This window comes from Tenrec ecaudatus, unplaced genomic scaffold, assembly GCF_050624435.1.
Source record: "Tenrec ecaudatus isolate mTenEca1 unplaced genomic scaffold, mTenEca1.hap1 Scaffold_67, whole genome shotgun sequence".
NCBI lineage: Eukaryota > Metazoa > Chordata > Mammalia > Afrosoricida > Tenrecidae > Tenrec > Tenrec ecaudatus.
Window position 1 is genome coordinate 577,926 of NW_027459559.1, and position 71,712 is coordinate 649,637.

The 71,712-nt window shown below is 41.5% G+C and overlaps 13 non-coding genes across 13 annotated transcripts; all 13 read right to left on the reverse strand.

Moving 5' to 3' along the window:
* Window positions 1-12,481: 12,481 nt before the first annotated feature.
* On the reverse strand, window positions 12,482-12,644 carry LOC142436805 (U1 spliceosomal RNA). Its single transcript, XR_012782121.1, has one exon. It is a non-coding gene; the product is annotated as a U1 spliceosomal RNA (small nuclear RNA).
* A 4,111-nt stretch (window positions 12,645-16,755) lies between these two features.
* LOC142436796 (U1 spliceosomal RNA) lies at window positions 16,756-16,918 on the reverse strand. Its single transcript, XR_012782113.1, has one exon. It is a non-coding gene; the product is annotated as a U1 spliceosomal RNA (small nuclear RNA).
* A 4,112-nt stretch (window positions 16,919-21,030) lies between these two features.
* Window positions 21,031-21,193, reverse strand: LOC142436808 (U1 spliceosomal RNA). Its single transcript, XR_012782124.1, has one exon. It is a non-coding gene; the product is annotated as a U1 spliceosomal RNA (small nuclear RNA).
* Window positions 21,194-25,310: 4,117 nt separating this feature from the next.
* Window positions 25,311-25,473, reverse strand: LOC142436809 (U1 spliceosomal RNA). Its single transcript, XR_012782126.1, has one exon. It is a non-coding gene; the product is annotated as a U1 spliceosomal RNA (small nuclear RNA).
* A 4,115-nt stretch (window positions 25,474-29,588) lies between these two features.
* LOC142436810 (U1 spliceosomal RNA) lies at window positions 29,589-29,751 on the reverse strand. The gene has a single exon (XR_012782127.1). It is a non-coding gene; the product is annotated as a U1 spliceosomal RNA (small nuclear RNA).
* Window positions 29,752-33,867: 4,116 nt separating this feature from the next.
* On the reverse strand, window positions 33,868-34,030 carry LOC142436811 (U1 spliceosomal RNA). The gene has a single exon (XR_012782128.1). It is a non-coding gene; the product is annotated as a U1 spliceosomal RNA (small nuclear RNA).
* A 4,120-nt stretch (window positions 34,031-38,150) lies between these two features.
* Window positions 38,151-38,313, reverse strand: LOC142436798 (U1 spliceosomal RNA). The gene has a single exon (XR_012782115.1). It is a non-coding gene; the product is annotated as a U1 spliceosomal RNA (small nuclear RNA).
* A 4,118-nt stretch (window positions 38,314-42,431) lies between these two features.
* Window positions 42,432-42,594, reverse strand: LOC142436806 (U1 spliceosomal RNA). The gene has a single exon (XR_012782122.1). It is a non-coding gene; the product is annotated as a U1 spliceosomal RNA (small nuclear RNA).
* Window positions 42,595-46,709: 4,115 nt separating this feature from the next.
* LOC142436799 (U1 spliceosomal RNA) lies at window positions 46,710-46,872 on the reverse strand. Its single transcript, XR_012782116.1, has one exon. It is a non-coding gene; the product is annotated as a U1 spliceosomal RNA (small nuclear RNA).
* An 8,214-nt stretch (window positions 46,873-55,086) lies between these two features.
* LOC142436800 (U1 spliceosomal RNA) lies at window positions 55,087-55,249 on the reverse strand. The gene has a single exon (XR_012782117.1). It is a non-coding gene; the product is annotated as a U1 spliceosomal RNA (small nuclear RNA).
* Window positions 55,250-59,366: 4,117 nt separating this feature from the next.
* On the reverse strand, window positions 59,367-59,529 carry LOC142436801 (U1 spliceosomal RNA). The gene has a single exon (XR_012782118.1). It is a non-coding gene; the product is annotated as a U1 spliceosomal RNA (small nuclear RNA).
* A 4,120-nt stretch (window positions 59,530-63,649) lies between these two features.
* LOC142436802 (U1 spliceosomal RNA) lies at window positions 63,650-63,812 on the reverse strand. The gene has a single exon (XR_012782119.1). It is a non-coding gene; the product is annotated as a U1 spliceosomal RNA (small nuclear RNA).
* Window positions 63,813-67,930: 4,118 nt separating this feature from the next.
* Window positions 67,931-68,093, reverse strand: LOC142436807 (U1 spliceosomal RNA). Its single transcript, XR_012782123.1, has one exon. It is a non-coding gene; the product is annotated as a U1 spliceosomal RNA (small nuclear RNA).
* Window positions 68,094-71,712: the final 3,619 nt, after the last annotated feature.

Genomic DNA, 71,712 nt, shown 5'->3' on the forward strand with positions numbered 1-71,712 from the left:
TATACCACACACAACTAATGCCATTGTAGCTGTAAGTTTATATCCAAAGTATTCAAGGCCCACAGACTGATGACGGTGAGATATGTAAAGCTAGGGGGTGGGAGTCCCCCATCCAGAGATTTTTCACTTTTATTAATATTAACAAACACACACATTAGTTTCTCTTGTTAGTTTTTTACAATTTTTAAAAAGATGTTCAGTTACTGTTTTGTTGGGGATTTTATATTTTGTGTTTATTTTTTACCTCTTTTGTATAAGTAGGGAATTTATAGGGAAATATGTACTTTATGGAATAAAATTTAAGAACTAAAACATATTTTATCTTAAATAAATTAACGTATCTTTGATCTTACAGCTAAATCACTGATTATATATTTGCAGAGCCGACTTAAAGGATGAAAGAAAATTCTATCAAGAGTGTTACTTTTGACTTCAAAGCCTTCCGAATAAAGTCTTTTAACTACTTGTGGAAAAAAATTGGAAAAGGTAAGCTAGTATCATGAGGTATTTGACATCGGTCAGAACTGCCTCATGACAGAATCGTCAGGATGGGGCCGGTAATAACTCAGGAGTGAATATACTTGCATCCAAACAGTTACTGTGGGGTAGATTCCAAGTCATTGAAACCTGGTGTGCAGAGCCAAACTGAACCTTGTTAGATAGGGGCTGCAAGGCTCTGTGAGGGTTCAAAAGCAAACCACCAGGTCTGCCTTTTGAGGTACCACGATATGGGTTCAGATGATCGTTTAAGTTATGAATTGAGCACTTAACTGTTTGTGCCACCCAGAGATGGCTTGTTGGAAAATAGCTTTTCACTGTTTAGTGTCTTTCCCAAAAGGAAACGGGTGCTTACTTGTGTCCTGCCTCTTCTTATATTACTTGTGTTAGTATGAGTACATTAGAGAAATAAATCCACAGAAACTGAAATGTATAAAAGAGAGCTTTAGATAAAGGGTAAATGCACATGGAGAAAAAATCCCAAACCAGTGCAGCCCAAGTGTACAAGTCCAACATTAGCCCATATGTCCCACACCAATCCACAATGTCCTCCTCCATCTCAACAAAGACATGCAGTGTGGGTGGCTGCAGGTGGAAAGAACTGCCCATCTGGGTTTCTGAGGTTGTTAACTCTTTACTGGAATTGAAAGCGCCTTTTGTACGCCTGGAGCGGCTGGTGTTTGTAAACACTCAGACATGAGGGCTCCATGTCCTTGTGCAGGACTACTTGTGATTTATTATCTACCCCAATGCTGCTTCAAGGGTGGTACATGAGTCGGTGATAAACTGTGACCTGTTTAAAATCTGTCCTTTTGTAGCTAGGTCCAGAAAGGAAAGTCAGAGTGCATGTCACTGCTATTTCCAATGCCAGCAATGTCATGTAAAGGGCAAAGCGTGCAGCAGGGTGTCTAGATGAAGGACACACTGAGGATGACAAAATACACCACTGAAAACCTTAGGTTAATCATGGAAACACTGTCAGGTAGTGAAGGACTAGTAAACCAAGGCAGAACCTTGCCAGAGAGAGGGCCAGATGACGAAAACTTCTGGTCAGTTTAAAGGGGAGGGCCAGTGACAAAGAGCCAGGTCTTTTGCACGATGCATGGCAACGGGGGCTTCAGAGATGGGTTCAAACATCAAAAAGATATGAGGGTGGCCCAGGATTGGCAAGCCTTTCCTTGCCCTGTACATTGCGGTTGCTTTGAAGCAGACCAACTGGATAGTACCTACCAACAAGACCAACGAAGGAAGAGGAAGCCTCTATGATCCCAGAAACAGACATCACGAGGACGTGTCAGGAGACTATTATAAAGGTAACCAATGTCCTGGTCCCTCATCACAGAAAGCTGGGGAAACACCATTGTCCTGGTTTACCAGGTGTTTCCCAGATGAATTACTGTCCAGCTGCCCATAGGAAGGAGAAATACCTATAGACATGACGGAAGGGAGGTTCACTCTGCTATGGGAATGTGTTAATCTGTGCACTTTAGATGTGGAAATCCACAGACACACGTGTATAAAAGAGAGTTGTAATTAAATATTAAATGCACATCAAGAAACTTCCCTAAAAGTTCTTTTTAATCTCATAAGCCATCCATTATGCCATAGGCCCCCCAGAATCCACAACCATCTACAAAAGAGATGGAAAGAGGCTGATTGCTAGTAAGAGCCAAGTCAGAGAAAGCAAAATAATCTCATATTTGGTAGGCATCTGCATATAGCTGGGGAGCACCCAAAGCTGTTTCACGTAGATAATGTGGCTTCTGCTCAGATATGTCTGAGTGTACGTGAGGTTTGGAAGGAGTAGCATTTAACTGGCTAAGGCATCATCTCACTTTACTGAATTTTAAAATCAAGTTGCTCAAGAACTTGCAATGCTAAAGTGACCAATGCATGAATCATTCCGCCCTTCAATTAACACCACCTGTGCCTCTTGGACATTTGGCGTGATAAGCTAACAATATGAGTGAGCATAACCTGATGTGAAAAACAGGAAGATACAGAAAACTCCATTGTTTAATGTAATTATTATATACGGGAACCTGCAGGATGTAAAATTTCCCATCAACAACTGATGATGGAAAATGATAATGCTCCTTACCCCTCCCCCCCCCCAAAAAAAAACCACTCATGTTGAGGCACTCTAGAAATGAAAAACGTAAATCTGGGTGAGGCAACACTGAAGTCAGCCTTTGAAACGCGGCATGTTAAGATTTCCTTCACATTCAAATAGTTGAAAATCTAAGGCATGACCTGAGAATAGTAAAACTGTTTGAGGCTCCATAATCGGTGCAGGGGAAACACCAGAATAATTGCCTCTTCCTTAATAAACTTGAATCTGCTGGAGTTATATTTGGAGGTGAGATATGGGAAACTGTTTGAGTTACAATAGTATGGAAGTAAAACAATTTTCACTGTGAGTAGCTCAAGTGTTTTCACTGGAATCGGTTGTCTGAATGACACCCACCTGGAGCTTTTTTTTTTTTTTTTTTTCAGTTGTAGCTTTTGATTCTGTGTCTTCTCTTCTGCAGGCTAGGTTTTCAGGGTATTGACTGCTCTTTCTAGACTTTTGACAAACCTTTAGTCTGCAGGTTTAAGGTCTGGTGCTGGCTGCAGTTTTGTCTATGGGAAGGAGAGGGACACAGAATCAAAGGGTTTATTCAGATGGTCTATGTGTCCTAACGTAGAAGTCAGACAGAACAGTCTGGTTACTGTAGTTGCCATCCCCCTGGGACTGAGTTTTGGCTGCAGGAGAAGAATGATAGGGATAAAAGTGATGCAAACAGAAGCAAGTATCTTTAATATATTGATGCGTTCAGACTCCAGCCTAGACACCGATCCTTTCTGGGGACTTTATATGCAGTCTCCCCTGACTCCAAAACAGTTCTGAGGAGTAGGAGATTGTGACTGAGTAGGAGGGCTCACTGCCTAGATATCACACGTCGTAGGACCCCATGAGGGCTATTCCATGTCAAGCGGTGTCTTAGTGTGCCTCAATCAGTGTTTCCGCCCAAATCCCTAGGTTTCTGAAGTTCCTAGTACCTTGTGTCCTGCAGTCCCTTTTACCCAATAACCTTGGTGATTATACTTTAGAACCACATTTTCATTTGTGGAGATTAAAAAAGTGTTATTAAATAATGTGTTTTATGGAAACTGAATAAATTAGCCATTAGAAACTTATTTGGCTAAAAAAATATAATGCCAGTTTACAAGGAAATGTCTGGATAGGCTGAGTAGGCAGTCATAGAGCCGGCTCAAAGTTGGCAGTCAAGCACTTGCTTCATTGAATGTGTGTCACTATCCACAGTGTTGGAAGTAAATTGGCGTCATGAAACAGGTTCCTGAAAGGTCCCCAAATCAGTATTCCATGATTGAAACCATACTTTTTCCCATTCCATTTAGCCTTCCAGATCATTCAAGCTTTTAAAAAACAGGTCAATTTCACATTCAGTTCATCATCCCACATCTCAATTGGCTCATATCAGTTCAAAGACCCAGTAAACACAATCTCTGAGTTGTGCTGTATTATACTTATGGTGAGCTGCATTATGACCATCTGCTTCACTTTCTGTTTTTAGAAAGTTTATCATAAGTAGCATGCACCCATGCTATACCACACACATCTAATGCCATTGTAGCTGTAAGTTTATATCCAAAGTATTCAAGGCCCACAGACTGATGACGGTGAGATATGTAAAGCTAGGGGGTGGGAGTCCCCCATCCAGAGATTTTTCACTTATTTTAATATTAACAAACACACACATTAGTTTCTCTTGTTAGTTTTTTACAATTTTTAAAAAGATGTTCAGTTACTGTTTTGTTGGGGATTTTATATTTTGTGTTTATTTTTTACCTCTTTTGTATAAGTAGGGAATTTATAGGGAAATATGTACTTTATGGAATAAATTTTAAGAACTAAAATATATTTTATCTTAAATAAATTAACGTATTTTTAATCTTACAGCTAAATCACTGATTATATATGTGCAGAGCCGACTTAAAGGATGAAAGAAAATTCTATCAAGAGTGTTACTTTTGACTTCAAAGCCTTCCGAATAAAGTCTTTTAACTACCTGTGGAAAAAAATAAGAAAAGAAAAGCTAGTATCATGAGGTATTTGACTTCGGTCAGAACTGCCTCATGACAGAATCGTCAGGATGGGGCCGGTCATAACTCAGGAGTGAGTATACTTGCATCCAAACAGTTACTGTGGGGTAGATTCCAAGTCATTGAAACCTGGTGTGCAGAGCCAAACTGAACCTTGTTAGATAGGGGCTGCAAGGCTCTGTGAGGGTTCAAAAGCAAACCACCAGGTCTGCCTTCTGAGGTACCACGATATGGGTTCAGATGATCGTTTAAGTTATGAATTGAGCACTTAACTGTTTGTGCCACCCAGAGATGGCTTGTTGGAAAATAGCTTTTCACTGTTTAGTGTCTTTCCCAAAAGGAAACGGGTGCTTTCTTGTGTCCTGCCTCTTCTTATATTACTTGTGTTAGTCTGAGTACATTAGAGAAATAAATCCACAGAAACTGAAATGTATAAAAGAGAGCTTTAGATAAAGGGTAAATGCACATGGAGAAAAAATCCCAAACCAGTGCAGCCCAAGTGTACAAGTCCAACATTAGCCCATATGTCCCACACCAACCCACAATGTCCTCCTCCATCTCAACAAAGACATGCAGTGTGGGTGGCTGCAGGTGGAAAGAACTGCCCATCTGGGTTTCTGAGGTTGTTAACTCTTTACTGGAATTGAAAGCGCCTTTTGTGCGCCTGGAGTGGCTGGTGTTTGTAACCACTCAGGCATGAGGGCTCCATCTCCTTGTGCAGGACTACTTGTGATTTATTATCTACCCCAATGCTGCTTCAAGGGTGGTACATGGGTCAGTGATAAACTGTGACCTGTTTAAAATCTGTCCTTTTGTAGCTAGGTCCAGAAAGGAAAGTCAGAGTGCATGTCACTGCTATTTCCAATGCCAGCAATGTCATGTAAAGGGCAAAGCGTGCAGCAGGGTGTCTAGACGAAGGACACACTGAGGATGACAAAATACACCACTGAAAACCTTAGGTTAATCATGGAAACACTGTCAGGTAGTGAAGGACTAGTAAACCAAGGCAGAACCTTGCCAGAGAGAGGGCCAGATGACGAAAACTTCTGGTCAGTTTAAAGGGGAAGGCCAGTGACAAAGAGCCAGGTCTTTTGCACGATGCATGGCAACGGGGGCTTCAGAGATGGGTTCAAACATCAAAAAGATATGAGGGTGGCCCAGGATTGGCAAGCCTTTCCTTGCCCTGTACATTGCGGTTGCTTTGAAGCAGACCAACTGGATAGTACCTACCAACAAGACCAACGAAGGAAGAGGAAGCCTCTATGATCCCAGAAACAGACATCACGAGGACGTGTCAGGAGACTATTATAAAGGTAACCAATGTCCTGGTCCCTCATCACAGAAAGCTGGGGAAGCACCATTGTCCTGGTTTACCAGGTGTTTCCCAGATGAATTACTGTCCAGCTGCCCATAGGAAGGAGAAATACCTATAGACATGACGGAAGGGAGGTTCACTCTGCTATGGGAATGTGTTAATCTGTGCACTTTAGATGTGGAAATCCACAGACACACGTGTATAAAAGAGAGTTGTAATTAAATATTAAATGCACATCAAGAAACTTCCCTAAAAGATCTTTTTAATCTCATAAGCCAACCATTATGCCATAGGCCCCCCAGAATCCACAACCATCTACAAAAGAGATGGAATGAGGCTGATTGCTAGTATGAGCCAAGTCAGAGAAAGCAAAATAATCTCATATTTGGTAGGCATCTGCATATAGCTGGGGAGCACCCAAAGCTGTTTCACATAGATAATGTGGCTTCTGCTCAGATATGTCTGAGTGTACGTGAGGTTTGGAAGGAGTAGCATTTAACTGGCTAAGGCATCATCTCACTTTACTGAATTTCAAAATCAAGAAGCTCAAGAACTTGCAATGCTAAAGTGACCAATGCATGAATCATTCCGCCCTTCAATTAACACCACCTGTGCCTCTTGGACATTTGGCGTGATAAGCTAACAATATGAGTGAGCATAACCTGTTGTGAAAAACAGGAAGATACAGAAAGCTCCATTGTTTAATGTAATTATTGTATACGGGAACCTGCAGGATGTAAAATTTCCCATCAACAACTGATGATGGAAAATGATAATGCTCCTTCACCGCCCCCCCAAAAAAAAAACAAAACTCATGTTGAGGCACTCTAGAAATGAAAAACCTAAATCTGGGTGAGGCAACACTGAAGTCAGCCTATGAAACGCGGCATGTTAAGATTTCCTTCACATTCAAATAGTTGAAAATCTAAGGCATGAGCTGAGAATAGTAAAACTGTTTGAGGCTCCATAATCGGTGAGGGGAAACACCAGAATAATTGCCTCTTCCTTAATAAACTTGAATCTGCTGGAGTTATATTTGGAGGTGAGAAATGGGAAACTGTTTGAGTTACAATAGTATGGAAGTAAAACAATTTTCACTGTGAGTAGCTCAAGTGTTTTCACTGGAATCGGTTGTCTGAATGACACCCACCTGGAGCTTTTTTTTTTTTTTTCAGTTGTAGCTTTTGATTCTGTGTCTTCTCTTCTGCAGGCTAGGTTTTCAGGGTATTGACTGCTCTTTCTAGACTTTTGACAAACCTTTAGTCTGCAGGTTTAAGGTCTGGTGCTGGCTGCAGTTTTGTCTATGGGAAGGAGAGGGACACAGAATCAAAGGGTTTATTCAGATGGTCAATGTGTCCTAACGTAGAAGTCAGACAGAACAGTCTGGTTACTGTATTTGCCCTCCCCCTGGGACTGAGTTTTGGCTGCAGGAGAAGAATGATAGGGATAAAAGTGATGCAAACCGAAGCAAGTATCTTTAATATATTCATGCGTTCAGACTCCAGCTAGACACTGATCCTTTCTGGGGACTTTATATGCAGTCTCCCCTGACTCCAAAACAGTTCTGAGGAGTAGGAGATTGTGACTGAGTAGGAGGTCTCACTGCCTAGATATCACATGTCGTAGGACCACATGAGGGCTATTCCATGTCAAGCGGTGTCTTAGTGTGCCTCAATCAGTGTTTCCGCCCAAATCCCTAGGTTTCTGAAGTTCCTAGTACCTTGTGTCCTGCAGTCCCTTTTACCCAATAACCTTGGTGATTATACTTTAGAACCACATTTTCATTTGTGGAGATTAAAAAAGTGTTATTAAATAATGTGTTTTATGGAAACTGAATAAATTAGCCATTAGAAACTTATTTGGCTAAAAAAATATAATGCCAGTTTACAAGGAAATGTCTGGATAGGCTGAGTAGGCAGTCATAGAGCCGGCTCAAAGTTGGCAGTCAAGCACTTGCTTCATTGAATGTGTGTCACTATCCACAGTGTTGGAAGTAAATTGGCGTCATGAAACAGGTTCCTGAAAGGTCCCCAAATCACTATTCCAAGGATTGAAACCATACTTTTTCCCATTCCATTTAGCCTTCCAGATCATTCAAGCTTTTAAAAAACAGGTCAATTTCACATTCAGTTCATCATCCCACATCTCAATTGGCTCATATCAGTTCAAAGACCCAGTAAACACAATCTCTGAGTTGTGCTGTATTATACTTATGATGAGCTGCATTATGACCATCTGCTTCACTTTCTGTTTTTAGAAAGTTTATCATAAGTAGCATGCACCCATGCTATACCACACACATCTAATGCCATTGTAGCTGTAAGTTTATATCCAAAGTATTCAAGGCCCACAGACTGATGACGGTGAGATATGTAAAGCTAGGGGGTGGGAGTCCCCCATCCAGAGATTTTTCACTTATTTTAATATTAACAAACACACACATTAGTTTCTCTTGTTAGTTTTTTACAATTTTTAAAAAGATGTTCAGTTACTGTTTTGTTGGGGATTTTATATTTTGTGTTTATTTTTTACCTCTTTTGTATAAGTAGGGAATTTATAGGGAAATATGTACTTTATGGAATAAATTTTAAGAACTAAAATATATTTTATCTTAAATAAATTAACGTATCTTTGATCTTACAGCTAAATCACTGATTATATATGTGCAGAGCCGACTTAAAGGATGAAAGAAAATTCTATCAAGAGTGTTACTTTTGACTTCAAAGCCTTCCGAATAAAGTCTTTTAACTACCTGTGGAAAAAAATAAGAAAAGAAAAGCTAGTATCATGAGGTATTTGACTTCGGTCAGAACTGCCTCATGACAGAATTGTCAGGATGGGGCCGGTCATAACTCAGGAGTGAGTATACTTGCATCCAAACAGTTACTGTGGGGTAGATTCCAAGTCATTGAAACCTGGTGTGCAGAGCCAAACTGAACCTTGTTAGATAGGGGCTGCAAGGCTCTGTGAGGGTTCAAAAGCAAACCACCAGGTCTGCCTTCTGAGGTACCACGATATGGGTTCAGATGATCGTTTAAGTTAAGAATTGAGCACTTAACTGTTTGTGCCACCCAGAGATGGCTTGTTGGAAAATAGCTTTTCACTGTTTAGTGTCTTTCCCAAAAGGAAACGGGTGCTTACTTGTGTCCTGCCTCTTCTTATATTACTTGTGTTAGTCTGAGTACATTAGAGAAATAAATCCACAGAAACTGAAATGTATAAAAGAGAGCTTTAGATAAAGGGTAAATGCACATGGAGAAAAAATCCCAAACCAGTGCAGCCCAAGTGTACAAGTCCAACATTAGCCCATATGTCCCACACCAATCCACAATGTCCTCCTCCATCTCAACAAAGACATGCAGTGTGGGTGGCTGCAGGTGGAAAGAACTGCCCATCTGGGTTTCTGAGGTTGTTAACTCTTTACTGGAATTGAAAGCGCCTTTTGTGCGCCTGGAGTGGCCGGTGTTTGTAACCACTCAGACATGAGGGCTCCATCTCCTTGTGCAGGACTACTTGTGATTTATTATCTACCCCAATGCTGCTTCAAGGGTGGTACATGGGTCGGTGGTAAACTGTGACCTGTTTAAAATCTGTCCATTTGTAGCTAGGTCCAGAAAGGAAAGTCAGAGTGCATGTCACTGCTATTTCCAATGCCAGCCATGTCATGTAAAGGGCAAAGCGTGCAGCAGGGTGTCTAGACGAAGGACACACTGAGGATGACAAAATACACCACTGAAAACCTTATGCTAATCATGGAAACACTGTCAGGTAGTGAAGGAATAGTAAACCAAGGCAGAACCTTGCCAGAGAGAGGGCCAGATGACGAAAACTTCTGGTCAGTTTAAAGGGGAGGGCCAGTGACAAAGAGCCAGGTCTTTTGCACGATGCATGGCAACGGGGGCTTCAGAGATGGGTTCAAACATCAAAAAGATATGAGGGTGGCCCAGGATTGGCAAGCCTTTCCTTGTCCTGTACATTGCGGTTGCTTTGAAGCAGACCAACTGGATAGTACCTACCAACAAGACCAACCAAGGAAGAGGAAGCCTCTATGATCCCAGAAACAGACATCACGAGGACGTGTCAGGAGACTTTTATAAAGGTAACCAATGTCCTGGTCCCTCATCACAGAAAGCTGGGGAAGCACCATTGTCCTGGTTTACCAGGTGTTTCCCAGATAAATTACTGTCCAACTGCCCATAGGAAGGAGAAATACCTATAGACATGACGGAAGGGAGGTTCACTCTGCTATGGGAATGTGTTAATCTGTGCACTTTAGATGTGGAAATCCACAGACACACGTGTATAAAAGAGAGTTGTAATTAAATATTAAATGCACATCAAGAAACTTCCCTAAAACATGTTTTTAATCTCATAAGCCCACCATTATGCCATAGGCCCCCCAGAATCCACAACCATCTACAAAAGAGATGGAAAGAGGCTGATTGCTAGTATGAGCCAAGTCAGAGAACGCAAAATAATCTCATATTTGGTAGGCATCTGCATATAGCTGGGGAGCACCCAAAGTTGTTTCATGTAGATAATGTGGCTTCTGCTCAGATATGTCTGAGTGTACGTGAGGTTTGGAAGGAGTAGCATTTAACTGGCTAAGGCATCATCTCACTTCACTGAATTTCAAAATCAAGATGCTCAAGAACTTGCAATGCTAAAGTGACCAATGCATGAATCATTCCGCCCTTCAATTTACACCACCTGTGCCTCTGGGAAATTTGGCGTGATAAGCTAACAATATGAGTGACCATAACCTGATGTGAAAAACAGGAAGATACAGAAAACTCCATTGTTTAATGTAATTATTGTATACGGGAACCAACAACTGATGATGGAAAATGATAATGCTCCTTACCCCTCCCCCCCAAAAATAAAAAACAACTCATGTTGAGGCACTCTAGAAATGAAAAACTTAAATCTGTTTGAGGCAACACTGAAGTCACCCTTTGAAACGCGGCATGTTAAGATTTCCTTCACATTCAAATAGTTGAAAATCTAAGGCATGACCTGAGAATAGTAAAACTGTTTGAGGCGCCATAATCGGTGCAGGGGAAACACCAGAATAATTGCCTCTTCCTTAATAAACTTGAATCTGCTGGAGTTATATTTGGAGGTGAGATATGGGAAACTGTTTGAGTTACAACAGTATGGAAGTAAAACAATTTTCACTGTGAGTAGCTCAAGTGTTTTCATTGGAATCGGTTGTCTGAATGACACCCACCTGGAGCTTTTTTTTTTTTTTCAGTTGTAGCTTTTGATTCTGTGTCTTCTCTTCTGCAGGCTAGGTTTTCAGGGTATTGACTGCTCTTTCTAGACTTTTGACAAACCTTTAGTCTGCAGGTTTAAGGTCTGGTGCTGGCTGCAGTTTTGTCTATGGAAAGGGGAGGGACACAGAATCAAAGGGTTTATTCAGATGGTCTATGTGTCCTAACGTAGAAGTCAGACAGAACAGTCTGGTTACTGTAGTTGCCATCCCCCTGGGACTGAGTTTTGGCTGCAGGAGAAGAATGATAGGGATAAAAGTGATGCAAACAGAAGCAAGTATCTTTAATATATTGATGCGTTCAGAAACCAGCCTAGACACTGATCCTTTCTGGGGACTTTATATGCAGTCTCCCCTGACCCCAAAACAGTTCTGAGGAGTCGGAGATTGTGACTGAGTAGGAGGGCTCACTGCCTAGATATCACACGTCGTAGGACCCCATGAGGGCTATTCCACGTCAAGCGGTGTCTTAGTGTGCCTCAATCAGTGTTTCCGCCCAAATCCCTAGGTTTCTGAAGTTCCTAGTACCTTGTGTCCTGCAGTCCCTTTTACCCAATAACCTTGGTGTTTATACTTTAGAACCACATTTTCATTTGTGGAGATTAAAATAGTGTTATTAAATAATGTGTTTTATGGAAACTGAATAAATTAGCCATTAGAAACTTATTTGGCTAAAAAAATATAATGCCAGTTTACAAGGAAATGTCTGGATACGCTGAGTAGGCAGTCATAGAGCTGGCTCTCAGTTGGCAGTCAAGCACTTGCTTCATTGAATGTGTGTCACTATCCACAGTGTTCGAAGTAAATTGGCATCATGAAACAGGTTCCTGAAAGGTCCCCAAATTACTATTCCAAGGATTGAAACCATACTTTTTCCCATTCCATTTAGCCTTCCAGATCATTTAAGCTTTTAAAAAACAGGTCAATTTCACATTCAGTTCATCATCCCACATCTCAATTGGCTCATATCAGTTCAAAGACCCAGTAAACACAATCTCTGAGTTGTGCTGTATTATACTTATGATGAGCTGCATTATGACCATCTACTTCACTTTCTGTTTTTAGAAAGTTTATCATAAATAGCATGCACCCATGCTATACCACACACATAAAATGCCATTGTAGCTGTAAGTATATATCCAAATATTCAAGCCCCACAGACTGATGAAGGTGAGATATGTAAAGCTAGGGGGTGGGATTCCCCCATCCAAAGATTTTTCACTTTTTTAAATATTAACAAACGAACACATTAGTTTCTCTTGTTAGTTTTTTACAATTTTTTTTTAAATCAGGGGAGAACGCGAACGCAGTCCCCCTCTACCACAAATATGCAGTCGTGTTTCCCACATTTGGGGAAATCGCAGGGTCCAGCACATCCGGAGTGCAATGGATAAGCCTCGCCCTGGGAAAACCACCTTCTTGATCATGGTGTCTCCCCTGCCAAGTTTTTACAATTTTTAAAAAGATGTTCAGTTACTGTTTTGTTGGGGATTTTATATTTTGTGTTTATTTTTTACCTCTTTTGTATAAGTAGAGAATTTATAGGGAAATATGTACTTTATGGAATAAATTTTAAGAACTAAAATATATTTTATCTTAAATAAATTAACGTATCTTTGATCTTACAGCTAAATCACTGATTATATATTTGCAGAGCCGACTTAAAGGATGAAAGAAAATTCTATCAAGAGTGTTACTTTTGACTTCAAAGCCTTCCGAATAAAGTCTTTTAACTACCTGTGGAAAAAAATAAGTAAAGAAAAGCTAGTACCATGAGGTATTTGACTTCGGTCAGAACTGCCTCATGACAGAATCATCAGGATGGGGCCGGTCATAACTCAGGACTGAGTATACTTGCATCCAAACAGTTACTGTGGGGTAGATTCCAAGTCATTGAAACCTGGTGTGCAGAGCCAAACTTAACCTTGTTAGATAGGGGCTGCAAGGCTCTGTGAGGGTTCAAAAGCAAACCACCAGGTCTGCCTTCTGAGGTACCACGATATGGGTTCAGATGATCGTTTAAGTTATGAATTGAGCACTTAACTGTTTGTGCCACCCAGAGATGGCTTGTTGGAAAATAGCTTTTCACTGTTTAGTGTCTTTCCCAAAAGGAAACGGGTGCTTACTTGTGTCCTGCCTCTTCTTATATTACTTGTGTTAGTCTGAGTACATTAGAGAAATAAATCCACAGAAACTGAAATGTATAAAAGAGAGCTTTAGATAAAGGGTAAATGCACATGGAGAAAAAATCCCAAACCAGTGCAGCCCAAGTGTACAAGTCCAACATTAGCCCATATGTCCCACACCAATCCACAATGTCCTCCTCCATCTCAACAAAGACATGCAGTGTGGGTGGCTGCAGGTGGAAAGAACTGCCCATCTGGGTTTCTGAGGTTGTTAACTCTTTACTGGAATTGAAAGCGCCTTTTGTGCGCCTGGGGCGGCTGGTGTTTGTAACCACTCAGACATGAGGGCTCCATCTCCTTGTGCAGGACTACTTGTGATTTATTATCTACCCCAATGCTGCTTCAAGGGTGGTACATGGGTCGGTGATAAACTGTGACCTGTTTAAAATCTGTCCATTTGTAGCTAGGTCCAGAAAGGAAAGTCAGAGTGCATGTCACTGCTATTTCCAATGCCAGCCATGTCATGTAAAGGGCAAAGCGTGCAGCAGGGTGTCTAGACGAAGGACACACTGAGGATGACAAAATACACCACTGAAAACCTTATGCTAATCATGGAAACACTGTCAGGTAGTCAAGGACTAGTAAACCAAGGCAGAACCTTGCCAGAGAGAGGGCCAGATGACGAAAACTTCTGGTCAGTTTAAAGGGGAAGGCCAGTGACAAAGAGCCAGGTCTTTTGCACGATGCATGGCAACGGGGGCTTCAGAGATGGGTTCAAACATCAAAAAGATATGAGGGTGGCCCAGGATTGGCAAGCCTTTCCTTGTCCTGTACATTGCGGTTGCTTTGAAGCAGACCAACTGGATAGTACCTACCAACAAGACCAACCAAGGAAGAGGAAGCCTCTATGATCCCAGAAACAGACATCACGAGGACGTGTCAGGAGACTTTTATAAAGGTAACCAATGTCCTGGTCCCTCATCACAGAAAGCTGGGGAAGCACCATTGTCCTGGTTTACCAGGTGTTTCCCAGATGAATTACTGTCCAGCTGCGCATAGGAAGGAGAAATACCTATAGACATGACGGAAGGGAGGTTCACTCTGCTATGGGAATGTGTTAATCTGTGCACTTTAGATGTGGAAATCCACAGACACACGTGTATAAAGAGAGTTGTAATTAAATATTAAATGCACATCAAGAAACTTCCCTAAAAGATCTTTTTAATCTCATAAGCCAACCATTATGCCATAGGCCCCCCAGAATCCACAACCATCTACAAAAGAGATGGAATGAGGCTGACTGCTAGTAAGAGCCAAGTCAGAGAAAGCAAAATAATCTCATATTTGGTGGGCATCTGCATATAGTTTGGGAGCACCCAAAGCTGTTTCACGTAGATAATGTGGCTTCTGCTCAGATATGTCTGAGTGTACGTGAGGTTTGGAAGGAGTAGCATTTAACTGGCTAAGGCATCATCTCACTTTACTGAATTTCAAAATCAAGATGCTCAAGAACTTGCAATGCTAAAGTTACCAATGCATGAATCATTCCGCCGTTCAATTAACACCACCTGTGCATCTTGGACATTTGGCGTGATAAGCTAACAATATGAGTGAGCATAACCTGTTGTGAAAAACAGGAAGATACAGAAAACTCCATTGTTTAATGTAATTATTGTATACGGGAACCTGCAGGATGTAAAATTTCCCATCAACAACTGATGATGGAAAATGATAATGCTCCTTACCCCTCCCCCCCCCAAAAAAAAACTCATGTTGAGGCACTCTAGAAATGAAAAACGTAAATCTGGGTGAGGCAACACTGAAGTCACCCTTTGAAACGCGGCATGTTAAGATTTCCTTCACATTCAAATAGTTGAAAATCTAAGGCAGGACCTGAGAATAGTAAAACTGTTTGAGGCTCAATAATCAGTGCAGGGGAAACACCAGAATAATTGCCTCTTTCTTAATAAACTTGAATTTGCTGGAGATATATTTGGAGGTGAGATATGGGAAACTGTATGAGTTACAACAGTATGGAAGTAAAACAATTTTCACTGTGAGTAGCTCAAGTGTTTTCATTGGAATCGGTTGTCTGAATGACACCCACCTGGAGCTTTTTTTTTTTTTCAGTTGTAGCTTTTGATTCTGTGTCTTCTCTTCTGCAGGCTAGGTTTTCAGGGTATTGACTGCTCTTTCTAGACTTTTGACAAACCTTTAGTCTGCAGGTTTAAGGTCTGGTGCTGGCTGCAGTTTTGTCTATGGGAAGGGGAGGGACACAGAATCAAAGGGTTTATTCAGATGGTCTATGTGTCCTAACGTAGAAGTCAGACAGAACAGTCTGGTTACTGTAGTTGCCATCCCCCTGGGACTGAGTTTTGGCTGCAGGAGAAGAATGATAGGGATAAAAGTGATGCAAACAGAAGCAAGTATCTTTAATATATTGATGCATTCAGACTCCAGCCTAGACACTGATCCTTTCTGGGGACTTTATATGCAGTCTCCCCTGACCCCAAAACAGTTCTGAGGAGTCGGAGATTGTGACTGAGTAGGAGGGCTCATTGCCTAGATATCACACGTCGTAGGACCCCATGAGGGCTATTCCACGTCAAGCGGTGTCTTAGTGTGCCTCAATCAGTGTTTCCGACCAAATCCCTAGGTTTCTGAAGTTCCTAATACCCTGTGTCCTGCAGTCCCTTTTACCCAATAACCTTGGTGTTTATACTTTAGAACCACATTTTCATTTGTGGAGATTAAAAAAGTGTTATTAAATAATGTGTTTTATGGAAACTGAATAAATTAGCCATTAGAAACTTATTTGGCTAAAAAAAATATAATGCCAGTTTGCAAGGAAATGTCTGGATACGCTGAGTAGGCAGTCATAGAGCCGGCTCTCAGTTGGCAGTCAAGCACTTGCTTCATTGAATGTGTGTCACTATCCACAGTGTTGGAAGTAAATTGGCATCATGAATCAGGTTCCTGAAAGGTCCCCAAATCACTATTCCAAGGATTGAAACCATACTTTTTCCCATTCCATTTAGCCTTCCAGATCATTCAAGCTTTTAAAAAACAGGTCAATTTCACATTCAGTTCATCATCCCACATCTCAATTGGCTCATATCAGTTCAAAGACCCAGTAAACACAATCTCTGAGTTGTGCTGTATTATACTTATGATGAGCTGCATTATGACCATCTGCTTCACTTTCTGTTTTTAGAAAGTTTATCATAAGTAGCATGCACCCATGCTATACCACACACATCTAATGCCATTGTAGCTGTAAGTTTATATCCAAAGTATTCAAGCCCCACAGTCTGATGAAGGTGAGATATGTAAAGCTAGGGGGTGGGAGTCCCCCATCCAGAGATTTTTCACTTTTATAAATATTAACAAACACACACATTAGTTTCTCTTGTTAGTTTTTTACAATTTTTTTTAATCAGGGGAGAGCTCGAACGTAGTCCCCCACTACCACAAATATGCAGTCGAGTTTCCCACATTTGGGGAAATCGCAGGGTTCAGCACATCCGGAGTGCAATGGATAAGCCTCGCCCTGGGAAAACCACCTTCTTGATCATGGTGTCTCCCCTGCCAGGTTTTTACAATTTTTAAAAAGATGTTCAGTTACTGTTTTGTTGGGGATTTTATATTTTGAATTTATTTTTTACCTCTTTTGTATAAGTAGGGAATTTATAGGGAAATATGTACTTTATAGAATAAATTTTAAGAACTAAAATATATTTTATCTTAAATAAATTAACGTATCTTTGATCTTACAGCTAATTCACTGATTATATATTTGCAGAGCCGACTTAAAGGATGAAAGAAAATTCTATCAAGAGTGTTACTTTTGACTTCAAAGCCTTCCGAATAAAGTCTTTTAACTACCTGTGGAAAAAAATAAGAATAGAAAAGCTAGTATCATGAGGTATTTGACTTCGGTCAGAACTGCCTCATGACAGAATCGTCAGGATGGGGCCGGTCATAACTCAGGACTGAGTATACTTGCATCCAAACAGTTACTGTGGGGTAGATTCCAAGTCATTGAAACCTGGTGTGCAGAGTCAAACTGAAACTTGTTAGATAGGGGCTGCAAGGCTCTGTGAGGGTTCAAAAGCAAACCACCAGGTCTGCCTTCTGAGGTACCACGATATGGGTTCAGATGATCGTTTAAGTTATGAATTGAGCACTTAACTGTTTGTGCCACCCAGAGATGGCTTGTTGGAAAATAGCTTTTCACTGTTTAGTGTCTTTCCCAAAAGGAAACGGGTGCTTACTTGTGTCCTGCCTCTTCTTATATTACTTGTGTTAGTCTGAGTACATTAGAGAAATAAATCCACAGAAACTGGAATGTATAAAAGGGAGCTTTAGATAAAGGGTAAATGCACATGGAGAAAAAATCCCAAACCAGTGCAGCCCAAGTGTACAAGTCCAACATTAGCCCATATGTCCCACACCAATCCACAATGTCCTCCTCCATCTCAACAAAGACATGCAGTGTGGGTGGCTGCAGGTGGAAAGAACTGCCCATCTGGGTTTCTGAGGTTGTTAACTCTTTACTGGAATTGAAAGCGCCTTTTGTGCGCCTGGGGCGGCTGGTGTTTGTAACCACTCAGACATGAGGGCTCCATCTCCTTGTGCAGGACTACTCGTGATTTATTATCTACCCCAATGCTGCTTCAAGGGTGGTACATGGGTCGGTGATAAACTGTGACCTGTTAAAAATCTGTCCATTTGTAGCTAGGTACAGAAGGGAAAGTCAGAGTGCAGGTCACTGCTATTTCCAATGCCAGCAATGTCATGAAAAGGGCAAAGCGCGCAGCAGGGTGTCTAGACGAAGGACACACTGAGGATGACGAAATACACCACTGAAAACCTTATGCTAATCATGGAAACACTGTCAGGTAGTGAAGGAATAGTAAACCAAGGCAGAACCTTGCCAGAGAGAGGGCCAGATGACGAACACTTCTGGTCAGACTAAAGGGGAGGGCCAGTGACAAAGAGCCAGGTCTTTTGCACGATGCATGGCCACGGGGGCTTCAGAGATGGGTTCAAACATCAAAAAGATATGAGGGTGGCCCAGGATTGGCAAGCCTTTCCTTGTCCTGTACATTGCGGTTGCTTTGAAGCAGACCAACTGGATAGTACCTACCAACAAGACCAACCAAGGAAGAGGAAGCCTCTATGATCCCAGAAACAGACATCACGAGGACGTGTCAGGAGACTTTTACAAAGGTAAACAATGTCCTGGTCCCTCATCACAGAAAGCTGGGGAAACACCATTGTCCTGGTTTACCAGATGTTTCCCAGTTGAATTACTGTCCAGCTGCCCATAGGAAGGAGAAATACCTATAGACATGACGGAAGGGAGGTTCACTCTGCTATGGGAATGTGTTAATCTGTGCACTTTAGATGTGGAAATCCACAGACACACGTGTATAAAAGAGAGTTGTAATTAAATATTAAATGCACATAAGAAACTTCCCTCAAAGATATTTTTAATCTCATAAGCCCACCATTATGCCATAGGCCCCCCAGAATCCACAACCATCTACAAAAGAGATGGAATGAGGCTGACTGCTAGTAAGAGCCAAGTCAGAGAAAGCAAAATAATCTCATATTTGGTGGGCATCTGCATATAGCTGGGGAACACCCAAAGCTGTTTCACGTAGATAATGTGGCTTCTGCTCAGATATGTCTGAGTGTACGTGAGGTTTGGAAGGAGTAGCATTTAACTGGCTAAGGCATCATCTCACTTTACTGAATTTCAAAATCAAGATGCTCAAGAACTTGCAATGCTAAAGTGACCAATGAATGAATCATTCCGCCCTTCAATTAACAACACCTGTGCATCTTGGACATTTGGCGTGATAAGCTAACAATATGAGTGAGCATAACATGTTGTGAAAAACAGGAAGATACAGCAAGCTCCATTGTTTAATGTAATTATTGTATATGGGAACCTGCAGGATGTAAAATTTCCCATCAACAACTGATGATGGAAAATGATAATGCTCCTTAACCCCCCCCCACAAAAAAAAAAACTCACGTTGAGGCACTCTAGAAATGAAAAACGTAAATCTGGGTGAGGCAACACTGAAGTCACCCTTTGAAACGCGGCATGTTAAGATTTCCTTCGCATTCAAATAGTTGAAAATCTAAGGCATGACCTGAGAATAGTAAAACTGTTTGAGGCTCCATAATCGGTGCAGGGGAAACACCAGAATAATTGCCTCTTCCTTAATAAACTTGAATCTGCTGGAGTTATATTTGGAGGTGAGATATGGGAAACTGTTTGAGTTACAATAGTATGGAAGTAAAACAATTTTCACTGTGAGTAGCTCAAGTGTTTTCATTGGAATCGGTTGTCTGAATGACACCCACCTGGAGCTTTTTTTTTTTTTTTCAGTTGTAGCTTTTGATTCTGTGTCTTCTCTTCTGCAGGCTAGGTTTTCAGGGTATTGACTGCTCTTTGTAGACTTTTGACAAACCTTTAGTCTGCAGGTTTAAGGTCTGGTGCTGGCTGCAGTTTTGTCTATGGGAAGGAGAGGGACACAGAATCAAAGGGTTTATTCAGATGGTCTATGTGTCCTAACGTAGAAGTCAGACAGAACAGTCTGGTTACTGTAGTTGCCATCCCCCTGGGACTGAGTTTTGGCTGCAGGAGAAGAATGATAGGGATAAAAGTGATGCAAACAGAAGCAAGTATCTTTAATATATTGATGCGTTCAGACTCCAGCCTAGACACTGATCCTTTCTGGGGACTTTATATGCAGTCTCCCCTGACTCCAAAACAGTTCTGAGGAGTAGGAGATTGTGACTGAGTAGGAGGGCTCACTGCCTAGATATCACACGTCGTAGGACCACATGAGGGCTATTCCATGTCAAGCGGTGTCTTAGTGTGCCTCAATCAGTGTTTCCGCCCAAATCCCTAGGTTTCTGAAGTTCCTAGTACCTTGTGTCCTGAAGTCCCTTTTACCCAATAACCTTGGTGATTATACTTTAGAACCACATTTTCATTTGTGGAGATTAAAAAAGTGTTATTAAATAATGTGTTTTATGGAAACTGAATAAATTAGCCATTAGAAACTTATTTGGCTAAAAAAATATAATGCCAGTTTACAAGGAAATGTCTGGATAGGCTGAGTAGGCAGTCATAGAGCCGGCTCAAAGTTGGCAGTCAAGCACTTGCTTCATTGAATGTGTGTCACTATCCACAGTGTTGGAAGTAAATTGGCATCATGAATCAGGTTCCTGAAAGGTCCCCAAATCACTATTCCAAGGATTGAAACCATACTTTTTCCCATTCCATTTAGCCTTCCAGATCATTCAAGCTTTTAAAAAACAGGTCAATTTCACATTCAGTTCATCATCCCACATCTCAATTGGCTCATATCAGTTCAAAGACCCAGTAAACACAATCTCTGAGTTGTGCTGTATTATACTTATGATGAGCTGCATTATGACCATCTGCTTCACTTTCTGTTTTTAGAAAGTTTATCATAAGTAGCATGCACCCATGCTATACCACACACATCTAATGCCATTGTAGCTGTAAGTTTATATCCAAAGTATTCAAGCCCCACAGTCTGATGAAGGTGAGATATGTAAAGCTAGGGGGTGGGATTCCCCCATGCAGAGATTTTTCACTTTTATAAATATTAACAAACACACACATTAGTTTCTCTTGTTAGTTTTTTACAATTTTTTTTAATCAGGGGAGAGCTCGAACGTAGTCCCCCACTACCACAAATATGCAGTCGAGTTTCCCACATTTGGGGAAATCGCAGGGTTCAGCACATCCGGAGTGCAATGGATAAGCCTCGCCCTGGGAAAACCACCTTCTTGATCATGGTGTCTCCCCTGCCAGGTTTTTACAATTTTTAAAAAGATGTTCAGTTACTGTTTTGTTGGGGATTTTATATTTTGAATTTATTTTTTACCTCTTTTGTATAAGTAGGGAATTTATAGGGAAATATGTACTTTATAGAATAAATTTTAAGAACTAAAATATATTTTATCTTAAATAAATTAACGTATCTTTGATCTTACAGCTAATTCACTGATTATATATTTGCAGAGCCGACTTAAAGGATGAAAGAAAATTCTATCAAGAGTGTTACTTTTGACTTCAAAGCCTTCCGAATAAAGTCTTTTAACTACCTGTGGAAAAAAATAAGAATAGAAAAGCTAGTATCATGAGGTATTTGACTTCGGTCAGAACTGCCTCATGATAGAATCGTCAGAATGGGGCCGGTCATAACTCAGGACTGAGTATACTTGCATCCAAACAGTTACTGTGGGGTAGATTCGAAGTCATTGAAACCTGGTGTGCAGAGCCAAACTGAACCTTGTTAGATAGGGGCTGCAAGGCTCTGTGAGGGTTCAAAAGCAAACCACCAGGTCTGCCTTCTGAGGTACCACGATATGGGTTCAGATGATCGTTTAAGTTATGAATTGAGCACTTAACTGTTTGTGCCACCCAGAGATGGCTTGTTGGAAAATAGCTTTTCACTGTTTAGTGTCTTTCCCAAAAGGAAACGGGTGCTTACTTGTGTCCTGCCTCTTCTTATATTACTTGTGTTAGTCTGAGTACATTAGAGAAATAAATCCACAGAAACTGAAATGTATAAAAGGGAGCTTTAGATAAAGGGTAAATGCACATGGAGAAAAAATCCCAAACCAGTGCAGCCCAAGTGTACAAGTCCAACATTAGCCCATATGTCCCACACCAATCCACAATGTCCTCCTCCATCTCAACAAAGACATGCAGTGTGGGTGGCTGCAGGTGGAAAGAACTGCCCATCTGGGTTTCTGAGGTTGTTAACTCTTTACTGGAATTGAAAGCGCCTTTTGTGCGCCTGGGGCGGCTGGTGTTTGTAACCACTCAGACATGAGGGCTCCATCTCCTTGTGCAGGACTACTCGTGATTTATTATCTACCCCAATGCTGCTTCAAGGGTGGTACATGGGTCGGTGATAAACTGTGACCTGTTAAAAATCTGTCCATTTGTAGCTAGGTACAGAAGGGAAAGTCAGAGTGCAGGTCACTGCTATTTCCAATGCCAGCAATGTCATGTAAAGGGCAAAGCGCGCAGCAGGGTGTCTAGACGAAGGACACACTGAGGATGACGAAATACACCACTGAAAACCTTATGCTAATCATGGAAACACTGTCAGGTAGTGAAGGACTAGTAAACCAAGGCAGAACCTTGCCAGAGAGAGGGCCAGATGACGAACACTTCTGGTCAGACTAAAGGGGAGGGCCAGTGACAAAGAGCCAGGTCTTTTGCACGATGCATGGCCACGGGGGCTTCAAAGATGGGTTCAAACATCAAAAAGATATGAGGGTGGCCCAGGATTGGCAAGCCTTTCCTTGTCCTGTACATTGCGGTTGCTTTGAAGCAGACCAACTGGATAGTACCTACCAACAAGACCAACCAAGGAAGAGGAAGCCTCTATGATCCCAGAAACAGACATCACGAGGACGTGTCAGGAGACTTTTACAAAGGTAACCAATGTCCTGGTCCCTCATCACAGAAAGCTGGGGAAACACCATTGTCCTGGTTTACCAGATGTTTCCCAGTTGAATTACTGTCCAGCTGCCCATAGGAAGGAGAAATACCTATAGACATGACGGAAGGGAGGTTCACTCTGCTATGGGAATGTGTTAATCTGTGCACTTTAGATGTGGAAATCCACAGACACACGTGTATAAAAGAGAGTTGTAATTAAATATTAAATGCACATAAGAAACTTCCCTCAAAGATATTTTTAATCTCATAAGCCCACCATTATGCCATAGGCCCCCCAGAATCCACAACCATCTACAAAAGAGATGGAATGAGGCTGACTGCTAGTAAGAGCCAAGTCAGAGAAAGCAAAATAATCTCATATTTGGTGGGCATCTGCATATAGCTGGGGAGCACCCAAAGCTGTTTCACGTAGATAATGTGGCTTCTGCTCAGATATGTCTGAGTGTACGTGAGGTTTGGAAGGAGTAGCATTTAACTGGCTAAGGCATCATCTCACTTTACTGAATTTCAAAATCAAGATGCTCAAGAACTTGCAATGCTAAAGTGACCAATGAATGAATCATTCCGCCCTTCAATTAACAACACCTGTGCCTCTTGGAAATTTGGCGTGATAAGCTAACAATATGAGTGAGCATAACCTGATGTGAAAAACAGGAAGATACAGAAAACTCCATTGTTTAATGTAATTATTGTATACGGGAACCTGCAGGATGTAAAATTTCCCATCAACAACTGATGTTGGAAAATGATAATGCTCCTTAACCCTCCCCCACACCCCCAAAAAAAAACTCATGTTGAGGCACTCTAGAAATGAAAAACGTAAATCTGGGTGAGGCAACACTGAAGTCACCCTTTGAAACGCGGCATGTTAAGATTTCCTTCGCATTCAAATAGTTGAAAATCTAAGGCATGACCTGAGAATAGTAAAACAGTTTGAGGCTCCATAATCGGTGCAGGGGAAACACCAGAATAATTGCCTCTTCCTTAATAAACTTGAATCTGCTGGAGTTATATTTGGAGGTGAGATATGGGAAACTGTTTGAGTTACAATAGTATGGAAGTAAAACAATTTTCACTGTGAGTAGCTCAAGTGTTTTCATTGGAATCGGTTGTCTGAATGACACCCACCTGGAGCTTTTTTTTTTTTTTTTCAGTTGTAGCTTTTGATTCTGTGTCTTCTCTTCTGCAGGCTAGGTTTTCAGGGTATTGACTGCTCTTTCTAGACTTTTGACAAACCTTTAGTCTGCAGGTTTAAGGTCTGGTGCTGGCTGCAGTTTTGTCTATGGGAAGGAGAGGGACACAGAATCAAAGGGTTTATTCAGATGGTCTATGTGTCCTAACGTAGAAGTCAGACAGAACAGTCTGGTTACTGTAGTTGCCATCCCCCTGGGACTGAGTTTTGGCTGCAGGAGAAGAATGATAGGGATAAAAGTGATGCAAACAGAAGCAAGTATCTTTAATATATTGATGCGTTCAGACTCCAGCCTAGACACTGATCCTTTCTGGGGACTTTATATGCAGTCTCCCCTGACTCCAAAACAGTTCTGAGGAGTAGGAGATTGTGACTGAGTAGGAGGGCTCACTGCCTAGATATCACACGTCGTAGGACCACATGAGGGCTATTCCATGTCAAGCGGTGTCTTAGTGTGCCTCAATCAGTGTTTCCGCCCAAATCCCTAGGTTTCTGAAGTTCCTAGTACCTTGTGTCCTGCAGTCCCTTTTACCCAATAACCTTGGTGATTATACTTTAGAACCACATTTTCATTTGTGGAGATTAAAAAAGTGTTATTAAATAATGTGTTTTATGGAAACTGAATAAATTAGCCATTAGAAACTTATTTGGCTAAAAAAATATAATGCCAGTTTACAAGGAAATGTCTGGATAGGCTGAGTAGGCAGTCATAGAGCCGGCTCAAAGTTGGCAGTCAAGCACTTGCTTCATTGAATGTGTGTCACTATCCACAGTGTTGGAAGTAAATTGGCATCATGAATCAGGTTCCTGAAAGGTCCCCAAATCACTATTCCAAGGATTGAAACCATACTTTTTCCCATTCCATTTAGCCTTCCAGATCATTCAAGCTTTTAAAAAACAGGTCAATTTCACATTCAGTTCATCATCCCACATCTCAATTGGCTCATATCAGTTCAAAGACCCAGTAAACACAATCTCTGAGTTGTGCTGTATTATACTTATGATGAGCTGCATTATGACCATCTGCTTCACTTTCTGTTTTTAGAAAGTTTATCATAAGTAGCATGCACCCATGCTATACCACACACATCTAATGCCATTGTAGCTGTAAGTTTATATCCAAAGTATTCAAGCCCCACAGTCTGATGAAGGTGAGATATGTAAAGCTAGGGGGTGGGATTCCCCCATCCAGAGATTTTTCACTTTTATAAATATTAACAAACACACACATTAGTTTCTCTTGTTAGTTTTTTACAATTTTTTTTAATCAGGGGAGAGCTCGAACGTAGTCCCCCACTACCACAAATATGCAGTCGAGTTTCCCACATTTGGGGAAATCGCAGGGTTCAGCACATCCGGAGTGCAATGGATAAGCCTCGCCCTGGGAAAACCACCTTCTTGATCATGGTGTCTCCCCTGCCAGGTTTTTACAATTTTTAAAAAGATGTTCAGTTACTGTTTTGTTGGGGATTTTATATTTTGAATTTATTTTTTACCTCTTTTGTATAAGTAGGGAATTTATAGGGAAATATGTACTTTATAGAATAAATTTTAAGAACTAAAATATATTTTATCTTAAATAAATTAACGTATCTTTGATCTTACAGCTAATTCACTGATTATATATTTGCAGAGCCGACTTAAAGGATGAAAGAAAATTCTATCAAGAGTGTTACTTTTGACTTCAAAGCCTTCCGAATAAAGTCTTTTAACTACCTGTGGAAAAAAATAAGAATAGAAAAGCTAGTATCATGAGGTATTTGACTTCGGTCAGAACTGCCTCATGACAGAATCGTCAGGATGGGGCCGGTCATAACTCAGGACTGAGTATACTTGCATCCAAACAGTTACTGTGGGGTAGATTCGAAGTCATTGAAACCTGGTGTGCAGAGCCAAACTGAACCTTGTTAGATAGGGGCTGCAAGGCTCTGTGAGGGTTCAAAAGCAAACCACCAGGTCTGCCTTCTGAGGTACCACGATATGGGTTCAGATGATCGTTTAAGTTATGAATTGAGCACTTAACTGTTTGTGCCACCCAGAGATGGCTTGTTGGAAAATAGCTTTTCACTGTTTAGTGTCTTTCCCAAAAGGAAACGGGTGCTTACTTGTGTCCTGCCTCTTCTTATATTACTTGTGTTAGTCTGAGTACATTAGAGAAATAAATCCACAGAAACTGAAATGTATAAAAGGGAGCTTTAGATAAAGGGTAAATGCACATGGAGAAAAAATCCCAAACCAGTGCAGCCCAAGTGTACAAGTCCAACATTAGCCCATATGTCCCACACCAATCCACAATGTCCTCCTCCATCTCAACAAAGACATGCAGTGTGGGTGGCTGCAGGTGGAAAGAACTGCCCATCTGGGTTTCTGAGGTTGTTAACTCTTTACTGGAATTGAAAGCGCCTTTTGTGCGCCTGGGGCGGCTGGTGTTTGTAACCACTCAGACATGAGGGCTCCATCTCCTTGTGCAGGACTACTCGTGATTTATTATCTACCCCAATGCTGCTTCAAGGGTGGTACATGGGTCGGTGATAAACTGTGACCTGTTAAAAATCTGTCCATTTGTAGCTAGGTACAGAAGGGAAAGTCAGAGTGCAGGTCACTGCTATTTCCAATGCCAGCAATGTCATGTAAAGGGCAAAGCGTGCAGCAGGGTGTCTAGACGAAGGACACACTGAGGATGACGAAATACACCACTGAAAACCTTATGCTAATCATGGAAACACTGTCAGGTAGTGAATGACTAGTAAACCAAGGCAGAACCTTGCCAGAGAGAGGGCCAGATGACGAACACTTCTGGTCAGACTAAAGGGGAGGGCCAGTGACAAAGAGCCAGGTCTTTTGCACGATGCATGGCCACGGGGGCTTCAAAGATGGGTTCAAACATCAAAAAGATATGAGGGTGGCCCAGGATTGGCAAGCCTTTCCTTGTCCTGTACATTGCGGTTGCTTTGAAGCAGACCAACTGGATAGTACCTACCAACAAGACCAACCAAGGAAGAGGAAGCCTCTATGATCCCAGAAACAGACATCACGAGGACGTGTCAGGAGACTTTTACAAAGGTAACCAATGTCCTGGTCCCTCATCACAGAAAGCTGGGGAAACACCATTGTCCTGGTTTACCAGATGTTTCCCAGTTGAATTACTGTCCAGCTGCCCATAGGAAGGAGAAATACCTATAGACATGACGGAAGGGAGGTTCACTCTGCTATGGGAATGTGTTAATCTGTGCACTTTAGATGTGGAAATCCACAGACACACGTGTATAAAAGAGAGTTGTAATTAAATATTAAATGCACATAAGAAACTTCCCTCAAAGATATTTTTAATCTCATAAGCCCACCATTATGCCATAGGCCCCCCAGAATCCACAACCATCTACAAAAGAGATGGAATGAGGCTGACTGCTAGTAAGAGCCAAGTCAGAGAAAGCAAAATAATCTCATATTTGGTGGGCATCTGCATATAGCTGGGGAGCACCCAAAGCTGTTTCACGTAGATAATGTGGCTTCTGCTCAGATATGTCTGAGTGTACGTGAGGTTTGGAAGGAGTAGCATTTAACTGGCTAAGGCATCATCTCACTTTACTGAATTTCAAAATCAAGATGCTCAAGAACTTGCAATGCTAAAGTGACCAATGAATGAATCATTCCGCCCTTCAATTAACAACACCTGTGCCTCTTGGAAATTTGGCGTGATAAGCTAACAATATGAGTGAGCATAACCTGATGTGAAAAACAGGAAGATACAGAAAACTCCATTGTTTAATGTAATTATTGTATACGGGAACCTGCAGGATGTAAAATTTCCCATCAACAACTGATGTTGGAAAATGATAATGCTCCTTAACCCTCCCCCACACCCCCCAAAAAAAACTCATGTTGAGGCACTCTAGAAATGAAAAACGTAAATCTGGGTGAGGCAACACTGAAGTCACCCTTTGAAACGCGACATGTTAAGATTTCCTTCACATTCAAATAGTTGAAAATCTAAGGCATGATCTGAGAATAGTAAAACTGTTTGAGGCTCCATAATCGGTGCAGGGGAAACACCAGAATAATTACCTCTTCCTTAATAAACTTGAATCTGCTGGAGTTATATTTGGAGGTGAGATATGGGAAACTGTTTGAGTTACAATAGTATGGAAGTAAAACAATTTTCACTGTGAGTAGCTCAAGTGTTTTCATTGGAATCGGTTGTCTGAATGACACCCACCTGGAGCTTTTTTTTTTTTTTTCAGTTGTAGCTTTTGATTCTGTGTCTTCTCTTCTGCAGGCTAGGTTTTCAGGGTATTGACTGCTCTTTCTAGACTTTTGACAAACCTTTAGTCTGCAGGTTTAAGGTCTGGTGCTGGCTGCAGTTTTGTCTATGGGAAGGAGAGGGACACAGAATCAAAGGGTTTATTCAGATGGTCTATGTGTCCTAACGTAGAAGTCAGACAGAACAGTCTGGTTACTGTAGTTGCCATCCCCCTGGGACTGAGTTTTGGCTGCAGGAGAAGAATGATGGGGATAAAAGTGATGCAAACAGAAGCAAGTATCTTTAATATATTGATGCGTTCAGACTCCAGCCTAGACACTGATCCTTTCTGGGGACTTTATATGCAGTCTCCCCTGACTCCAAAACAGTTCTGAGGAGTAGGAGATTGTGACTGAGTAGGAGGGCTCACTGCCTAGATATCACACGTCGTAGGACCACATGAGGGCTATTCCATGTCAAGCGGTGTCTTAGTGTGCCTCAATCAGTGTTTCCGCCCAAATCCCTAGGTTTCTGAAGTTCCTAGTACCTTGTGTCCTGCAGTCCCTTTTACCCAATAACCTTGGTGATTATACTTTAGAACCACATTTTCATTTGTGGAGATTAAAAAAGTGTTATTAAATAATGTGTTTTATGGAAACTGAATAAATTAGCCATTAGAAACTTATTTGGCTAAAAAAATATAATGCCAGTTTACAAGGAAATGTCTGGATAGGCTGAGTAGGCAGTCATAGAGCGGCTTAAAGTTGGCAGTCAAGCACTTGCTTCATTGAATGTGTGTCACTATCCACAGTGTTGGAAGTAAATTGGCATCATGAATCAGGTTCCTGAAAGGTCCCCAAATCACTATTCCAAGGATTGAAACCATACTTTTTCCCATTCCATTTAGCCTTCCAGATCATTCAAGCTTTTAAAAAACAGGTCAATTTCACATTCAGTTCATCATCCCACATCTCAATTGGCTCATATCAGTTCAAAGACCCAGTAAACACAATCTCTGAGTTGTGCTGTATTATACTTAGGATGAGCTGCATTATGACCATCTGCTTCACTTTCTGTTTTTAGAAAGTTTATCATAAGTAGCATGCACCCATGCTATACCACACACATCTAATGCCATTGTAGCTGTAAGTTTATATCCAAAGTATTCAAGCCCCACAGTCTGATGAAGGTGAGATATGTAAAGCTAGGGGGTGGGATTCCCCCATCCAGAGGTTTTTCACTTTTATGAATATTAACAAACACACACATTAGTTTCTCTTGTTAGTTTTTTACAATTTTTTTTAATCAGGGGAGAGCTCGAACGTAGTCCCCCACTACCACAAATATGCAGTCGAGTTTCCCACATTTGGGGAAATCGCAGGGTTCAGCACATCCGGAGTGCAATGGATAAGCCTCGCCCTGGGAAAACCACCTTCTTGATCATGGTGTCTCCCCTGCCAGGTTTTTACAATTTTTAAAAAGATGTTCAGTTACTGTTTTGTTGGGGATTTTATATTTTGAATTTATTTTTTACCTCTTTTGTATAAGTAGGGAATTTATAGGGAAATATGTACTTTATAGAATAAATTTTAAGAACTAAAATATATTTTATCTTAAATAAATTAACGTATCTTTGATCTTACAGCTAATTCACTGATTATATATTTGCAGAGCCGACTTAAAGGATGAAAGAAAATTCTATCAAGAGTGTTACTTTTGACTTCAAAGCCTTCCGAATAAAGTCTTTTAACTACCTGTGGAAAAAAATAAGAATAGAAAAGCTAGTATCATGAGGTATTTGACTTCGGTCAGAACTGCCTCATGACAGAATCGTCAGGATGGGGCCGGTCATAACTCAGGACTGAGTATACTTGCATCCAAACAGTTACTGTGGGGTAGATTCGAAGTCATTGAAACCTGGTGTGCAGAGCCAAACTGAACCTTGTTAGATAGGGGCTGCAAGGCTCTGTGAGGGTTCAAAAGCAAACCACCAGGTCTGCCTTCTGAGGTACCACGATATGGGTTCAGATGATCGTTTAAGTTATGAATTGAGCACTTAACTGTTTGTGCCACCCAGAGATGGCTTGTTGGAAAATAGCTTTTCACTGTTTAGTGTCTTTCCCAAAAGGAAACGGGTGCTTACTTGTGTCCTGCCTCTTCTTATATTACTTGTGTTAGTCTGAGTACATTAGAGAAATAAATCCACAGAAACTGAAATGTATAAAAGGGAGCTTTAGATAAAGGGTAAATGCACATGGAGAAAAAATCCCAAACCAGTGCAGCCCAAGTGTACAAGTCCAACATTAGCCCATATGTCCCACACCAATCCACAATGTCCTCCTCCATCTCAACAAAGACATGCAGTGTGGGTGGCTGCAGGTGGAAAGAACTGCCCATCTGGGTTTCTGAGGTTGTTAACTCTTTACTGGAATTGAAAGCGCCTTTTGTGCGCCTGGGGCGGCTGGTGTTTGTAACCACTCAGACATGAGGGCTCCATCTCCTTGTGCAGGACTACTCGTGATTTATTATCTACCCCAATGCTGCTTCAAGGGTGGTACATGGGTCGGTGATAAACTGTGACCTGTTAAAAATCTGTCCATTTGTAGCTAGGTACAGAAGGGAAAGTCAGAGTGCAGGTCACTGCTATTTCCAATGCCAGCAATGTCATGTAAAGGGCAAAGCGTGCAGCAGGGTGTCTAGACGAAGGACACACTGAGGATGACGAAATACACCACTGAAAACCTTATGCTAATCATGGAAACACTGTCAGGTAGTGAATGACTAGTAAACCAAGGCAGAACCTTGCCAGAGAGAGGGCCAGATGACGAACACTTCTGGTCAGACTAAAGGGGAGGGCCAGTGACAAAGAGCCAGGTCTTTTGCACGATGCATGGCCACGGGGGCTTCAAAGATGGGTTCAAACATCAAAAAGATATGAGGGTGGCCCAGGATTGGCAAGCCTTTCCTTGTCCTGTACATTGCGGTTGCTTTGAAGCAGACCAACTGGATAGTACCTACCAACAAGACCAACCAAGGAAGAGGAAGCCTCTATGATCCCAGAAACAGACATCACGAGGACGTGTCAGGAGACTTTTACAAAGGTAACCAATGTCCTGGTCCCTCATCACAGAAAGCTGGGGAAACACCATTGTCCTGGTTTACCAGATGTTTCCCAGTTGAATTACTGTCCAGCTGCCCATAGGAAGGAGAAATACCTATAGACATGACGGAAGGGAGGTTCACTCTGCTATGGGAATGTGTTAATCTGTGCACTTTAGATGTGGAAATCCACAGACACACGTGTATAAAAGAGAGTTGTAATTAAATATTAAATGCACATAAGAAACTTCCCTCAAAGATATTTTTAATCTCATAAGCCCACCATTATGCCATAGGCCCCCCAGAATCCACAACCATCTACAAAAGAGATGGAATGAGGCTGACTGCTAGTAAGAGCCAAGTCAGAGAAAGCAAAATAATCTCATATTTGGTGGGCATCTGCATATAGCTGGGGAGCACCCAAAGCTGTTTCACGTAGATAATGTGGCTTCTGCTCAGATATGTCTGAGTGTACGTGAGGTTTGGAAGGAGTAGCATTTAACTGGCTAAGGCATCATCTCACTTTACTGAATTTCAAAATCAAGATGCTCAAGAACTTGCAATGCTAAAGTGACCAATGAATGAATCATTCCGCCCTTCAATTAACAACACCTGTGCCTCTTGGAAATTTGGCGTGATAAGCTAACAATATGAGTGAGCATAACCTGATGTGAAAAACAGGAAGATACAGAAACCTCCATTGTTTAATGTAATTATTGTATACGGGAACCTGCAGGATGTAAAATTTCCCATCAACAACTGATGTTGGAAAATGATAATGCTCCTTAACCCTCCCCCACACCCCCCAAAAAAAACTCATGTTGAGGCACTCTAGAAATGAAAAACGTAAATCTGGGTGAGGCAACACTGAAGTCACCCTTTGAAACGCGGCATGTTAAGATTTCCTTCACATTCAAATAGTTGAAAATCTAAGGCATGATCTGAGAATAGTAAAACTGTTTGAGGCTCCATAATCGGTGCAGGGGAAACACCAGAATAATTACCTCTTCCTTAATAAACTTGAATCTGCTGGAGTTATATTTGGAGGTGAGATATGGGAAACTGTTTGAGTTACAATAGTATGGAAGTAAAACAATTTTCACTGTGAGTAGCTCAAGTGTTTTCATTGGAATCGGTTGTCTGAATGACACCCACCTGGAGCTTTTTTTTTTTTTTTTCAGTTGTAGCTTTTGATTCTGTGTCTTCTCTTCTGCAGGCTAGGTTTTCAGGGTATTGACTGCTCTTTCTAGACTTTTGACAAACCTTTAGTCTGCAGGTTTAAGGTCTGGTGCTGGCTGCAGTTTTGTCTATGGGAAGGAGAGGGACACAGAATCAAAGGGTTTATTCAGATGGTCTATGTGTCCTAACGTAGAAGTCAGACAGAACAGTCTGGTTACTGTAGTTGCCATCCCCCTGGGACTGAGTTTTGGCTGCAGGAGAAGAATGATGGGGATAAAAGTGATGCAAACAGAAGCAAGTATCTTTAATATATTGATGCGTTCAGACTCCAGCCTAGACACTGATCCTTTCTGGGGACTTTATATGCAGTCTCCCCTGACTCCAAAACAGTTCTGAGGAGTAGGAGATTGTGACTGAGTAGGAGGGCTCACTGCCTAGATATCACACGTCGTAGGACCACATGAGGGCTATTCCATGTCAAGCGGTGTCTTAGTGTGCCTCAATCAGTGTTTCCGCCCAAATCCCTAGGTTTCTGAAGTTCCTAGTACCTTGTGTCCTGCAGTCCCTTTTACCCAATAACCTTGGTGATTATACTTTAGAACCACATTTTCATTTGTGGAGATTAAAAAAGTGTTATTAAATAATGTGTTTTATGGAAACTGAATAAATTAGCCATTAGAAACTTATTTGGCTAAAAAAATATAATGCCAGTTTACAAGGAAATGTCTGGATAGGCTGAGTAGGCAGTCATAGAGCGGCTTAAAGTTGGCAGTCAAGCACTTGCTTCATTGAATGTGTGTCACTATCCACAGTGTTGGAAGTAAATTGGCATCATGAATCAGGTTCCTGAAAGGTCCCCAAATCACTATTCCAAGGATTGAAACCATACTTTTTCCCATTCCATTTAGCCTTCCAGATCATTCAAGCTTTTAAAAAACAGGTCAATTTCACATTCAGTTCATCATCCCACATCTCAATTGGCTCATATCAGTTCAAAGACCCAGTAAACACAATCTCTGAGTTGTGCTGTATTATACTTAGGATGAGCTGCATTATGACCATCTGCTTCACTTTCTGTTTTTAGAAAGTTTATCATAAGTAGCATGCACCCATGCTATACCACACACATCTAATGCCATTGTAGCTGTAAGTTTATATCCAAAGTATTCAAGCCCCACAGTCTGATGAAGGTGAGATATGTAAAGCTAGGGGGTGGGATTCCCCCATCCAGAGGTTTTTCACTTTTATGAATATTAACAAACACACACATTAGTTTCTCTTGTTAGTTTTTTACAATTTTTTTTAATCAGGGGAGAGCTCGAACGTAGTCCCCCACTACCACAAATATGCAGTCGAGTTTCCCACATTTGGGGAAATCGCAGGGTTCAGCACATCCGGAGTGCAATGGATAAGCCTCGCCCTGGGAAAACCACCTTCTTGATCATGGTGTCTCCCCTGCCAGGTTTTTACAATTTTTAAAAAGATGTTCAGTTACTGTTTTGTTGGGGATTTTATATTTTGAATTTATTTTTTACCTCTTTTGTATAAGTAGGGAATTTATAGGGAAATATGTACTTTATAGAATAAATTTTAAGAACTAAAATATATTTTATCTTAAATAAATTAACGTATCTTTGATTTTACAGCTAATTCACTGATTATATATTTGCAGAGCCGACTTAAAGGATGAAAGAAAATTCTATCAAGAGTGTTACTTTTGACTTCAAAGCCTTCCGAATAAAGTCTTTTAACTACCTGTGGAAAAAAATAAGAATAGAAAAGCTAGTATCATGAGGTATTTGACTTCGGTCAGAACTGCCTCATGACAGAATCGTCAGGATGGGGCCGGTCATAACTCAGGACTGAGTATACTTGCATCCAAACAGTTACTGTGGGGTAGATTCGAAGTCATTGAAACCTGGTGTGCAGAGCCAAACTGAACCTTGTTAGATAGGGGCTGCAAGGCTCTGTGAGGGTTCAAAAGCAAACCACCAGGTCTGCCTTCTGAGGTACCACGATATGGGTTCAGATGATCGTTTAAGTTATGAATTGAGCACTTAACTGTTTGTGCCACCCAGAGATGGCTTGTTGGAAAATAGCTTTTCACTGTTTAGTGTCTTTCCCAAAAGGAAACGGGTGCTTACTTGTGTCCTGCCTCTTCTTATATTACTTGTGTTAGTCTGAGTACATTAGAGAAATAAATCCACAGAAACTGAAATGTATAAAAGGGAGCTTTAGATAAAGGGTAAATGCACATGGAGAAAAAATCCCAAACCAGTGCAGCCCAAGTGTACAAGTCCAACATTAGCCCATATGTCCCACACCAATCCACAATGTCCTCCTCCATCTCAACAAAGACATGCAGTGTGGGTGGCTGCAGGTGGAAAGAACTGCCCATCTGGGTTTCTGAGGTTGTTAACTCTTTACTGGAATTGAAAGCGCCTTTTGTGCGCCTGGGGCGGCTGGTGTTTGTAACCACTCAGACATGAGGGCTCCATCTCCTTGTGCAGGACTACTCGTGATTTATTATCTACCCCAATGCTGCTTCAAGGGTGGTACATGGGTCGGTGATAAACTGTGACCTGTTAAAAATCTGTCCATTTGTAGCTAGGTACAGAAGGGAAAGTCAGAGTGCAGGTCACTGCTATTTCCAATGCCAGCAATGTCATGAAAAGGGCAAAGCGCGCAGCAGGGTGTCTAGACGAAGGACACACTGAGGATGACGAAATACACCACTGAAAACCTTATGCTAATCATGGAAACACTGTCAGGTAGTGAAGGACTAGTAAACCAAGGCAGAACCTTGCCAGAGAGAGGGCCAGATGACGAACACTTCTGGTCAGACTAAAGGGGAGGGCCAGTGACAAAGAGCCAGGTCTTTTGCACGATGCATGGCCACGGGGGCTTCAAAGATGGGTTCAAACATCAAAAAGATATGAGGGTGGCCCAGGATTGGCAAGCCTTTCCTTGTCCTGTACATTGCGGTTGCTTTGAAGCAGACCAACTGGATAGTACCTACCAACAAGACCAACCAAGGAAGAGGAAGCCTCTATGATCCCAGAAACAGACATCACGAGGACGTGTCAGGAGACTTTTACAAAGGTAACCAATGTCCTGGTCCCTCATCACAGAAAGCTGGGGAAACACCATTGTCCTGGTTTACCAGATGTTTCCCAGTTGAATTACTGTCCAGCTGCCCATAGGAAGGAGAAATACCTATAGACATGACGGAAGGGAGGTTCACTCTGCTATGGGAATGTGTTAATCTGTGCACTTTAGATGTGGAAATCCACAGACACACGTGTACAAAAGAGAGTTGTAATTAAATATTAAATGCACATCAAGAAACTTCCCTCAAAGATCTTTTTAATCTCATAAGCCCACCATTATGCCATAGGCCCCCCAGAATCCACAACCATCTACAAAAGAGATGGAATGAGGCTGACTGCTAGTAAGAGCCAAGTCAGAGAAAGCAAAATAATCTCATATTTGGTGGGCATCTGCATATAGCTGGGGAGCACCCAAAGCTGTTTCACGTAGATAATGTGGCTTCTGCTCAGATATGTCTGAGTGTACGTGAGGTTTGGAAGGAGTAGCATTTAACTGGCTAAGGCATCATCTCACTTTACTGAATTTCAAAATCAAGATGCTCAAGAACTTGCAATGCTAAAGTGACCAATGAATGAATCATTCCGCCCTTCAATTAACAACACCTGTGCCTCTTGGAAATTTGGCGTGATAAGCTAACAATATGAGTGAGCATAACCTGATGTGAAAAACAGGAAGATACAGAAAACTCCATTGTTTAATGTAATTATTGTATACGGGAACCTGCAGGATGTAAAATTTCCCATCAACAACTGATGTTGGAAAATGATAATGCTCCTTAACCCTCCCCCACACCCCCAAAAAAAAACTCATGTTGAGGCACTCTAGAAATGAAAAACGTAAATCTGGGTGAGGCAACACTGAAGTCACCCTTTGAAACGCGGCATGTTAAGATTTCCTTCACATTCAAATAGTTGAAAATCTAAGGCATGACCTGAGAATAGTAAAACTGTTTGAGGCTCCATAATCGGTGCAGGGGAAACACCAGAATAATTGCCTCTTCCTTAATAAACTTGAATCTGCTGGAGTTATATTTGGAGGTGAGATATGGGAAACTGTTTGAGTTACAATAGTATGGAAGTAAAACAATTTTCACTGTGAGTAGCTCAAGTGTTTTCATTGGAATCGGTTGTCTGAATGACACCCACCTGGAGCTTTTTTTTTTTTTTTTTCAGTTGTAGCTTTTGATTCTGTGTCTTCTCTTCTGCAGGCTAGGTTTTCAGGGTATTGACTGCTCTTTGTAGACTTTTGACAAACCTTTAGTCTGCAGGTTTAAGGACTGGTGCTGGCTGCAGTTTTGTCTATGGGAAGGGGAGGGACACAGAATTAAAGGGTTTATTCAGATGGTCTATGTGTCCTAACGTAGAAGTCAGACAGAACAGTCTGGTTACTGTAGTTGCCATCCCCCTGGGACTGAGTTTTGGCTGCAGGAGAAGAATGATAGGGATAAAAGTGATGCAAACAGAAGCAAGTATCTTTAATATATTGATGCGTTCAGACTCCAGCCTAGACACTGATCCTTTCTGGGGACTTTATATGCAGTCTCCCCTGACTCCAAAACAGTTCTGAGGAGTAGGAGATTGTGACTGAGTAGGAGGGCTCACTGCCTAGATATCACACGTCGTAGGACCACATGAGGGCTATTCCATGTCAAGCGGTGTCTTAGTGTGCCTCAATCAGTGTTTCCGCCCAAATCCCTAGGTTTCTGAAGTTCCTAGTACCTTGTGTCCTGCAGTCCCTTTTACCCAATAACCTTGGTGATTATACTTTAGAACCACATTTTCATTTGTGGAGATTAAAAAAGTGTTATTAAATAATGTGTTTTATGGAAACTGAATAAATTAGCCATTAGAAACTTATTTGGCTAAAAAAATATAATGCCAGTTTACAAGGAAATGTCTGGATAGGCTGAGTAGGCAGTCATAGAGCCGGCTCTCAGTTGGCAGTCAAGCACTTGCTTCATTGAATGTGTGTCACTATCCACAGTGTTGGAAGTAAATTGGCATCATGAATCAGGTTCCTGAAAGGTCCCCAAATCACTATTCCAAGGATTGAAACCATACTTTTTCCCATTCCATTTAGCCTTCCAGATCATTCAAGCTTTTAAAAAACAGGTCAATTTCACATTCAGTTCATCATCCCACATCTCAATTGGCTCATATCAGTTCAAAGACCCAGTAAACACAATCTCTGAGTTGTGCTGTATTATACTTAGGATGAGCTGCATTATGACCATCTGCTTCACTTTCTGTTTTTAGAAAGTTTATCATAAGTAGCATGCACCCATGCTATACCACACACATCTAATGCCATTGTAGCTGTAAGTTTATATCCAAAATATTCAAGCCCCACAGTCTGATGAAGGTGAGATATGTGAAGCTAGCGGGTGGGAGTCCCCCATCCAGAGATTTTTCACTTTTATAAATATTAACAAACACACACATTAGTTTCTCTTGTTAGTTTTTTACAATTTTTTTTAAATCAGGGGAGAGCTCGAACGTAGTCCCCCACTACCACAAATATGCAGTCGAGTTTCCCACATTTGGGGAAATCGCAGGGTTCAGCACATCCGGAGTGCAATGGATAAGCCTCGCCCTGGGAAAACCACCTTCTTGATCATGGTGTCTCCCCTGCCAGGTTTTTACAATTTTTAAAAAGATGTTCAGTTGCTGTTTTGTTGGGGATTTTATATTTTGTGTTTATTTTTTACCTCTTTTGTATAAGTAGGGAATTTATAGGGAAATATGTACTTTATGGAATAAATTTTAAGAACTAAAATATATTTTATCTTAAATAAATTAACGTATGTTTGATCTTACAGCTAAATCACTGATTATATATTTGCAGAGCCGACTTAAAGGATGAAAGAAAATTCTATCAAGAGTGTTACTTTTGACTTCAAACCTTTCCCAATAAAGTCTTTTAACTACCTGTGGAAAAAAATAAGAACAGAAAAGCTAGTATCATGAGGTATTTGACTTCGGTCAGAACTGCCTCATGACAGAATCGTCAGGATGGGGCAGGTCATAACTCAGGACTGAGTATACTTGCATCCAAACAGTTACTGTGGGGTAGATTCCAAGTCATTGAAACCTGGTGTGCAGAGCCAAACTGAACCTTGTTAGATAGGGGCTGCAAGGCTCTGTGAGGGTTCAAAAGCAAACCACCAGGTCTGCCTTCTGAGGTACCACGATATGGGTTCAGATGATCGTTTAAGTTATGAATTGAGCACTTAACTGTTTGTGCCACCCAGAGATGGCTTGTTGGAAAATAGCTTTTCACTGTTTAGTGTCTTTCCCAAAAGGAAACGGGTGATTACTTGTGTCCTGCCTCTTCTTATATTACTTGTGTTAGTCTGAGTACATTAGAGAAATAAATCCACAGAAACTGAAATGTATAAAAGGGAGCTTTAGATAAAGGGTAAATGCACATGGAGAAAAAATCCCAAACCAGTGCAGCCCAAGTGTACAAGTCCAACATTAGCCCATATGTCCCACACCAATCCACAATGTCCTCCTCCATCTCAACAAAGACATGCAGTGTGGGTGGCTGCAGGTGGAAAGAACTGCCCATCTGGGTTTCTGAGGTTGTTAACTCTTTACTGGAATTGAAAGCGCCTTTTGTGCGCCTGGGGCGGCTGGTGTTTGTAACCACTCAGACATGAGGGCTCCATCTCCTTGTGCAGGACTACTCGTGATTTATTATCTACCCCAATGCTGCTTCAAGGGTGGTACATGGGTCGGTGATAAACTGTGACCTGTTAAAAATCTGTCCATTTGTAGCTAGGTACAGAAGGGAAAGTCAGAGTGCAGGTCACTGCTATTTCCAATGCCAGCAATGTCATGTAAAGGGCAAAGCGTGCAGCAGGGTGTCTAGACGAAGGACACACTGAGGATGACGAAATACACCACTGAAAACCTTATGCTAATCATGGAAACACTGTCAGGTAGTGAATGACTAGTAAACCAAGGCAGAACCTTGCCAGAGAGAGGGCCAGATGACGAACACTTCTGGTCAGACTAAAGGGGAGGGCCAGTGACAAAGAGCCAGGTCTTTTGCACGATGCATGGCCACGGGGGCTTCAAAGATGGGTTCAAACCTCAAAAAGATATGAGGGTGGCCCAGGATTGGCAAGCCATTCCTTGTCCTGTACATTGCGGTTGCTTTGAAGCAGACCAACTGGATAGTACCTACCAACAAGACCAACCAAGGAAGAGGAAGCCTCTATGATCCCAGAAACAGACATCACGAGGACGTGTCAGGAGACTTTTACAAAGGTAACCAATGTCCTGGTCCCTCATCACAGAAAGCTGGGGAAACACTATTGTCCTGGTTTACCAGATGTTTCCCAGTTGAATTACTGTCCAGCTGCCCATAGGAAGGAGAAATACCTATAGACATGACGGAAGGGAGGTTCACTCTGCTATGGGAATGTGTTAATCTGTGCACTTTAGATGTGGAAATCCACAGACACACGTGTATAAAAGAGAGTTGTAATTAAATATTAAATGCACATAAGAAACTTCCCTCAAAGATCTTTTTAATCTCATAAGCCCACCATTATGCCATAGGCCCCCCAGAATCCACAACCATCTACAAAAGAGATGGAATGAGGCTGACTGCTAGTAAGAGCCAAGTCAGAGAAAGCAAAATAATCTCATATTTGGTGGGCATCTGCATATAGCTGGGGAGCACCCAAAGCTGTTTCACGTAGATAATGTGGCTTCTGCTCAGATATGTCTGAGTGTACGTGAGGTTTGGAAGGAGTAGCATTTAACTGGCTAAGGCATCATCTCACTTTACTGAATTTCAAAATCAAGATGCTCAAGAACTTGCAATGCTAAAGTGACCAATGAATGAATCATTCCGCCCTTCAATTAACAACACCTGTGCCTCTTGGAAATTTGGCGTGATAAGCTAACAATATGAGTGAGCATAACCTGATGTGAAAAACAGGAAGATACAGAAAACTCCATTGTTTAATGTAATTATTGTATACGGGAACCTGCAGGATGTAAAATTTCCCATCAACAACTGATGTTGGAAAATGATAATGCTCCTTAACCCTCCCCCACACCCCCAAAAAAAAACTCATGTTGAGGCACTCTAGAAATGAAAAACGTAAATCTGGGTGAGGCAACACTGAAGTCACCCTTTGAAACGCGGCATGTTAAGATTTCCTTCACATTCAAATAGTTGAAAATCTAAGGCATGACCTGAGAATAGTAAAACTGTTTGAGGCTCCATAATCGGTGCAGGGGAAACACCAGAATAATTGCCTCTTCCTTAATAAACTTGAATCTGCTGGAGTTATATTTGGAGGTGAGTTATGGGAAACTGTTTGAGTTACAATAGTATGGAAGTAAAACAATTTTCACTGTGAGTAGCTCAAGTGTTTTCATTGGAATCGGTTGTCTGAATGACACCCACCTGGAGCTTTTTTTTTTTTTTTTTCAGTTGTAGCTTTTGATTCTGTGTCTTCTCTTCTGCAGGCTAGGTTTTCAGTGTATTGACTGCTCTTTCTAGACTTTTGACAAACCTTTAGTCTGCAGGTTTAAGGTCAGGTGCTGGCTGCAGTTTTGTCTATGGGAAGGAGAGGGACACAGAATCAAAGGGTTTATTCAGATGGTCTATGTGTCCTAACGTAGAAGTCAGACAGAACAGTCTGGTTACTGTAGTTGCCATCCCCCTGGGACTGAGTTTTGGCTGCAGGAGAAGAATGATAGGGATAAAAGTGATGCAAACAGAAGCAAGTATCTTTAATATATTGATGCGTTCAGACTCCAGCCTAGACACTGATCCTTTCTGGGGACTTTATATGCAGTCTCCCCTGACTCCAAAACAGTTCTGAGGAGTAGGAGATTGTGACTGAGTAGGAGGGCTCACTGCCTAGATATCACACGTCGTAGGACCACATGAGGGCTATTCCATGTCAAGCGGTGTCTTAGTGTGCCTCAATCAGTGTTTCTGCCCAAATCCCTAGGTTTCTGAAGTTCCTAGTACCTTGTGTCCTGCAGTCCCTTTTACCCAATAACCTTGGTGATTATACTTTAGAACCACATTTTCATTTGTGGAGATTAAAAAAGTGTTATTAAATAATGTGTTTTATGGAAACTGAATAAATTAGCCATTAGAAACTTATTTGGCTAAAAAAATATAATGCCAGTTTACAAGGAAATGTCTGGATAGGCTGAGTAGGCAGTCATAGAGCCGGCTCAAAGTTGGCAGTCAAGCACTTGCTTCATTGAATGTGTGTCACTATCCACAGTGTTGGAAGTAAATTGGCATCATGAATCAGGTTCCTGAAAGGTCCCCAAATCACTATTCCAAGGATTGAAACCATACTTTTTCCCATTCCATTTAGCCTTCCAGATCATTCAAGCTTTTAAAAAACAGGTCAATTTCACATTCAGTTCATCATCCCACATCTCAATTGGCTCATATCAGTTCAAAGACCCAGTAAACACAATCTCTGAGTTGTGCTGTATTATACTTATGATGAGCTGCATTATGACCATCTGCTTCACTTTCTGTTTTTAGAAAGTTTATCATAAGTAGCATGCACCCATGCTATACCACACACATCTAATGCCATTGTAGCTGTAAGTTTATATCCAAAGTATTCAAGCCCCACAGTCTGATGAAGGTGAGATATGTAAAGCTAGGGGGTGGGATTCCCCCATGCAGAGATTTTTCACTTTTATAAATATTAACAAACACACACATTAGTTTCTCTTGTTAGTTTTTTACAATTTTTTTTAATCAGGGGAGAGCTCGAACGTAGTCCCCCACTACCACAAATATGCAGTCGAGTTTCCCACATTTGGGGAAATCGCAGGGTTCAGCACATCCGGAGTGCAATGGATAAGCCTCGCCCTGGGAAAACCACCTTCTTGATCATGGTGTCTCCCCTGCCAAGTTTTTACAATTTTTAAAAAGATGTTCAGTTACTGTTTTGTTGGGGATTTTATATTTTGAATTTATTTTTTACCTCTTTTGTATAAGTAGGGAATTTATAGGGAAATATGTACTTTATAGAATAAATTTTAAGAACTAAAATATATTTTATCTTAAATAAATTAACGTATCTTTGATCTTACAGCTAATTCACTGATTATATATTTGCAGAGCCGACTTAAAGGATGAAAGAAAATTCTATCAAGAGTGTTACTTTTGACTTCAAAGCCTTCCGAATAAAGTCTTTTAACTACCTGTGGAAAAAAATAAGAATAGAAAAGCTAGTATCATGAGGTATTTGACTTCGGTCAGAACTGCCTCATGACAGAATCGTCAGGATGGGGCCGGTCATAACTCAGGACTGAGTATACTTGCATCCAAACAGTTACTGTGGGGTAGATTCGAAGTCATTGAAACCTGGTGTGCAGAGCCAAACTGAACCTTGTTAGATAGGGGCTGCAAGGCTCTGTGAGGGTTCAAAAGCAAACCACCAGGTCTGCCTTCTGAGGTACCACGATATGGGTTCAGATGATCGTTTAAGTTATGAATTGAGCACTTAACTGTTTGTGCCACCCAGAGATGGCTTGTTGGAAAATAGCTTTTCACTGTTTAGTGTCTTTCCCAAAAGGAAACGGGTGCTTACTTTTGTCCTGCCTCTTCTTATATTACTTGTGTTAGTCTGAGTACATTAGAGAAATAAATCCACAGAAACTGGAATGTATAAAAGGGAGCTTTAGATAAAGGGTAAATGCACATGGAGAAAAAATCCCAAACCAGTGCAGCCCAAGTGTACAAGTCCAACATTAGCCCATATGTCCCACACCAATCCACAATGTCCTCCTCCATCTCAACAAAGACATGCAGTGTGGGTGGCTGCAGGTGGAAAGAACTGCCCATCTGGGTTTCTGAGGTTGTTAACTCTTTACTGGAATTGAAAGCGCCTTTTGTGCGCCTGGGGCGGCTGGTGTTTGTAACCACTCAGACATGAGGGCTCCATCTCCTTGTGCAGGACTACTCGTGATTTATTATCTACCCCAATGCTGCTTCAAGGGTGGTACATGGGTCGGTGATAAACTGTGACCTGTTAAAAATCTGTCCATTTGTAGCTAGGTACAGAAGGGAAAGTCAGAGTGCAGGTCACTGCTATTTCCAATGCCAGCAATGTCATGTAAAGGGCAAAGCGTGCAGCAGGGTGTCTAGACGAAGGACACACTGAGGATGACGAAATACACCACTGAAAACCTTATGCTAATCATGGAAACACTGTCAGGTAGTGAAGGACTAGTAAACCAAGGCAGAACCTTGCCAGAGAGAGGGCCAGATGACGAACACTTCTGGTCAGACTAAAGGGGAGGGCCAGTGACAAAGAGCCAGGTCTTTTGCACGATGCATGGCCACGGGGGCTTCAAAGATGGGTTCAAACATCAAAAAGATATGAGGGTGGCCCAGGATTGGCAAGCCTTTCCTTGTCCTGTACATTGCGGTTGCTTTGAAGCAGACCAACTGGATAGTACCTACCAACAAGACCAACCAAGGAAGAGGAAGCCTCTATGATCCCAGAAACAGACATCACGAGGACGTGTCAGGAGACTTTTACAAAGGTAACCAATGTCCTGGTCCCTCATCACAGAAAGCTGGGGAAACACCATTGTCCTGGTTTACCAGATGTTTCCCAGTTGAATTACTGTCCAGCTGCCCATAGGAAGGAGAAATACCTATAGACATGACGGAAGGGAGGTTCACTCTGCTATGGGAATGTGTTAATCTGTGCACTTTAGATGTGGAAATCCACAGACACACGTGTATAAAAGAGAGTTGTAATTAAATATTAAATGCACATAAGAAACTTCCCTCAAAGATCTTTTTAATCTCATAAGCCCACCATTATGCCATAGGCCCCCCAGAATCCACAACCATCTACAAAAGAGATGGAATGAGGCTGACTGCTAGTAAGAGCCAAATCAGAGAAAGCAAAATAATCTCATATTTGGTGGGCATCTGCATATAGCTGGGGAGCACCCAAAGCTGTTTCACGTAGATAATGTGGCTTCTGCTCAGATATGTCTGAGTGTACGTGAGGTTTGGAAGGAGTAGCATTTAACTGGCTAAGGCATCATCTCACTTTACTGAATTTCAAAATCAAGATGCTCAAGAACTTGCAATGCTAAAGTGACCAATGAATGAATCATTCCGCCCTTCAATTAACAACACCTGTGCCTCTTGGAAATTTGGCGTGATAAGCTAACAATATGAGTGAGCATAACCTGATGTGAAAAACAGGAAGATACAGAAAACTCCATTGTTTAATGTAATTATTGTATACGGGAACCTGCAGGATGTAAAATTTCCCATCAACAACTGATGTTGGAAAATGATAATGCTCCTTAACCCTCCCCCACACCCCCCAAAAAAAACTCATGTTGAGGCACTCTAGAAATGAAAAACGTAAATCTGGGTGAGGCAACACTGAAGTCACCCTTTGAAACGCGGCATGTTAAGATTTCCTTCACATTCAAATAGTTGAAAATCTAAGGCATGACCTGAGAATAGTAAAACTGTTTGAGGCTCCATAATCGGTGCAGGGGAAACACCAGAATAATTGCCTCTTCCTTAATAAACTTGAATCTGCTGGAGTTATATTTGGGGGTGAGATATGGGAAACTGTTTGAGTTACAATAGTATGGAAGTAAAACAATTTTCACTGTGAGTAGCTCAAGTGTTTTCATTGGAATCGGTTGTCTGAATGACACCCACCTGGAGCTTTTTTTTTTTTTTTCAGTTGTAGCTTTTGATTCTGTGTCTTCTCTTCTGCAGGCTAGGTTTTCAGGGTATTGACTGCTCTTTCTAGACTTTTGACAAACCTTTAGTCTGCAGGTTTAAGGTCTGGTGCTGGCTGCAGTTTTGTCTATGGGAAGGAGAGGGACACAGAATCAAAGGGTTTATTCAGATGGTTTATGTGTCCTAACGTAGAAGTCAGACAGAACAGTCTGGTTACTGTAGTTGCCATCCCCCTGGGACTGAGTTTTGGCTGCAGGAGAAGAATGATAGGGATAAAAGTGATGCAAACAGAAGCAAGTATCTTTAATATATTGATGCGTTCAGACTCCAGCCTAGACACTGATCCTTTCTGGGGACTTTATATGCAGTCTCCCCTGACTCCAAAACAGTTCTGAGGAGTAGGAGATTGTGACTGAGTAGGAGGGCTCACTGCCTAGATATCACACGTCGTAGGACCACATGAGGGCTATTCCATGTCAAGCGGTGTCTTAGTGTGCCTCAATCAGTGTTTCTGCCCAAATCCCTAGGTTTCTGAAGTTCCTAGTACCTTGTGTCCTGCAGTCCCTTTTACCCAATAACCTTGGTGATTATACTTTAGAACCACATTTTCATTTGTGGAGATTAAAAAAGTGTTATTAAATAATGTGTTTTATGGAAACTGAATAAATTAGCCATTAGAAACTTATTTGGCTAAAAAAATATAATGCCAGTTTACAAGGAAATATCTGGATAGGCTGAGTAGGCAGTCATAGAGCCGGCTCAAAGTTGGCAGTCAAGCACTTGCTTCATTGAATGTGTGTCACTATCCACAGTGTTGGAAGTAAATTGGCATCATGAATCAGGTTCCTGAAAGGTCCCCAAATCACTATTCCAAGGATTGAAACCATACTTTTTCCCATTCCATTTAGCCTTCCAGATCATTCAAGCTTTTAAAAAACAGGTCAATTTCACATTCAGTTCATCATCCCACATCTCAATTGGCTCATATCAGTTCAAAGACCCAGTAAACACAATCTCTGAGTTGTGCTGTATTATACTTATGATGAGCTGCATTATGACCATCTGCTTCACTTTCTGTTTTTAGAAAGTTTATCATAAGTAGCATGCACCCATGCTATACCACACACATCTAATGCCATTGTAGCTGTAAGTTTATATCCAAAGTATTCAAGCCCCACAGTCTGATGAAGGTGAGATATGTAAAGCTAGGGGGTGGGATTCCCCCATCCAGAGATTTTTCACTTTTATAAATATTAACAAACACACATTAGTTTCTCTTGTTAGTTTTTTACAATTTTTTTTTAATCAGGGGAGAGCTCGAACGTAGTCCCCCACTACCACAAATATGCAGTCGAGTTTCCCACATTTGGGGAAATCGCAGGGTTCAGCACATCCGGAGTGCAATGGATAAGCCTCGCCCTGGGAAAACCACCTTCTTGATCATGGTGTCTCCCCTGCCAGGTTTTTACAATTTTTAAAAAGATGTTCAGTTACTGTTTTGTTGGGGATTTTATATTTTGAATTTATTTTTTACCTCTTTTGTATAAGTAGGGAATTTATAGGGAAATATGTACTTTATAGAATAAATTTTAAGAACTAAAATATATTTTATCTTAAATAAATTAACGTATCTTTGATCTTACAGCTAATTCACTGATTATATATTTGCAGAGCCGACTTAAAGGATGAAAGAAAATTCTATCAAGAGTGTTACTTTTGACTTCAAAGCCTTCCAAATAAAGTCTTTTAACTACCTGTGGAAAAAAATAAGAATAGAAAAGCTAGTATCATGAGGTATTTGACTTCGGTCAGAACTGCCTCATGACAGAATCGTCAGGATGGGGCCGGTCATAACTCAGGACTGAGTATACTTGCATCCAAACAGTTACTGTGGGGTAGATTCGAAGTCATTGAAACCTGGTGTGCAGAGCCAAACTGAACCTTGTTAGATAGGGGCTGCAAGGCTCTGTGAGGGTTCAAAAGCAAACCACCAGGTCTGCCTTCTGAGGTACCACGATATGGGTTCAGATGATCGTTTAAGTTATGAATTGAGCACTTAACTGTTTGTGCCACCCAGAGATGGCTTGTTGGAAAATAGCTTTTCACTGTTTAGTGTCTTTCCCAAAAGGAAACGGGTGCTTACTTGTGTCCTGCCTCTTCTTATATTACTTGTGTTAGTCTGAGTACATTAGAGAAATAAATCCACAGAAACTGAAATGTATAAAAGGGAGCTTTAGATAAAGGGTAAATGCACATGGAGAAAAAATCCCAAACCAGTGCAGCCCAAGTGTACAAGTCCAACATTAGCCCATATGTCCCACACCAATCCACAATGTCCTCCTCCATCTCAACAAAGACATGCAGTGTGGGTGGCTGCAGGTGGAAAGAACTGCCCATCTGGGTTTCTGAGGTTGTTAACTCTTTACTGGAATTGAAAGCGCCTTTTGTGCGCCTGGGGCGGCTGGTGTTTGTAACCACTCAGACATGAGGGCTCCATCTCCTTGTGCAGGACTACTCGTGATTTATTATCTACCCCAATGCTGCTTCAAGGGTGGTACATGGGTCGGTGATAAACTGTGACCTGTTAAAAATCTGTCCATTTGTAGCTAGGTACAGAAGGGAAAGTCAGAGTGCAGGTCACTGCTATTTCCAATGCCAGCAATGTCATGTAAAGGGCAAAGCGCGCAGCAGGGTGTCTAGACGAAGGACACACTGAGGATGACGAAATACACCACTGAAAACCTTATGCTAATCATGGAAACACTGTCAGGTAGTGAAGGACTAGTAAACCAAGGCAGAACCTTGCCAGAGAGAGGGCCAGATGACGAACACTTCTGGTCAGAATAAAGGGGAGGGCCAGTGACAAAGAGCCAGGTCTTTTGCACGATGCATGGCCACGGGGGCTTCAAAGATGGGTTCAAACATCAAAAAGATATGAGGGTGGCCCAGGATTGGCAAGCCTTTCCTTGTCCTGTACGTTGCGGTTGCTTTGAAGCAGACCAACTGGATAGTACCTACCAACCAGACCAACCAAGGAAGAGGAAGCCTCTATGATCCCAGAAACAGACATCACGAGGACGTGTCAGGAGACTTTTACAAAGGTAACCAATGTCCTGGTCCCTCATCACAGAAAGCTGGGGAAACACCATTGACCTGGTTTACCAGATGTTTCCCAGTTGAATTACTGTCCAGCTGCCCATAGGAAGGAGAAAAACCTATAGACATGACGGAAGGGAGGTTCACTCTGCTATGGGAATGTGTTAATCTGTGCACTTTAGATGTGGAAATCCACAGACACACGTGTATAAAAGAGAGTTGAAATTAAATATTAAATGCACATAAGAAACTTCCCTCAAAGATCTTTTTAATCTCATAAGCCCACCATTATGCCATAGGCCCCCCAGAATCCACAACCATCTACAAAAGAGATGGAATGAGGCTGACTGCTAGTAAGAGCCAAGTCAGAGAAAGCAAAATAATCTCATATTTGGTGGGCATCTGCATATAGCTGGGGAGCACCCAAAGCTGTTTCACGTAGATAATGTGGCTTCTGCTCAGATATGTCTGAGTGTACGTAAGGTTTGGAAGGAGTAGCATTTAACTGGCTAAGGCATCATCTCACTTTACTGAATTTCAAAATCAAGATGCTCAAGAACTTGCAATGCTAAAGTGACCAATGAATGAATCATTCCGCCCTTCAATTAACAACACCTGTGCATCTTGGACATTTGGCGTGATAAGCTAACAATATGAGTGAGCATAACATGTTGTGAAAAACAGGAAGATACAGAAAGCTCCATTGTTTAATGTAATTATTGTATATGGGAACCTGCAGGATGTAAAATTTCCCATCAACAACTGATGATGGAAAATGATAATGCTCCTTAACGCCCCCCCCACAAAAAAAAAACTCACGTTGAGGCACTCTAGAAATGAAAAACGTAAATCTGGGTGAGGCAACACTGAAGTCACCCTTTGAAACGCGGCATGTTAAGATTTCCTTCACATTCAAATAGTTGAAAATCTAAGGCCTGAGCTGAGAATAGTAAAACTGTTTGAAGCTCCATAATCTGTGCAGGGGAAACACCAGAATAATTGCCACTTCCTTAATAAACTTGAATCTGCTGGAGTTATATTTGGAGGTGAGATATGGGAAACTGTTTGAATTACATTAGTATGGAAGTAAAACAATTTTTACTGTGAGTAGCTCAATTGTTTCATTGGAATCGGTTTTCTGAATGACACCCACCTGGAGCTTTTTTTTTTTTTTTTCAGTTGTAGCTTTTGATTCTGTGTCTTCTCTTCTGCAGGCTAGGTTTTCAGGGTATTGACTGCTCTTTCTAGACTTTTGACAAAACTTTAGTCTGCAGGTTTAAGGTCTGGTGCTGGCTGCAGTTTTGTCTATGGGAAGGAGAGGGACACAGAATCAAGGGGTTTATTCAGATGGTCTATGTGTCCTAACGTAGAAGTCAGACAGAACAGTCTGGTTACTGTATTTGCCATCCCCCTGGGACTGAGTTTTGGCTGCAGGAGAAGAATGATAGGGATAAAAGTGATGCAAACAGAAGCAAGTATCTTTAATATATTGATGCATTCAGACTCCAGCCTAGACACTGATCCTTTCTGGGGACTTTATATGCAGTCTCCCCTGACTCCAAAACAGTTCTGAGGAGTCGGAGATTGTGACTGAGTAGGGGGGCTCACTGCATAGATATCACACGTCGTAGGACCCCATGAGGGCTATTACACGTCAAGCGGTGTCTTAGTGTGCCTCAATCAGTGTTTCCGCCCAAATCCCTAGGCTTCTGAAGTTCCTAGTACCCTGTGTCGTGCAGTCCATTTTACCCAATAACCTTGGTGATTATACTTTAGAACCACATTTTCATTTGTGGAGATTAAAAAAGTGTTATTAAATAATGTGTTTTATGGAAACTGAATAAATTAGCCATTAGAAACTTATTTGGCTTAAAAAATATAATGCCTGTTTACAAGGAAATGTCTGGATACGCTGAGTAGGCAGTCATAGAGCCGGCTCACAGTTGGCAGTCAAGCACTTGCTTCATTGAATGTGTGTCACTATCCACAGTGTTCGAAGTAAATTGGCATCATGAAACAGGTTCCTGAAAGGTCCCCAAATCACTATTCCAAGGATTGAAACAATACTTTTTCCCTTTCCATGTAGCCTCCCAGATCATTCAAGCTTTTAAAAAACAGGTCAATTTCACATTCAGTTCATCATCCCACATCTCAATTGGCTCATATCAGTTCAAAGACCCAGTAAACACAATCTCTGATTTGTGCTGTATTATACTTATGATGAGCTGCATTATGACCATCTGCTTCACTGTCTGTTTTTAGAAAGTTTATCATAAGTAGCATGCACCCATGCTATACCACACACATCTAATGCCATTGTAGCTGTAAGTTTATATCCAAAGTATTCAAGCCCCACAGACTGATGAAGGTGAGATATGTAAAGCTAGGGGGTGGGTTTCCCAACCAGAGATTTTTCACTTTTTTAAATATCAACAAACACACATATTAGTTTCTCTTGTTAGTTTTTTACAATTTTTAAAAAGATGTTCAGTTACTGTTTTGTTGGGAATTTTATATTTTGTGTTTATTTTTTACCTCTTTTGTATAATTAGGGAATTTATAGGGAAATATTTACTTTATGGAATAAATTTTAAGAACTAAAATATATTTTATCTTAAATAAATTAACGTATCTTTGATCTTACAGCTAAATCACTGATTATATATTTGCAGAGCCGACTTAAAGGATGAAAGAAAATTCTATCAAGAGTGTTACTTTTGACTTCAAAGCTTTCCTAATAAAGTCTTTTAACTACCTGTGGAAAAAAATAAGAAAAGAAAAGCTAGTATCATGAGGTATTTGACTTCGGTCAGAACTGCCTCATGTCAGAATCGTCATGATGGGGCCGGTCATAACTCAGGATTGAGCATACTTGCATCCAAAGAGTTACTGTGGGGTAGATTCCAAGTCATTGAAACCTGGTGTGCAGAGCCAAACAGAACCTTGTTAGATGGGGGCTGCAAGGCTCTGTGAGGGTTCAAAAGCAAACCACCAGGTCTGCCTTCTGAGGTACCACGATATGGGTTCAGATGATCGTTTAAGTTATGAATTGAGCACTTAACTGTTTGTGCCACCCAGAGATGGCTTGTTGGAAAATAGCTTTTCACTGTTTAGTGTCTTTCCCAAACGGAAACGGGTGCTTACTTTTGTCCTGCCTCTTCTTATATTACTTGTGTTGGTCTGGGTACATTAGAGAAATAAATCCACAGAAACTGAAATGTATAAAAGAGAGCTTTAGATAAAGGGTAAATGCACATGGAGAAAAAATCCCAAACCAGTACAGCCCAAGTGTACAAGTCCAACATTAGGCCATATGTCCCACACCAATCCAAAATGTCCTCCTCCATCTCAACAAAGACATGCAGTGTGGGTGGCTGCAGGCGGAAAGAACTGCCCATCTGGGTTTCTGAGGTTGTTAACTCTTTACTGGAATTGAAAGCGCCTTTTGTGCGCCTGGAGCGGCTGGTGTTTGTAACCACTCAGACACGAGGGCTCCATCTCCTTGTGCAGGACTACTCGTGATTTATTATCTACCCCAATGCTGCTTCAAGGGTGGTACATGGGTCGGTGATAAACTGTGACCTGTTTAAAATCTGTCCATTTGTAGTTAGGTACAGAAGGGAAAGTCAGAGTGCAGGTCACTGCTATTTCCAATGCCAGCAATGTCATGTAAAGATCAAAGCTCGCAGCAGGGTGTCTAGACGAAGGACACACTGAGGATGACGAAATACACCACTGAAAACCTTATGCTAATCATGGAAACACTGTCAGGTAGTGAAGGAGTAGTAAACCAATGCAGAACCTTGCCAGAGAGAGGGCCAGATGACGAACACTTCTGGTCAGATTAAAGGGGAAGGCCAGTGACAAAGAGCCAGGTCTTTGGCACGATGCATGGCCACGGGGTCTTCAAAGATGGGTTCAAACATCAAAAAGATATGAGGGTGGCCCAGGATTGCCAAGCCTTTCCTTGTCCTGTACATTGCGGTTGCTTTGAAGCAGACCAACTGGATAGTACCTACCAACAAGACCAACCAAGGAAGAGGAAGCCTCTATGATCCCAGAAACAGACATCACGAGGACGTGTCAGGAGACTTTTATAAAGGTAACCAATGTCCTGGTCCCTCATCACAGAAAGCGGGGGAAACACCATTGTCCTGGTTTACCACATGTTTCCCAGTTGAATTACTTTCCAGCTGCCCATAGGAAGGAGAAATACCTATAGACATGACGGAAGGGAGGTTCACTCTGCTATGGGAATGTGTTAATCTGTGCACTTTAGATGTGGAAATCCACAGACACACGTGTATAAAAGAGAGTTGTAATTAAATATTAAATGCACATCAAGAAACTTCCCTAAAAGATCTTTTTAATCTCATAAGCCCACCATTATGCCATAGGCCCCCCAGAATCCACAACCATCTACAAAAGAGATGGAATGAGGCTGACAGCTAGTAAGAGCCAAGTCAGAGAAAGCAAAATAATCTCATATTTGGTGGGCATCTGCATATAGCTGTGGAGCACCCAAAGCTGTTTCACGTAGATAATGTGGCTTCTGCTCAGATATGTCTGAGTGTACGTGAGGTTTGGAAGGAGTAGCATTTAACTGGCTAAGGCATCATCTCACTTTACTGAATTTCAAAATCAAGATGCTCAAGAACTTGCAATGCTAAAGTGACCAATGAATGAATCATTCCGCCCTTCAATTAACACCACCTGTGCATCTTGGACATTTGGCGTGATAAGCTAACAATATGAGTGAGCATAACCTGTTGTGAAAAACAGGAAGATACAGAAAGCTCCATTGTTTAATGTAATTATTGTATACGGGGACCTGCAGGATGTAAAATTTCCCATCAACAACTGATGTTGGAAAATGATAATGCTCCTTAACCCTCCCCCACACCCCCCAAAAAAAACTCATGTTGAGGCACTCTAGAAATGAAAAACGTAAATCTGGGTGAGGCAACACTGAAGTCACCCTTTGAAACGCGGCATGTTAAGATTTCCTTCACATTCAAATAGTTGAAAATCTAAGGCATGATCTGAGAATAGTAAAACTGTTTGAGGCTCCATAATCGGTGCAGGGGAAACACCAGAATAATTACCTCTTCCTTAATAAACTTGAATCTGCTGGAGTTATATTTGGAGGTGAGATATGGGAAACTGTTTGAGTTACAATAGTATGGAAGTAAAACAATTTTCACTGTGAGTAGCTCAAGTGTTTTCATTGGAATCGGTTGTCTGAATGACACCCACCTGGAGCTTTTTTTTTTTTTTTTCAGTTGTAGCTTTTGATTCTGTGTCTTCTCTTCTGCAGGCTAGGTTTTCAGGGTATTGACTGCTCTTTCTAGACTTTTGACAAACCTTTAGTCTGCAGGTTTAAGGTCTGGTGCTGGCTGCAGTTTTGTCTATGGGAAGGAGAGGGACACAGAATCAAAGGGTTTATTCAGATGGTCTATGTGTCCTAACGTAGAAGTCAGACAGAACAGTCTGGTTACTGTAGTTGCCATCCCCCTGGGACTGAGTTTTGGCTGCAGGAGAAGAATGATGGGGATAAAAGTGATGCAAACAGAAGCAAGTATCTTTAATATATTGATGCGTTCAGACTCCAGCCTAGACACTGATCCTTTCTGGGGACTTTATATGCAGTCTCCCCTGACTCCAAAACAGTTCTGAGGAGTAGGAGATTGTGACTGAGTAGGAGGGCTCACTGCCTAGATATCACACGTCGTAGGACCACATGAGGGCTATTCCATGTCAAGCGGTGTCTTAGTGTGCCTCAATCAGTGTTTCCGCCCAAATCCCTAGGTTTCTGAAGTTCCTAGTACCTTGTGTCCTGCAGTCCCTTTTACCCAATAACCTTGGTGATTATACTTTAGAACCACATTTTCATTTGTGGAGATTAAAAAAGTGTTATTAAATAATGTGTTTTATGGAAACTGAATAAATTAGCCATTAGAAACTTATTTGGCTAAAAAAATATAATGCCAGTTTACAAGGAAATGTCTGGATAGGCTGAGTAGGCAGTCATAGAGCGGCTTAAAGTTGGCAGTCAAGCACTTGCTTCATTGAATGTGTGTCACTATCCACAGTGTTGGAAGTAAATTGGCATCATGAATCAGGTTCCTGAAAGGTCCCCAAATCACTATTCCAAGGATTGAAACCATACTTTTTCCCATTCCATTTAGCCTTCCAGATCATTCAAGCTTTTAAAAAACAGGTCAATTTCACATTCAGTTCATCATCCCACATCTCAATTGGCTCATATCAGTTCAAAGACCCAGTAAACACAATCTCTGAGTTGTGCTGTATTATACTTAGGATGAGCTGCATTATGACCATCTGCTTCACTTTCTGTTTTTAGAAAGTTTATCATAAGTAGCATGCACCCATGCTATACCACACACATCTAATGCCATTGTAGCTGTAAGTTTATATCCAAAGTATTCAAGCCCCACAGTCTGATGAAGGTGAGATATGTAAAGCTAGGGGGTGGGATTCCCCCATCCAGAGGTTTTTCACTTTTATGAATATTAACAAACACACACATTAGTTTCTCTTGTTAGTTTTTTACAATTTTTTTTAATCAGGGGAGAGCTCGAACGTAGTCCCCCACTACCACAAATATGCAGTCGAGTTTCCCACATTTGGGGAAATCGCAGGGTTCAGCACATCCGGAGTGCAATGGATAAGCCTCGCCCTGGGAAAACCACCTTCTTGATCATGGTGTCTCCCCTGCCAGGTTTTTACAATTTTTAAAAAGATGTTCAGTTACTGTTTTGTTGGGGATTTTATATTTTGAATTTATTTTTTACCTCTTTTGTATAAGTAGGGAATTTATAGGGAAATATGTACTTTATAGAATAAATTTTAAGAACTAAAATATATTTTATCTTAAATAAATTAACGTATCTTTGATTTTACAGCTAATTCACTGATTATATATTTGCAGAGCCGACTTAAAGGATGAAAGAAAATTCTATCAAGAGTGTTACTTTTGACTTCAAAGCCTTCCGAATAAAGTCTTTTAACTACCTGTGGAAAAAAATAAGAATAGAAAAGCTAGTATCATGAGGTATTTGACTTCGGTCAGAACTGCCTCATGACAGAATCGTCAGGATGGGGCCGGTCATAACTCAGGACTGAGTATACTTGCATCCAAACAGTTACTGTGGGGTAGATTCGAAGTCATTGAAACCTGGTGTGCAGAGCCAAACTGAACCTTGTTAGATAGGGGCTGCAAGGCTCTGTGAGGGTTCAAAAGCAAACCACCAGGTCTGCCTTCTGAGGTACCACGATATGGGTTCAGATGATCGTTTAAGTTATGAATTGAGCACTTAACTGTTTGTGCCACCCAGAGATGGCTTGTTGGAAAATAGCTTTTCACTGTTTAGTGTCTTTCCCAAAAGGAAACGGGTGCTTACTTGTGTCCTGCCTCTTCTTATATTACTTGTGTTAGTCTGAGTACATTAGAGAAATAAATCCACAGAAACTGAAATGTATAAAAGGGAGCTTTAGATAAAGGGTAAATGCACATGGAGAAAAAATCCCAAACCAGTGCAGCCCAAGTGTACAAGTCCAACATTAGCCCATATGTCCCACACCAATCCACAATGTCCTCCTCCATCTCAACAAAGACATGCAGTGTGGGTGGCTGCAGGTGGAAAGAACTGCCCATCTGGGTTTCTGAGGTTGTTAACTCTTTACTGGAATTGAAAGCGCCTTTTGTGCGCCTGGGGCGGCTGGTGTTTGTAACCACTCAGACATGAGGGCTCCATCTCCTTGTGCAGGACTACTCGTGATTTATTATCTACCCCAATGCTGCTTCAAGGGTGGTACATGGGTCGGTGATAAACTGTGACCTGTTAAAAATCTGTCCATTTGTAGCTAGGTACAGAAGGGAAAGTCAGAGTGCAGGTCACTGCTATTTCCAATGCCAGCAATGTCATGAAAAGGGCAAAGCGCGCAGCAGGGTGTCTAGACGAAGGACACACTGAGGATGACGAAATACACCACTGAAAACCTTATGCTAATCATGGAAACACTGTCAGGTAGTGAAGGACTAGTAAACCAAGGCAGAACCTTGCCAGAGAGAGGGCCAGATGACGAACACTTCTGGTCAGACTAAAGGGGAGGGCCAGTGACAAAGAGCCAGGTCTTTTGCACGATGCATGGCCACGGGGGCTTCAAAGATGGGTTCAAACATCAAAAAGATATGAGGGTGGCCCAGGATTGGCAAGCCTTTCCTTGTCCTGTACATTGCGGTTGCTTTGAAGCAGACCAACTGGATAGTACCTACCAACAAGACCAACCAAGGAAGAGGAAGCCTCTATGATCCCAGAAACAGACATCACGAGGACGTGTCAGGAGACTTTTACAAAGGTAACCAATGTCCTGGTCCCTCATCACAGAAAGCTGGGGAAACACCATTGTCCTGGTTTACCAGATGTTTCCCAGTTGAATTACTGTCCAGCTGCCCATAGGAAGGAGAAATACCTATAGACATGACGGAAGGGAGGTTCACTCTGCTATGGGAATGTGTTAATCTGTGCACTTTAGATGTGGAAATCCACAGACACACGTGTACAAAAGAGAGTTGTAATTAAATATTAAATGCACATCAAGAAACTTCCCTCAAAGATCTTTTTAATCTCATAAGCCCACCATTATGCCATAGGCCCCCCAGAATCCACAACCATCTACAAAAGAGATGGAATGAGGCTGACTGCTAGTAAGAGCCAAGTCAGAGAAAGCAAAATAATCTCATATTTGGTGGGCATCTGCATATAGCTGGGGAGCACCCAAAGCTGTTTCACGTAGATAATGTGGCTTCTGCTCAGATATGTCTGAGTGTACGTGAGGTTTGGAAGGAGTAGCATTTAACTGGCTAAGGCATCATCTCACTTTACTGAATTTCAAAATCAAGATGCTCAAGAACTTGCAATGCTAAAGTGACCAATGAATGAATCATTCCGCCCTTCAATTAACAACACCTGTGCCTCTTGGAAATTTGGCGTGATAAGCTAACAATATGAGTGAGCATAACCTGATGTGAAAAACAGGAAGATACAGAAAACTCCATTGTTTAATGTAATTATTGTATACGGGAACCTGCAGGATGTAAAATTTCCCATCAACAACTGATGTTGGAAAATGATAATGCTCCTTAACCCTCCCCCACACCCCCAAAAAAAAACTCATGTTGAGGCACTCTAGAAATGAAAAACGTAAATCTGGGTGAGGCAACACTGAAGTCACCCTTTGAAACGCGGCATGTTAAGATTTCCTTCACATTCAAATAGTTGAAAATCTAAGGCATGACCTGAGAATAGTAAAACTGTTTGAGGCTCCATAATCGGTGCAGGGGAAACACCAGAATAATTGCCTCTTCCTTAATAAACTTGAATCTGCTGGAGTTATATTTGGAGGTGAGATATGGGAAACTGTTTGAGTTACAATAGTATGGAAGTAAAACAATTTTCACTGTGAGTAGCTCAAGTGTTTTCATTGGAATCGGTTGTCTGAATGACACCCACCTGGAGCTTTTTTTTTTTTTTTTCAGTTGTAGCTTTTGATTCTGTGTCTTCTCTTCTGCAGGCTAGGTTTTCAGGGTATTGACTGCTCTTTGTAGACTTTTGACAAACCTTTAGTCTGCAGGTTTAAGGACTGGTGCTGGCTGCAGTTTTGTCTATGGGAAGGGGAGGGACACAGAATCAAAGGGTTTATTCAGATGGTCTATGTGTCCTAACGTAGAAGTCAGACAGAACAGTCTGGTTACTGTAGTTGCCATCCCCCTGGGACTGAGTTTTGGCTGCAGGAGAAGAATGATAGGGATAAAAGTGATGCAAACAGAAGCAAGTATCTTTAATATATTGATGCGTTCAGACTCCAGCCTAGACACTGATCCTTTCTGGGGACTTTATATGCAGTCTCCCCTGACTCCAAAACAGTTCTGAGGAGTAGGAGATTGTGACTGAGTAGGAGGGCTCACTGCCTAGATATCACACGTCGTAGGACCACATGAGGGCTATTCCATGTCAAGCGGTGTCTTAGTGTGCCTCAATCAGTGTTTCCGCCCAAATCCCTAGGTTTCTGAAGTTCCTAGTACCTTGTGTCCTGCAGTCCCTTTTACCCAATAACCTTGGTGATTATACTTTAGAACCACATTTTCATTTGTGGAGATTAAAAAAGTGTTATTAAATAATGTGTTTTATGGAAACTGAATAAATTAGCCATTAGAAACTTATTTGGCTAAAAAAATATAATGCCAGTTTACAAGGAAATGTCTGGATAGGCTGAGTAGGCAGTCATAGAGCGGCTTAAAGTTGGCAGTCAAGCACTTGCTTCATTGAATGTGTGTCACTATCCACAGTGTTGGAAGTAAATTGGCATCATGAATCAGGTTCCTGAAAGGTCCCCAAATCACTATTCCAAGGATTGAAACCATACTTTTTCCCATTCCATTTAGCCTTCCAGATCATTCAAGCTTTTAAAAAACAGGTCAATTTCACATTCAGTTCATCATCCCACATCTCAATTGGCTCATATCAGTTCAAAGACCCAGTAAACACAATCTCTGAGTTGTGCTGTATTATACTTAGGATGAGCTGCATTATGACCATCTGCTTCACTTTCTGTTTTTAGAAAGTTTATCATAAGTAGCATGCACCCATGCTATACCACACACATCTAATGCCATTGTAGCTGTAAGTTTATATCCAAAGTATTCAAGCCCCACAGTCTGATGAAGGTGAGATATGTAAAGCTAGGGGGTGGGATTCCCCCATCCAGAGGTTTTTCACTTTTATGAATATTAACAAACACACACATTAGTTTCTCTTGTTAGTTTTTTACAATTTTTTTTAATCAGGGGAGAGCTCGAACGTAGTCCCCCACTACCACAAATATGCAGTCGAGTTTCCCACATTTGGGGAAATCGCAGGGTTCAGCACATCCGGAGTGCAATGGATAAGCCTCGCCCTGGGAAAACCACCTTCTTGATCATGGTGTCTCCCCTGCCAGGTTTTTACAATTTTTAAAAAGATGTTCAGTTACTGTTTTGTTGGGGATTTTATATTTTGAATTTATTTTTTACCTCTTTTGTATAAGTAGGGAATTTATAGGGAAATATGTACTTTATAGAATAAATTTTAAGAACTAAAATATATTTTATCTTAAATAAATTAACGTATCTTTGATTTTACAGCTAATTCACTGATTATATATTTGCAGAGCCGACTTAAAGGATGAAAGAAAATTCTATCAAGAGTGTTACTTTTGACTTCAAAGCCTTCCGAATAAAGTCTTTTAACTACCTGTGGAAAAAAATAAGAATAGAAAAGCTAGTATCATGAGGTATTTGACTTCGGTCAGAACTGCCTCATGACAGAATCGTCAGGATGGGGCCGGTCATAACTCAGGACTGAGTATACTTGCATCCAAACAGTTACTGTGGGGTAGATTCGAAGTCATTGAAACCTGGTGTGCAGAGCCAAACTGAACCTTGTTAGATAGGGGCTGCAAGGCTCTGTGAGGGTTCAAAAGCAAACCACCAGGTCTGCCTTCTGAGGTACCACGATATGGGTTCAGATGATCGTTTAAGTTATGAATTGAGCACTTAACTGTTTGTGCCACCCAGAGATGGCTTGTTGGAAAATAGCTTTTCACTGTTTAGTGTCTTTCCCAAAAGGAAACGGGTGCTTACTTGTGTCCTGCCTCTTCTTATATTACTTGTGTTAGTCTGAGTACATTAGAGAAATAAATCCACAGAAACTGAAATGTATAAAAGGGAGCTTTAGATAAAGGGTAAATGCACATGGAGAAAAAATCCCAAACCAGTGCAGCCCAAGTGTACAAGTCCAACATTAGCCCATATGTCCCACACCAATCCACAATGTCCTCCTCCATCTCAACAAAGACATGCAGTGTGGGTGGCTGCAGGTGGAAAGAACTGCCCATCTGGGTTTCTGAGGTTGTTAACTCTTTACTGGAATTGAAAGCGCCTTTTGTGCGCCTGGGGCGGCTGGTGTTTGTAACCACTCAGACATGAGGGCTCCATCTCCTTGTGCAGGACTACTCGTGATTTATTATCTACCCCAATGCTGCTTCAAGGGTGGTACATGGGTCGGTGATAAACTGTGACCTGTTAAAAATCTGTCCATTTGTAGCTAGGTACAGAAGGGAAAGTCAGAGTGCAGGTCACTGCTATTTCCAATGCCAGCAATGTCATGAAAAGGGCAAAGCGCGCAGCAGGGTGTCTAGACGAAGGACACACTGAGGATGACGAAATACACCACTGAAAACCTTATGCTAATCATGGAAACACTGTCAGGTAGTGAAGGACTAGTAAACCAAGGCAGAACCTTGCCAGAGAGAGGGCCAGATGACGAACACTTCTGGTCAGACTAAAGGGGAGGGCCAGTGACAAAGAGCCAGGTCTTTTGCACGATGCATGGCCACGGGGGCTTCAAAGATGGGTTCAAACATCAAAAAGATATGAGGGTGGCCCAGGATTGGCAAGCCTTTCCTTGTCCTGTACATTGCGGTTGCTTTGAAGCAGACCAACTGGATAGTACCTACCAACAAGACCAACCAAGGAAGAGGAAGCCTCTATGATCCCAGAAACAGACATCACGAGGACGTGTCAGGAGACTTTTACAAAGGTAACCAATGTCCTGGTCCCTCATCACAGAAAGCTGGGGAAACACCATTGTCCTGGTTTACCAGATGTTTCCCAGTTGAATTACTGTCCAGCTGCCCATAGGAAGGAGAAATACCTATAGACATGACGGAAGGGAGGTTCACTCTGCTATGGGAATGTGTTAATCTGTGCACTTTAGATGTGGAAATCCACAGACACACGTGTACAAAAGAGAGTTGTAATTAAATATTAAATGCACATCAAGAAACTTCCCTCAAAGATCTTTTTAATCTCATAAGCCCACCATTATGCCATAGGCCCCCCAGAATCCACAACCATCTACAAAAGAGATGGAATGAGGCTGACTGCTAGTAAGAGCCAAGTCAGAGAAAGCAAAATAATCTCATATTTGGTGGGCATCTGCATATAGCTGGGGAGCACCCAAAGCTGTTTCACGTAGATAATGTGGCTTCTGCTCAGATATGTCTGAGTGTACGTGAGGTTTGGAAGGAGTAGCATTTAACTGGCTAAGGCATCATCTCACTTTACTGAATTTCAAAATCAAGATGCTCAAGAACTTGCAATGCTAAAGTGACCAATGAATGAATCATTCCGCCCTTCAATTAACAACACCTGTGCCTCTTGGAAATTTGGCGTGATAAGCTAACAATATGAGTGAGCATAACCTGATGTGAAAAACAGGAAGATACAGAAAACTCCATTGTTTAATGTAATTATTGTATACGGGAACCTGCAGGATGTAAAATTTCCCATCAACAACTGATGTTGGAAAATGATAATGCTCCTTAACCCTCCCCCACACCCCCAAAAAAAAACTCATGTTGAGGCACTCTAGAAATGAAAAACGTAAATCTGGGTGAGGCAACACTGAAGTCACCCTTTGAAACGCGGCATGTTAAGATTTCCTTCACATTCAAATAGTTGAAAATCTAAGGCATGACCTGAGAATAGTAAAACTGTTTGAGGCTCCATAATCGGTGCAGGGGAAACACCAGAATAATTGCCTCTTCCTTAATAAACTTGAATCTGCTGGAGTTATATTTGGAGGTGAGATATGGGAAACTGTTTGAGTTACAATAGTATGGAAGTAAAACAATTTTCACTGTGAGTAGCTCAAGTGTTTTCATTGGAATCGGTTGTCTGAATGACACCCACCTGGAGCTTTTTTTTTTTTTTTTTCAGTTGTAGCTTTTGATTCTGTGTCTTCTCTTCTGCAGGCTAGGTTTTCAGGGTATTGACTGCTCTTTGTAGACTTTTGACAAACCTTTAGTCTGCAGGTTTAAGGACTGGTGCTGGCTGCAGTTTTGTCTATGGGAAGGGGAGGGACACAGAATCAAAGGGTTTATTCAGATGGTCTATGTGTCCTAACGTAGAAGTCAGACAGAACAGTCTGGTTACTGTAGTTGCCATCCCCCTGGGACTGAGTTTTGGCTGCAGGAGAAGAATGATAGGGATAAAAGTGATGCAAACAGAAGCAAGTATCTTTAATATATTGATGCGTTCAGACTCCAGCCTAGACACTGATCCTTTCTGGGGACTTTATATGCAGTCTCCCCTGACTCCAAAACAGTTCTGAGGAGTAGGAGATTGTGACTGAGTAGGAGGGCTCACTGCCTAGATATCACACGTCGTAGGACCACATGAGGGCTATTCCATGTCAAGCGGTGTCTTAGTGTGCCTCAATCAGTGTTTCCGCCCAAATCCCTAGGTTTCTGAAGTTCCTAGTACCTTGTGTCCTGCAGTCCCTTTTACCCAATAACCTTGGTGATTATACTTTAGAACCACATTTTCATTTGTGGAGATTAAAAAAGTGTTATTAAATAATGTGTTTTATGGAAACTGAATAAATTAGCCATTAGAAACTTATTTGGCTAAAAAAATATAATGCCAGTTTACAAGGAAATGTCTGGATAGGCTGAGTAGGCAGTCATAGAGCCGGCTCTCAGTTGGCAGTCAAGCACTTGCTTCATTGAATGTGTGTCACTATCCACAGTGTTGGAAGTAAATTGGCATCATGAATCAGGTTCCTGAAAGGTCCCCAAATCACTATTCCAAGGATTGAAACCATACTTTTTCCCATTCCATTTAGCCTTCCAGATCATTCAAGCTTTTAAAAAACAGGTCAATTTCACATTCAGTTCATCATCCCACATCTCAATTGGCTCATATCAGTTCAAAGACCCAGTAAACACAATCTCTGAGTTGTGCTGTATTATACTTAGGATGAGCTGCATTATGACCATCTGCTTCACTTTCTGTTTTTAGAAAGTTTATCATAAGTAGCATGCACCCATGCTATACCACACACATCTAATGCCATTGTAGCTGTAAGTTTATATCCAAAATATTCAAGCCCCACAGTCTGATGAAGGTGAGATATGTGAAGCTAGCGGGTGGGAGTCCCCCATCCAGAGATTTTTCACTTTTATAAATATTAACAAACACACACATTAGTTTCTCTTGTTAGTTTTTTACAATTTTTTTTAAATCAGGGGAGAGCTCGAACGTAGTCCCCCACTACCACAAATATGCAGTCGAGTTTCCCACATTTGGGGAAATCGCAGGGTTCAGCACATCCGGAGTGCAATGGATAAGCCTCGCCCTGGGAAAACCACCTTCTTGATCATGGTGTCTCCCCTGCCAGGTTTTTACAATTTTTAAAAAGATGTTCAGTTGCTGTTTTGTTGGGGATTTTATATTTTGTGTTTATTTTTTACCTCTTTTGTATAAGTAGGGAATTTATAGGGAAATATGTACTTTATGGAATAAATTTTAAGAACTAAAATATATTTTATCTTAAATAAATTAACGTATGTTTGATCTTACAGCTAAATCACTGATTATATATTTGCAGAGCCGACTTAAAGGATGAAAGAAAATTCTATCAAGAGTGTTACTTTTGACTTCAAACCTTTCCCAATAAAGTCTTTTAACTACCTGTGGAAAAAAATAAGAACAGAAAAGCTAGTATCATGAGGTATTTGACTTCGGTCAGAACTGCCTCATGACAGAATCGTCAGGATGGGGCAGGTCATAACTCAGGACTGAGTATACTTGCATCCAAACAGTTACTGTGGGGTAGATTCCAAGTCATTGAAACCTGGTGTGCAGAGCCAAACTGAACCTTGTTAGATAGGGGCTGCAAGGCTCTGTGAGGGTTCAAAAGCAAACCACCAGGTCTGCCTTCTGAGGTACCACGATATGGGTTCAGATGATCGTTTAAGTTATGAATTGAGCACTTAACTGTTTGTGCCACCCAGAGATGGCTTGTTGGAAAATAGCTTTTCACTGTTTAGTGTCTTTCCCAAAAGGAAACGGGTGATTACTTGTGTCCTGCCTCTTCTTATATTACTTGTGTTAGTCTGAGTACATTAGAGAAATAAATCCACAGAAACTGAAATGTATAAAAGGGAGCTTTAGATAAAGGGTAAATGCACATGGAGAAAAAATCCCAAACCAGTGCAGCCCAAGTGTACAAGTCCAACATTAGCCCATATGTCCCACACCAATCCACAATGTCCTCCTCCATCTCAACAAAGACATGCAGTGTGGGTGGCTGCAGGTGGAAAGAACTGCCCATCTGGGTTTCTGAGGTTGTTAACTCTTTACTGGAATTGAAAGCGCCTTTTGTGCGCCTGGGGCGGCTGGTGTTTGTAACCACTCAGACATGAGGGCTCCATCTCCTTGTGCAGGACTACTCGTGATTTATTATCTACCCCAATGCTGCTTCAAGGGTGGTACATGGGTCGGTGATAAACTGTGACCTGTTAAAAATCTGTCCATTTGTAGCTAGGTACAGAAGGGAAAGTCAGAGTGCAGGTCACTGCTATTTCCAATGCCAGCAATGTCATGTAAAGGGCAAAGCGTGCAGCAGGGTGTCTAGACGAAGGACACACTGAGGATGACGAAATACACCACTGAAAACCTTATGCTAATCATGGAAACACTGTCAGGTAGTGAATGACTAGTAAACCAAGGCAGAACCTTGCCAGAGAGAGGGCCAGATGACGAACACTTCTGGTCAGACTAAAGGGGAGGGCCAGTGACAAAGAGCCAGGTCTTTTGCACGATGCATGGCCACGGGGGCTTCAAAGATGGGTTCAAACCTCAAAAAGATATGAGGGTGGCCCAGGATTGGCAAGCCATTCCTTGTCCTGTACATTGCGGTTGCTTTGAAGCAGACCAACTGGATAGTACCTACCAACAAGACCAACCAAGGAAGAGGAAGCCTCTATGATCCCAGAAACAGACATCACGAGGACGTGTCAGGAGACTTTTACAAAGGTAACCAATGTCCTGGTCCCTCATCACAGAAAGCTGGGGAAACACCATTGTCCTGGTTTACCAGATGTTTCCCAGTTGAATTACTGTCCAGCTGCCCATAGGAAGGAGAAATACCTATAGACATGACGGAAGGGAGGTTCACTCTGCTATGGGAATGTGTTAATCTGTGCACTTTAGATGTGGAAATCCACAGACACACGTGTATAAAAGAGAGTTGTAATTAAATATTAAATGCACATAAGAAACTTCCCTCAAAGATCTTTTTAATCTCATAAGCCCACCATTATGCCATAGGCCCCCCAGAATCCACAACCATCTACAAAAGAGATGGAATGAGGCTGACTGCTAGTAAGAGCCAAGTCAGAGAAAGCAAAATAATCTCATATTTGGTGGGCATCTGCATATAGCTGGGGAGCACCCAAAGCTGTTTCACGTAGATAATGTGGCTTCTGCTCAGATATGTCTGAGTGTACGTGAGGTTTGGAAGGAGTAGCATTTAACTGGCTAAGGCATCATCTCACTTTACTGAATTTCAAAATCAAGATGCTCAAGAACTTGCAATGCTAAAGTGACCAATGAATGAATCATTCCGCCCTTCAATTAACAACACCTGTGCCTCTTGGAAATTTGGCGTGATAAGCTAACAATATGAGTGAGCATAACCTGATGTGAAAAACAGGAAGATACAGAAAACTCCATTGTTTAATGTAATTATTGTATACGGGAACCTGCAGGATGTAAAATTTCCCATCAACAACTGATGTTGGAAAATGATAATGCTCCTTAACCCTCCCCCACACCCCCAAAAAAAAACTCATGTTGAGGCACTCTAGAAATGAAAAACGTAAATCTGGGTGAGGCAACACTGAAGTCACCCTTTGAAACGCGGCATGTTAAGATTTCCTTCACATTCAAATAGTTGAAAATCTAAGGCATGACCTGAGAATAGTAAAACTGTTTGAGGCTCCATAATCGGTGCAGGGGAAACACCAGAATAATTGCCTCTTCCTTAATAAACTTGAATCTGCTGGAGTTATATTTGGAGGTGAGTTATGGGAAACTGTTTGAGTTACAATAGTATGGAAGTAAAACAATTTTCACTGTGAGTAGCTCAAGTGTTTTCATTGGAATCGGTTGTCTGAATGACACCCACCTGGAGCTTTTTTTTTTTTTTTTTCAGTTGTAGCTTTTGATTCTGTGTCTTCTCTTCTGCAGGCTAGGTTTTCAGTGTATTGACTGCTCTTTCTAGACTTTTGACAAACCTTTAGTCTGCAGGTTTAAGGTCAGGTGCTGGCTGCAGTTTTGTCTATGGGAAGGAGAGGGACACAGAATCAAAGGGTTTATTCAGATGGTCTATGTGTCCTAACGTAGAAGTCAGACAGAACAGTCTGGTTACTGTAGTTGCCATCCCCCTGGGACTGAGTTTTGGCTGCAGGAGAAGAATGATAGGGATAAAAGTGATGCAAACAGAAGCAAGTATCTTTAATATATTGATGCGTTCAGACTCCAGCCTAGACACTGATCCTTTCTGGGGACTTTATATGCAGTCTCCCCTGACTCCAAAACAGTTCTGAGGAGTAGGAGATTGTGACTGAGTAGGAGGGCTCACTGCCTAGATATCACACGTCGTAGGACCACATGAGGGCTATTCCATGTCAAGCGGTGTCTTAGTGTGCCTCAATCAGTGTTTCTGCCCAAATCCCTAGGTTTCTGAAGTTCCTAGTACCTTGTGTCCTGCAGTCCCTTTTACCCAATAACCTTGGTGATTATACTTTAGAACCACATTTTCATTTGTGGAGATTAAAAAAGTGTTATTAAATAATGTGTTTTATGGAAACTGAATAAATTAGCCATTAGAAACTTATTTGGCTAAAAAAATATAATGCCAGTTTACAAGGAAATGTCTGGATAGGCTGAGTAGGCAGTCATAGAGCCGGCTCAAAGTTGGCAGTCAAGCACTTGCTTCATTGAATGTGTGTCACTATCCACAGTGTTGGAAGTAAATTGGCATCATGAATCAGGTTCCTGAAAGGTCCCCAAATCACTATTCCAAGGATTGAAACCATACTTTTTCCCATTCCATTTAGCCTTCCAGATCATTCAAGCTTTTAAAAAACAGGTCAATTTCACATTCAGTTCATCATCCCACATCTCAATTGGCTCATATCAGTTCAAAGACCCAGTAAACACAATCTCTGAGTTGTGCTGTATTATACTTATGATGAGCTGCATTATGACCATCTGCTTCACTTTCTGTTTTTAGAAAGTTTATCATAAGTAGCATGCACCCATGCTATACCACACACATCTAATGCCATTGTAGCTGTAAGTTTATATCCAAAGTATTCAAGCCCCACAGTCTGATGAAGGTGAGATATGTAAAGCTAGGGGGTGGGATTCCCCCATGCAGAGATTTTTCACTTTTATAAATATTAACAAACACACACATTAGTTTCTCTTGTTAGTTTTTTACAATTTTTTTTAATCAGGGGAGAGCTCGAACGTAGTCCCCCACTACCACAAATATGCAGTCGAGTTTCCCACATTTGGGGAAATCGCAGGGTTCAGCACATCCGGAGTGCAATGGATAAGCCTCGCCCTGGGAAAACCACCTTCTTGATCATGGTGTCTCCCCTGCCAAGTTTTTACAATTTTTAAAAAGATGTTCAGTTACTGTTTTGTTGGGGATTTTATATTTTGAATTTATTTTTTACCTCTTTTGTATAAGTAGGGAATTTATAGGGAAATATGTACTTTATAGAATAAATTTTAAGAACTAAAATATATTTTATCTTAAATAAATTAACGTATCTTTGATCTTACAGCTAATTCACTGATTATATATTTGCAGAGCCGACTTAAAGGATGAAAGAAAATTCTATCAAGAGTGTTACTTTTGACTTCAAAGCCTTCCGAATAAAGTCTTTTAACTACCTGTGGAAAAAAATAAGAATAGAAAAGCTAGTATCATGAGGTATTTGACTTCGGTCAGAACTGCCTCATGACAGAATCGTCAGGATGGGGCCGGTCATAACTCAGGACTGAGTATACTTGCATCCAAACAGTTACTGTGGGGTAGATTCGAAGTCATTGAAACCTGGTGTGCAGAGCCAAACTGAACCTTGTTAGATAGGGGCTGCAAGGCTCTGTGAGGGTTCAAAAGCAAACCACCAGGTCTGCCTTCTGAGGTACCACGATATGGGTTCAGATGATCGTTTAAGTTATGAATTGAGCACTTAACTGTTTGTGCCACCCAGAGATGGCTTGTTGGAAAATAGCTTTTCACTGTTTAGTGTCTTTCCCAAAAGGAAACGGGTGCTTACTTTTGTCCTGCCTCTTCTTATATTACTTGTGTTAGTCTGAGTACATTAGAGAAATAAATCCACAGAAACTGGAATGTATAAAAGGGAGCTTTAGATAAAGGGTAAATGCACATGGAGAAAAAATCCCAAACCAGTGCAGCCCAAGTGTACAAGTCCAACATTAGCCCATATGTCCCACACCAATCCACAATGTCCTCCTCCATCTCAACAAAGACATGCAGTGTGGGTGGCTGCAGGTGGAAAGAACTGCCCATCTGGGTTTCTGAGGTTGTTAACTCTTTACTGGAATTGAAAGCGCCTTTTGTGCGCCTGGGGCGGCTGGTGTTTGTAACCACTCAGACATGAGGGCTCCATCTCCTTGTGCAGGACTACTCGTGATTTATTATCTACCCCAATGCTGCTTCAAGGGTGGTACATGGGTCGGTGATAAACTGTGACCTGTTAAAAATCTGTCCATTTGTAGCTAGGTACAGAAGGGAAAGTCAGAGTGCAGGTCACTGCTATTTCCAATGCCAGCAATGTCATGTAAAGGGCAAAGCGTGCAGCAGGGTGTCTAGACGAAGGACACACTGAGGATGACGAAATACACCACTGAAAACCTTATGCTAATCATGGAAACACTGTCAGGTAGTGAAGGACTAGTAAACCAAGGCAGAACCTTGCCAGAGAGAGGGCCAGATGACGAACACTTCTGGTCAGACTAAAGGGGAGGGCCAGTGACAAAGAGCCAGGTCTTTTGCACGATGCATGGCCACGGGGGCTTCAAAGATGGGTTCAAACCTCAAAAAGATATGAGGGTGGCCCAGGATTGGCAAGCCTTTCCTTGTCCTGTACATTGCGGTTGCTTTGAAGCAGACCAACTGGATAGTACCTACCAACAAGACCAACCAAGGAAGAGGAAGCCTCTATGATCCCAGAAACAGACATCACGAGGACGTGTCAGGAGACTTTTACAAAGGTAACCAATGTCCTGGTCCCTCATCACAGAAAGCTGGGGAAACACCATTGTCCTGGTTTACCAGATGTTTCCCAGTTGAATTACTGTCCAGCTGCCCATAGGAAGGAGAAATACCTATAGACATGACGGAAGGGAGGTTCACTCTGCTATGGGAATGTGTTAATCTGTGCACTTTAGATGTGGAAATCCACAGACACACGTGTATAAAAGAGAGTTGTAATTAAATATTAAATGCACATAAGAAACTTCCCTCAAAGATCTTTTTAATCTCATAAGCCCACCATTATGCCATAGGCCCCCCAGAATCCACAACCATCTACAAAAGAGATGGAATGAGGCTGACTGCTAGTAAGAGCCAAATCAGAGAAAGCAAAATAATCTCATATTTGGTGGGCATCTGCATATAGCTGGGGAGCACCCAAAGCTGTTTCACGTAGATAATGTGGCTTCTGCTCAGATATGTCTGAGTGTACGTGAGGTTTGGAAGGAGTAGCATTTAACTGGCTAAGGCATCATCTCACTTTACTGAATTTCAAAATCAAGATGCTCAAGAACTTGCAATGCTAAAGTGACCAATGAATGAATCATTCCGCCCTTCAATTAACAACACCTGTGCCTCTTGGAAATTTGGCGTGATAAGCTAACAATATGAGTGAGCATAACCTGATGTGAAAAACAGGAAGATACAGAAAACTCCATTGTTTAATGTAATTATTGTATACGGGAACCTGCAGGATGTAAAATTTCCCATCAACAACTGATGTTGGAAAATGATAATGCTCCTTAACCCTCCCCCACACCCCCCAAAAAAAACTCATGTTGAGGCACTCTAGAAATGAAAAACGTAAATCTGGGTGAGGCAACACTGAAGTCACCCTTTGAAACGCGGCATGTTAAGATTTCCTTCACATTCAAATAGTTGAAAATCTAAGGCATGACCTGAGAATAGTAAAACTGTTTGAGGCTCCATAATCGGTGCAGGGGAAACACCAGAATAATTGCCTCTTCCTTAATAAACTTGAATCTGCTGGAGTTATATTTGGGGGTGAGATATGGGAAACTGTTTGAGTTACAATAGTATGGAAGTAAAACAATTTTCACTGTGAGTAGCTCAAGTGTTTTCATTGGAATCGGTTGTCTGAATGACACCCACCTGGAGCTTTTTTTTTTTTTTTCAGTTGTAGCTTTTGATTCTGTGTCTTCTCTTCTGCAGGCTAGGTTTTCAGGGTATTGACTGCTCTTTCTAGACTTTTGACAAACCTTTAGTCTGCAGGTTTAAGGTCTGGTGCTGGCTGCAGTTTTGTCTATGGGAAGGAGAGGGACACAGAATCAAAGGGTTTATTCAGATGGTTTATGTGTCCTAACGTAGAAGTCAGACAGAACAGTCTGGTTACTGTAGTTGCCATCCCCCTGGGACTGAGTTTTGGCTGCAGGAGAAGAATGATAGGGATAAAAGTGATGCAAACAGAAGCAAGTATCTTTAATATATTGATGCGTTCAGACTCCAGCCTAGACACTGATCCTTTCTGGGGACTTTATATGCAGTCTCCCCTGACTCCAAAACAGTTCTGAGGAGTAGGAGATTGTGACTGAGTAGGAGGGCTCACTGCCTAGATATCACACGTCGTAGGACCACATGAGGGCTATTCCATGTCAAGCGGTGTCTTAGTGTGCCTCAATCAGTGTTTCTGCCCAAATCCCTAGGTTTCTGAAGTTCCTAGTACCTTGTGTCCTGCAGTCCCTTTTACCCAATAACCTTGGTGATTATACTTTAGAACCACATTTTCATTTGTGGAGATTAAAAAAGTGTTATTAAATAATGTGTTTTATGGAAACTGAATAAATTAGCCATTAGAAACTTATTTGGCTAAAAAAATATAATGCCAGTTTACAAGGAAATATCTGGATAGGCTGAGTAGGCAGTCATAGAGCCGGCTCAAAGTTGGCAGTCAAGCACTTGCTTCATTGAATGTGTGTCACTATCCAC